Source organism: Staurois parvus, unplaced genomic scaffold, assembly GCF_062004578.1.
Source record: "Staurois parvus isolate SC_StPar_1 unplaced genomic scaffold, SC_StPar_1.0 ptg000382l, whole genome shotgun sequence".
In the NCBI taxonomy this organism is placed as follows: Eukaryota; Metazoa; Chordata; class Amphibia; order Anura; family Ranidae; genus Staurois; species Staurois parvus.
The window spans coordinates 1-72,089 of NW_028318178.1; the positions used below are offsets into that span (position 1 = coordinate 1).

The window sequence follows — 72,089 nt, forward strand, 5'->3', positions numbered from 1 at the left end:
TGGGCTAAAAGGAGTCAATTATATGTCCGACTTTAGAAAGGACCAACTGTACTTTGCAATATCATAGTTAATATACATTGCTTATTTTGAAAAGTAAGAACTATAAAAAAAATAAGAGCCAAGAGTTTTAATAATTTGGCTAATCTTGTGATATATTACATTACCTATCGTATATGTCAACAATCTGGCTTTCATTCTCTAAGGCTAGACAATTGTTTAAGGGCTTTCTTTTTTCTTTTTTTTTTTCCTAGTATTGCAGCCTGCTCCCCATCAGGTAATAACTTCCTTAGCGGAGGGAACACGACTCCCTGTGACGCGCCCAACCCGTCCACCTCCTCCTCTGATTCCATCATCCAAAACTACAGTGACCTCCTCTGACAAGCCTTCCTTTATTGTGGGGGGATCTATATCCCAGGTATGTCAGGCTTATTTATACCTTTAAGCAATTGTAGATATTATTGAAATGCTGCTGAAGAAATGGCCTGCTTAGTATCTTCACTGGGGGGGGGGGGGTTTATTAAAGCTGGCATGAGACAGAGCAGTGCTAAACTAGGTCATGGTGTTCTTGCAGTTTGTAACACAGATATATTTTTGTAGTCTCCTCTTTCAACAGTAGCAAGATGTAGACACGCAAAGCTGTGATTATGTGATCAATGGCTGTACTTTTTTTTTTTTCCACAAATAATTTTATGTAACTCCACCAGATAAAACGATGGGCTATAATTTATAGCAAGGGCCTTGCGCTAGCTATGCTGTTGATTTTTCCTCGTATTAAAAAAACAAAAGATCTTTTGCAGGACTTTCCCCCTTCATTATTCCGGTTTAGAAACTGCAGATGTCACCATAAATACACATTACCGGTTATGGCTGTAGCAGCCTTAAATTGGTCCTGTCAGCCATGGGCCCTAAGAATAGGAATCACAAGATATCCACTTTTGGTTTTGCTAACTTGAAAACCCTCTTCAGTGTCAGTGGACTTGTCTGGCTTCTGTAATTGTAGGTTACAAGCACGGAACAGGCAATGCAAGCACTACTGTTACCTTCTCTATGAGAGCCTAAATAAGTACCAATCAAGTTACCATGTGATGCACAAAACCACAATTCCTTCTTTACCCTACCCTCCCTGGCTGATCCAAATCCTTTATTTGTGTCTCACACTCTCCCCATCGCAGACATTGCTGATCAGATCACAGTCAGAGGGTATCCGCAACAGAAGCAATACTGTAATTTCTTAAGCAGTGAGCAGGACTAGGTGGATCCAGGTGCTAATTGACAAGCTGCATGCTTGTGAATCACCAATGACTATGCTGATATCCATCCCACCCCCCCGCCACAACATTTGTCATCCCACTGTAGTGCAATCCAGACACCACCTACATTAGAGTGGCAACTCCGCTCTGAAGGAGCAATACAAGAGCAGTGCAGCAGCATTGTCACAGGAAGCTGCATTGGTTGATTTCTGTGACAGGCTTAACAGGTATTTTTGGGACTTTGTAGGGGGACTAAGAGAAAACAGTGTGTGCAGATGGATATATAATTAAGCAAAGTGCATTTTTTTATGAAAAGCCGTAGTTTGAAAAAAAAAAAAAAGTCATAACTTCTTTCTCCTCTGTGGGTGGTAAAAACAGGCCCCCCTGGCCAAGCTGTTCTAACATGATAGTCAAACAGGGCTGTACAAATTCCATGATACGCAATGGTTTTTTGTTATTCTGGGGTTTTTTGTTTTACTTTGGATGCTGCAATGTTGCCTTTGTCTGCAGAGTTTGACTTGCGGCACCTCCTGTCAAGCCTAGGTCAATGGTAGTGCACCAGAAGTGCGTATCAGGCGTGCATGCAGTATTTTGATAAAAATTTCCCCTTGGGATTAAAAAAATGAGCAGACATTCAGGAGGTGGCAGCATTGTCTCCTGAACTCCTGGCAGCCACTGCTTTACCATCCCCTGAAAAGCAATTCACCACTGATAACTTTTCAGAATGCGGTAAACACTGCCGCACATGTGAAAGAGCCCCAATTCTGTCATGATGGGTATTCTTTTCACAAAGGTAAAAAGTTGAAGTAGCTTGTGCGCTTTGATGTGTAGTTACACTGTATGTAATTACTCTTGGACTGATGAAGGGACTGCTAAGAAAACAAAAGACACAGTACCACTGGCTCCTAGTACAGCTTGCAGTAGTAGTAATGGCTTTTACCAGACTGTTTTGATATTCATTGGTCATGGTGCTGTGCGCTATTCACAGAATCAAAAATGCTGAGTAGCATTGTTATAATTTATTCCACGTGAACTATGTGCTGAAAGTCTATCCGGTAGATAAGCAGCTCTGTTTTTATTATTAGTAGTTTTCATCATAGCTGACCTAGTTGAAGGATAAGTTGACCTTTGGGAATATGATACATGTTCTACCTGTTTTTAGGTTGGAACATGTTCTACCACCACTCCCCCACCTGCCGTAACACAATATGGGAGGACGTTTCCTGTACTAGCTGTCACTTTTTAAAGACAGCGGGTCTCCACCCACACAGCCATGTCATTAATTTACAGTGTTCTGTGAATGAATGAACTAGCGGCTGTCAGCTTGTAGTTCTAACTAGCACCGTGCTGTGAAGCTCCGTGGTAGTTCACTGAATCTTCCTGTAACTATATCTTCTTGTCAGTACATCCTGTATGATGTGTTGATGCTATATAAATAAAATACACACTGTTCTTAATTCACACTCCCCATAGTGGTTCAGACTAATAAATGACCGTGTTCACTATTTGTGTCCACAGTGCTTTCTTCCATAAAACTCAGTTCAGAATATGGGTGGTCATGCCCATGAGAAGCTGTATGCCTGTATATGTGGAATTGCCAATGTAATAAAATGTTTAATAATTTTTTTTTTTAATATTCCATTTTCCTTAGTAGTCTTGAGTACATTTTAAGAAATATCAGCCTCAAAATTGTGCAGTTTAATAAATGTACAGAACATATGTACTTCCAGCAGATGCAGGGGGATATAGGAAATAATGGTTTTGGGACCATATCACTGTCCTAATTGTAGATATACTCAGAAGGATGTATTTACGTTTTCATTTTTTTATGCGTACTGCACTAATTTTCTTGTTCATTCAGGGAACACCTGGCACATACTTAACATCGCTCAGTCAGCAGCCCTATAACCCAGAACCAGTTAAACCCTCTGTTGGCTCCATCTCTCTTGGCCTGCCAAGGCAACAGGAATCTGGTAAAGTTGGTAAGTCCATTACTTGACGTGTGATTTATACAGTTTCTACATTCATCATACTGTCATTGTTCAACATTAACAGTGTGACAATGCTCAGAGCATGATTGCTGGCATTGTCTATGGAAAATGTATGTCTGGAAACATTGTTCCATTTTCTAGACTAGAGAAATGAGAGCAAAAATTCCTTGTGTGTTTTGGACAACAGAACCCCTTTTTGCACAGCAGTCTAATTGTTACTTGCCCCTAAATAAAATGTCAGTATTTCAGTGTCTGCTCTTATGAAGTGAGCACTGGGTGCTTTACTGTGAGCCTAACCTGGCCCAAAACATTTGTAAATTAACAATGATGCTGGGAGTGTAAGCTTTTTGTGGTGATTGCAGGTAGTTTTGTTAGTTTGTAAATCCATCTTTGTCTTTGTGGATCTTTACCATCTTAGGCCACGCCCAGGGTGTATGTTAGGCCTTGACTTATGCCAAGCCAGAGTAACTCTGCTACCCTGACACTAAGCTCTGGCCCTGTCATTTAAAAGATAAGTTCACTTTTACAATGGAAAAAAAAGATAAATGCACTTTTTTTGCAGACCTGTAAAGCATTGCAGATCGTGGGTGTAATGCCACGGTCCTGCAGACTGTCTGTGTGTCTGCCTGTACCTCCAATATGGGCAGGCAGTTATACACTGATGGGAAGCTCAGTGAACTGCCTAGAGCGCTCAACAGTGCCCTGGTAGTTTCAGAGCTACCAGCCAACAGCTGCAAAGGGGTTTAGGGTGGCGGGCAGTGCATTTGTAACATGTTACAAAGGGGGAACTTATCCTTTAACTGTCAGATCAGTTGAAATACACAAGGAGGCCTGGGGCTAAAGTTGAAGATCCATGTACAGCTTGAGCCTAGATTCCATGAAGAAATGTAGAGATCGGTATAGGATTAAGACAAACCTATCAACATCCACGCTGTTTAAGAATATTTTAGCCCAGGTTAGGTTTTATCTGGGTCGTAACACCAGGAGGCGAGATGGACTGCTGGTCAAATGATCACTGTGAGCGGCTGTCACAGTGGTCATATGATTGGCAGTCTGCCCTGTCAACACGCATATCCCTCACTGTCGTCACACATATCCATTACTCGGTCAACAAGAGGTTAAAGCGGACTGGTTTAGTTCAAGTTTAAGGGCATACAAATAAGGAAACGTAAGCCTTGAATTCAGTCATGTTCTGGTACATCTGAGTACAGATGTGTAAGGACTTGCTCAGTGCACAGCTGTTACCTTCATGAGTAAAAACAGAATGGTGCTCTAAAATCACAGTTATCCTTTTTTTTTTGTTGAAAAAGAAAATCTGTTATTAATCAGAACACCGGTCTACTGGAAGCTGCCAGTATCTGTCTTAAAAGCTGATTAATAGCTCCTAGATGAAAAAAATCCTCACATGCTGTGATGCAGAAGACAAGCTTCACTGCCCTGGGATTAGGATGCAGATTGTGAGCCGCATAGACAGCTTCAACCAGAAATAGATTTAACTTCACTACAGATGCCATTAAAGCAGATGGCCCTATATGGTCTACAATAGCCAAACCAGTCATTTTAATGAAAATTAGAATCAACTGTCTGTGTTGTACAGTATAGTTTCAATTCATTTAAAAAAAAAAAAATCCGCTATGATTTATATCGGAGGTTTTGTCATTGGCTGTTGGATTTGTATGCATAGTATTTATGATATTTAAATCAGAAGTAAAATAAAAATAATTTAAATGCATTTATATTTATTCCTAGGTTCTGTGACATACATCAAACAAGAAGAGTTTTCACCGAGGCAGAGCTCCCAGCCAGAGGGGCTTCTGGTCAGAGCACAGCATGAAGGTGTTGTCCGAGGTTAGTTATTGGGGAGGGCTCAGGTGGCTGCTACATTACTAGATACGTCTGCTTTAGTGCTGACTCTGCCATGCTGATTACATATGATGAGCCCCATCATACTATATAGAAAGAATATTACATTGTTTGTTCTTCGTCTCAAGGATTCTTATTTCCTTTACCATAGGTTCACATCTAGACAGATTGCGGATTGTGCAATTTCACAGTGCATTTTGTGTTTTTGAACACGTGTTTTTGATGCTTTTTTGGGGGGTTTTGCCAATAAGAAAGTATTGACTGATGACACTTTGATGCAACTTTAGCTGGGTGCTACTTTGATGTTGGGTGCTAAAGAGTATAAAGTCACACTACATGAACAGAACTGTTATACTTTCCTATGAGCAAAAATAAAAAAAAAGTCGCATCAAAGTCAATACTGGAAAAAAAGCAAAACGCATGAAAAACGCAACACTTGTCCATTGAAGTCCTATTATATGCAAAACACAATCTGCTCAAAACGCACAGATGTGAGCTAGGTCCATAGGAAATAATGTTAAATGGACTGTAGTGCATGTTTGCAAACTGGAAAACACACTGAAATACGCAAGTGTGAACCTAGGGTTACTCCTAACAATAATTTATCAAGGACCCATCCTCGTGTAGGATAGCTTCAACTTAAAACTGATTTCTTCTGGGAGTTACTTTTGTGTTTCTAAAATCTGTTCAGAATTGAAAAATAGGTAAAAAATGTAAAAGAAAAAAAAATATTGAAGAATAGCTATAATAAAGAGACATTTTAATAGAAAAATATAAAATATTTCATATGACTTTCATATTTAGTATTACCAACAAGTGGAGTTTTAAAAGGCCTTGTTCATATGCAACTTGTGAAAGCCAAAGAGCCATGTGTAGAGCAAGCATTTTACAAAGCTTTCAACTAGTTTCAAGGAATTTTTTGAAGCCTTGAAAGCAGTATTTACCTTCAGCCTGACCGTTGTGAATTCTTGTCTAAATGAGAGTACTGAAGGTCATTTTAAGGAAGCGGTTATGCTTCTGCTAGCTCTAAGCTACTAACACACACATTGCTTTTGTTGCAGGTACTATGAGTGCATTGCAGGAGGGAAGCATCACTAGAGGCACCCCAGCCACCAAAGTTCCCATGGAAGCTATTTCCTCTCTTCGAGGGTCTATTACTCAGGTATATATCACACTGGGTCTGACGTTTATATATTGAAATAGAGCAAAAAAATTTTCTTTTCCTTAGTACTGCGAGTTAGCAGTCTAGCCCAGGGGTCTCCAAATCTTTTAAGCAAAGGGTCAGTTTACCGTCCTTCAAACTTTAGGGGGGCCGGACTTTGGTCAGTGGGAGAAGAAAATGTCCTGGCGTCAGTGGGAGTAAACAATACCCGATCTTTGGTAGGGGGCATAATAGTGCCCACTCCTTGGTATTAGTGGGAGGAATAGTGCCCCTTCATTCGTATCAATGGAAGAAATAGTGCCCCATCATTGGTATCAATGGGAGGAATAGTGCCTCATCATTGGTATCAATGGGAGAAATAGTGTCCCATTGTTAGTAACAATGGGAGAAATAGTGCCCCATCGTTGGTATCAATGGAAGAAATAGTGCCCCATCGTTAGTATCAGTGGGAGGAATAGTGCCCCATCATTGGTGTCAGTGGGAGGAATAGTGTTCCATCATTGGTGTCAGTGGGAGGAATAGTGCCCCATCATTGGTGTCAGTGGGAGGAATAGTGCCCCATCATTGGTGTCAGTGGGAGGAATAGTGCCCCATCATTGGTGTCAGTGGGAGGAATAGTGCCCCATCGTTAGTAGCAATGGGAGAAATAGTGCCCCATCATTAGTAGCAATGAGAGGAATAGTGCCCCATCGTTAGTAGCAATGAGAGGAATAGTGCCCCATCGTTAGTAGCAATGAGAGGAATAGTGCCCCATCGTTAGTAGCAATGGGAGGAATAGTGCCCCATCGTTAGTATCATTGGGAGGAATACTGCTCCATCATTAGTAGCAATGGGAGGAATCGTACCCCATCGTTAGTATCATTGGGAGAAATAGTGCCCCATCGTTAGTAGCAATGGGAGGAATAGTGCCACATCTTTAGTAGCAATGGGAGGAATAGTGCCCCATTGTTGATTTCAATAGGAGGAATAGTGCTCAATCATTGGTGTCAATAGGAAGAATAGTGCCCTATTTTCGATGTCAGTGGGAGAAACTATGCCACGCTGATGCTTGCAATGTGACGAATAATGGCTTGAGGGCAGTATAAAAGCAAGCAAAGGGCCACACCTGGCGCGCAGTTCAGAGACGAGTGGTCTAACCAATGGTTTTGCTTTGTGTCATATTTTCATTGCTGTTGCCTTGTCCAGGGTACTCCAGCACTGTCACAGTCTGGTATTGCTGCCGATGTCTTGTTGAAGACGACCATCACCAGACTGGCTACAGAGGACATCAGTAGTCCGGAAAAGTGTAGAGAAGAGTCCTCTGCCAAAGGCCATGTCATTTATGAGGGGAAGAGTGGACATATTGTATCTTATGATTGTGAGTATGAAGATGGATTGTTTCCATTTTTCCATATAATAGAACATTGTATTCTGTATTTCAGATGACAAACATCATGCTGCCATTGACTTAGATATAGGCAGTACTGTCAGCTTAAGAAGTCTGCTAGACTTGTTGTTTTACTGGGAAAAGGTGATTGTAACTTTTTAAATCTGTGTTAATATATCTAGGTTTTTTTTCAAACTGCAGTTATGTTTTTCTGAGTATTACTAATTATGTTATACTGAGTTTGGTTTGTTTTTATATTACTTATTTGTATTGTGTGTAATTCTCATGACCTGGCCCGTGCCTATACCAAGACAGAGTTGTTTGTTTTGTGAAGTTCTCCCTCAAACAGAGTCTTCATACTTGGTGATCCTGCCAGCAGAACCCTTGATTTCCAACTTCAATAGGCTGATCTGTTACCATGGGCTTTAGTGCTTTATAGCATAGAGCTCCATTCTGGGCCAAGATTAGATGCCCACATACAAGCCACCTTGAAGCTCATCCATCCATATTCCCTGGGATATGTAGTCTCAGCAGCACCTTGCATGTCAGAGAAACAACATGCAAGTGCTTTTGAATTTCTTACTTTGTCTCTTTCACTTTGCATTTGTTTCTGGCTTGGAAAGAAGTGTTCCTAGTGATATTTTAGGTAAACAACAAAAGCATTCACAAAATGAACAGTGTGGTTTACCTTGGCCGTGGTTAGCAATTATTATGGAAGAGGAAAAGCAGCATAGTTTAGATGAACTTTAATATCTTTTTCTGTAGAAGTTAGTGGTTTTCCAGGACTGAACTTTAATAGACTCATTCTTTCAATTCCTGATTTTAAAAGAGAATTTCGACATGTTGAATGTCAGTTTCTTATGTATCTTTTTGGATCGGTGAACCTCAACTGGCGGCCCTTCTGGGGGAGGCTCTTTACCTTCCCTTGCTGGTTAGAGCACAAGTTTTGACTAAAATATATACATTTTTTTCTGAATTCATTACAGTTGCCATTGTTTCATCGCTAGGCAATTCTGCTACTTTTCTCTGCTCATTGGAGGGAATGAAGACCACTGACGTTGTTATCAACAATCATTACTTTGTTGTGCTTGTTTTTAAATGGCAAAACCAACAGTGTGCCTGTTCATTGAGCATGCTGAAGACCTAAGGGTAGCAAGCCATTTGTCAGTGAAGTGGCGAGTGAAGTTGGTGCATGTAGGACAGATGGTACGATTATGTTGTGGAGAGTGGAGACAGATGTGATGATGAGTGTATGTTTATTCATTGGCAGCAAGTGCAGAAGTGCATATATTGGCGCAGTGTCAGCGAGTGCAGAAGTACGCAGTGATGTTTTGTTGGCGAGTGCAAAAGGCTGTCTAACATGTTAACTTTTGGTGGTGTTGAATGTAGATTGTGAGGGCCTTAACATTTCTCTAGTTGCTTGCTGTTCCTATATTCTGTTCTACTAAATCTGAAATGTAATTGATTTGAGACAAGTTTTTAGTTGAGAATTTATAGAATTTTCCATTTAAATAAAGTGGGTGTGGCTGACTGGAGCAATGTTTTGGTCAAGTGTTTCTTGGGTAATCTTTAGAGAAGTGCTATTGGATGATTTTAATCAGAATTACCCACGTGGTCATAATTTCCATTTTTAACACAGCCACCATTAAGAATCTACGTGATGGTACCAGGAGTCCCCGGAGTGTTCCGGAGATGACACTGAAGAGAACCTATGAAGCCATGGAAGGAAATATAAAGCAGAACCTGTCTGTCAGAGAGTCTGCTGTGTCAGCACCAATGGAAGGTAACAGCTGCCTTGTACACCACACTCTTTACATTTATATAATCTGCAAGAACAAAAATCGCCACTGTTCATAGATGGTACCATCTTGCCATATTAGGGGTGTGTGTGTATGTATTCTGTGAAAGACTAACAAGTACATGGCCAGCTTCTGCTTTTAGGTAGAACAATTTACAGTCTATTGATTGTGAACCAATTATTTATTTTATTTATTACAGGTACTTATATAGTGCTGTCAATTTACACAGCACTTTATATATTTATCACACATTCACATCAGTCCCTGCCCTCAAGGAGTGTACAATCTAAGGTCCCTAACTCAAATTTTTACATGCACATACTAGGACCAATTTAGACAGGACAAATTAACCTACCAGCATGTCTTTGGAGTGTGGGAGGAAACCCATGCAGGCACAGGGAGAACATGCACACTCCAGGCAGGTAGTGCCATGGTTGGATGCGAACTGTTAACCCTAGTGTTGCTAGGTGAAAGAGCTAACCACTTAACCACTGTGCTGCCCATACCAATTACAGTGTTTCCCTTACCAGATGGCCACCATGACAGCTAATCATGGTGATGCATGCAGGCTGGAGGGTCAGGCACAAAATAAGCCTTGAGTTAAAAAAAAATAAAAATAATAATCTTTATTGTACACGGCAGAGGAATTGATTCATAGGCCGTTTTTTTCAGGTGATTGAACACTGGCAAAAGCTTCAATGCAGCCCTTGGGTGATGAGTGCTTCTCCACTTGGAGAAGAATTTCCTACAATATTTTTTTCCACAAGATTTCAAATGAGACCTCTGCTAAAATCTGGACTGCTTACTGACTTCATGGGTCACAGTTTCCCGATCGGTGACCTGTGAGTACACCTTGGGAACTGTACCTTGACCCTGTGGCAAAATCGAGGACGGCCTGTAATGTTTTCTTTGGGCACTGGATTCTGCTTAGTAGCTGCAGGTATTATACAGCTCCACGGCTGTAGTCCATTGGCACTGAGACCCTGAAAATACCTTTTGGTGGGTAATGCCCTTTGTGACCAACAAGGTTTGGACAGGACCATGATATAGACAAAGTATGACAGGCTTTCTTTGTACCCTTTCACATACCAGTTTCTGGCTTACATGTCTTGATGGCTCTGTTAATATACACTACATGCTTATTCCACCAGACCTACCGCAGTGCTGTGCACAGTTCATAGGGCACTTGTATTGGTGGATTTTGCTCTCTCCCTGTAAAGTGATGTCTGTGATCTCTTTATTGCTTGCTAACAAAACTGGATCCTCACCGAGTGGATGGGGTTATATGGAAACACTAGGAGGTGCTAATGAAGCTTTTGCCAGTGTTTTAACCACTTACCTATCGGGCACTTTTACCCCCTTCCTGCTCAGGCCAATTTGCAGCTTTCTGTGCTGTTGCACTTTGAATGACAATTGCTCGGTCATGCAACACTGTACCCATATGAAATTCTTATAATTTTTTCCACACAAATATTTTCTTTTGGTGGTATTTAATCACCACTGGGTTTTGTTATTTTTTGCACTATAAACGAAAAAAGACCGACAATTTTGGAAAATCTTTTTTTTTTTTTTAATTATAAAATTTTGCAAACAGGTAATTTTTCTCCTTCACTGACGTGCGCTGATGAGGCTGCACTGATTGGGCACAGCTGATCACATCATAAAAGGCCGCTGTGATTGGCCTTTACCGTGTCATGTGATCAGCTGTCTCCAAAGGACATAGCGATCACAGACAGCGCCGGGTGCTTTCTGGGAAGACGTCATATTACGCCCTCCCAGAACTGGACAACCATGCTGTAGCCGTCATTCGGCTATAGCCCAGTCAAGAAGCGGTTAATCACCTGTAGGTATCTCATATAACACATGGTCTATGAATCAATTCCTGTGTCCTCTACTGTTTTCTTAGATATGGAATTTACAGATGTGTCCATTTCTCTTTTTTCATAAAATTTTGTTTTTATCTTCCTATAACAAACAAAGAAAAAAACCAAGGTTATAGGTAAACTGTGTCCTAGTTAAAAAAAAAAAATAATAATAATTTAATAATAATTTAGATTGGCAAATTGGTTATTGTCAATAGTGGTGCAACAAAATGAAAATTCTGGTGTCAAAACCGATAACAAAAATTCAGAATGCATGTGGCTGAAAATTGAACCGAATCCGAAATCTCTGCATATGTGAGTGTGGGGAGGCTCCATTGTTTTTTCTTTTACTTTCATGTATATTTTTTTTTTTTTTTTTATGATTTTATTGCTTTCACATCGGGGACCAATAGTCCCCTATGTGATAGCATATGAGTGACAGGCCATCTTTGGAGGGGGCAGGAGAGGAGCAGTGTATACAGTGAGGTAGCAGTGTATACAGAGAGGCTCCCTCACTGGCACTATATGTCAGTGCTGGTTTTTAAATGCAATTGCTGGCTTTTTTTTTTTCTTCACCATAGCTCAGAGTATGATTGAAACTTTGTTTCTTTTAGCTTGGGAAAGAAGCTAAAAATAAACTTTGTTTCTTTTAGCTCAAAGTGACAGCTGATTCTCTGATCTATAGTGAAGAAAAAAAAAAAATCAGGCAATTGCATTTAATAACCGGCACTGACATATAGTGACAGCCAGTCACTGTATACACTGCTCCCCTCCTGCCTTTCTCTGCCTTCCCCCTCACATCTGCAGTACACACAGTCCCCTGTATCGGCTTTATTTTTCTTATCTGCAAAGAATCTTCTTATCGGCCCAAATGTTTCAGTGGCCGAACTTTTGGTGCATCCCTAATTGTCAAGCTTACACTGCTAAGTTTGGTTTGTACCTCTAGGCTTCATTGACTTATAAAATGTGTAAACTAAACTAACACATGCTTGTCATAGGTGGAACCGGGATGCTGCCTATTCTTTATATTGTCCTGAAAACTTTAACTGTTCAGATCATTTCCACTTCATCAATGATGCAAATATCTCATATGAGGCAGGAAGTGGCTGATTTCATTAGAACATAATTACATAGACCTACCTGACATAGACTTTGAAAGTATTTAAATATTTATTGCTTTAAAGATTAAAATTCACAGATGAGGCCCAGCTGCTACTTTAAGAGCTATTGTACTAGTTAGGTGCAGAAATTAGTGGACAGAAAGTAAACTTATTACATATTGATTGTGTTTCCAGGGCTTATCTGTCGTACACTACCTAAAGGAACAGAACTGAAGGAAAGACAGGTTCTTACTGGCTCAATAATGCAAGGTGAGAATTGCAGATCTTCACGGTCATCTGTTTATATGGAATTTAATTTTGATAATTTTTGAGCTGATATTTGAGCCCTTTTTCTTTATTATATGTGAAATAGCATTTTTGTTTTGTTTTATTTTTGTCTTTTTTGTTTTGTTTTTGCTATCCTAAAAAAAAAAAAAGGTCTTCTTGCTTTGCATCCAGGCACCCCAAGAGCAACGCCTGAGAACTTTGATGATGGACTCAAATATGCCAAGCAAATCAAACGTGAAAGTCCACCTATTCGGTCTTTCGATGGTGCCATCTCAAAAGGCAAGCCTTATGATGGTGTTACCACAATTAAAGAAATGGGTCGTTCTATCCATGAAATCCCTAGGCAGGATCTTATTAGTCAAGAAAGTCGGAAAACTCCAGAGAGTTCAAGGACACTATTAGAAGGGTCTATTTCCCAGGTAACCTCATTACTGTTTGTGTGTTATCTGAGTGTATTAGTCAAGCTGATATTTAATCCTAATCTCATGTTCTTCATGCAGGGAACACCTATAAAACATGAAGGCACATCTGGTCAGTCTGCTATCAAGCACAATGTAAAGTCCTTAATCATGGGGCCAAGTAGGCTGCAACGTGGGGTGCCACAGATGGACATGATGCCAGAGAATTTGAAGGTAGTGGATAGATCAAAATGTGAAGACTCCAAGTCATCTGATGCCATGCGATCACGTCATACATCTGTTGTGAGTTCTGGTACATCGGTGCTCAGGTCAACTCTACACGAAGCCTCCAAGTCCCAGTTGAGCCCTGGGATTTATGAGGATTCTAGTGCTAGGAGAACACCAGTAAACTACCCCAGCCCAATGTCAAGAAGTTCACCTATGGCACGGTCTGAAGGTAGGTCTGTTTTTTAAATCTAATAAGTTTAAAATTAAACTTGGCCATATAGATTTTGTTTCTTGCAACCTGAATGGAAAACAGATTTCTTCCATCCACACTACATAGCATAGACATTTTTCCGTCCGTGTCCTTCGGTTATTCAATCAAGGGATCCAGGCAGGAGGCATCCTACAGTGCCACCAGCTAATCAAATTTCATCCAGTTCATCAGGAACTAGCTGAAATTTGAACAGTGTACGGTCAGCATTAGAGTAGTCATGTAATACAGCTGAACCAGGGTTTCTTGTTCAGCTATGAACCCTTTTTGATTAAAGTAGTAGTAGATGTTTTTTTTTTTTTTTTTTTTTTGTTCAGTATATAAATTCTTACTTTTTTAAGTCAAAAACAGCAACTAAACTGGTCGTTATGGGTTCAGATGCAGTTTTTAGCTATGGCTGCAGATGGGATGTCACTTGAGCTTTCTCATTCACATTAGTGTGTTAATGCAAAGACACTGGCTCTTCCTAATCAAACAATAACTATTCCTGAAGACACTTAAGCATGTTTAGAGCTCTCAAGTAACCTTCCAAAGAGCCATAATTAGAACCATAATCTGCATCTAGATAAACTGTCAGCAGGAGATCGGTGACTAAAGCAAATTTGTTTGCTGATACCTTGTATCTTCTCACCTACAAATATTTTACAGCTGTTATTTGTTCTTGTAGGTGGCCTCACACCAGGGAAGTCTTCCAGCCATGAAAGAAAAAGCACATTAACGCCAACGCAAAGGGAAAATATTGTTGTAAAGTCCCCAGTCCCTGGTGTAGACCCGGCTGCATCTCACAGTCCCTTTGATCCCCACATGCGTGGAGGTACACCTGGAGAGGTTTACAGAGGCCATCTACCACCTCACCTTGATCCTATCCAGTTCCACCGAGCTCTGGATCCTGGTATGTAATTTTAAGGGTATTTTCTCATGTACAGGATTTCATCTAGGAATACATTTTTAACAAATCAGGCAAACATTGTCCCTATGTATTCTTTGCTAGGTGTCCTTGCTTTGAGAGGATAACAGTTTAGAGGTTCAGTCTCTAAATTGCCCTTTTTCTTGTTTCTTGTTTAACCTCTTTGTAACCAAAGATCATTGATACATAGATAACCTGACCTCATTTTCAGTGTGTTGGAATGCATCAGGTAATTTGACGAAAAGCTCTAATATTCTAGGCTAACAGGTGAACAGAAATGTGTAAATTTCTTCTTAATACTATCATTGCAGTTGATAAATCCAGTACAGAGGTGCACTGTCATCTTCAGGCTGGAGTGACTTCTGCAAGCTGAGTGGTTTGTTTCCAAATAAACGACCAGCTTTGCATATGATCACATAGACTGATTCTTGATTGCTAGAGTAACAGCCAAAGCTGTCCCAAGAGGAGTTTGCATTCCCATAAAAGCTGCTTGAAGCAGGTAAAATGCTGGTCTGGAAGAGGGTCCCAGTCACCTACAGGTTAATTGCACAGTTCAATGTTGGTAATTCCCTCAGAAACATCTCAAACTGATGCCACTAACACAAGGCCTTATAGTCGGATTACAGATGTGAGACAAGAGTTTACAGTCATTTGGTGTTCTGAGGAAAATGGTAGTAAAACCAAAGTGGGTTTATTGAAATTTGCTCCCAAATTGGGTTTTTTTTTTTTTTTTTTTTTTTTTTTAAAGGGCTCATTCACACCATATGTGCATGGAAACTGATGCACAGATTTCACTTACAGAGACATCAGTTTAAATCAGTTTTCATGCACTCTTTAATGAGTTTTATACATATTGCCAATTCCTGTGCATAAAAAAAAATCTGCATGTGATACTAGAGTTGTGGTGTGAACAGGGCACATAGAGAACAATTGATTTTGTTGTGCCCTTGCAGAATGTATACAGAAAAACCGACAACTCTGCACCATGGTGTGAATGGTGTAATATTTAGACTTGTCACATGGCAGTGGAAGAGACCTGGTGTCACATATATGTTCTGCTCCTAGTTATGTGGGCTATTTTTATGTTGTACTGTGTCCTTGTAGATAGCATAATTTCAGTTACCCATAATCTCTTCAGTTCTTACCTGCTCAACTGTCACATATCTAAAGGGTTCTCTGTTCAGGGATTTGCTAGTGAAATGCAACTTTTTACTTCTATTTTTTGTGTATTGAAAGAAAGCTCTATCCCAACAAGATTTCAAGTGCCATGTGTTATAGGAAGCATCTTTGCTTTTCTCATGGCTGTTACAAGATGCCCACCCAGATATCGCAGATCTAAATGTGGCTTTGATTTAAATCATTGTGCATGTTTATTGCAATTTTCACAACAAAACAGATTTTGGGTGAAGTTATTCCTTATCTTGTAGTGACTCATAAACTTTTATTTCCAATTTACTTTTATCTGCAGCAGCCTACTTGTTTCAAAGGCAGCTTTCCCCAACACCAGGTTACCCAAGCCAGTACCAGCTCTATGCCATGGAGAACACACGACAGACAATCTTAAATGACTACATCACCTCCCAGCAGATGCAGGTTAATTTAAGGCCAGACGTTGGCAGAGGGCTTTCTCCTAGGGAACAAGGATTAGCAATACCCTATACTGGAGCACGAGGTTAGTTCATTATTTTCCTTAATTTTAACGGACTGTCGTGTACTGAGTGTTTTGATAGATGTGTGCTATGATGATTTTTTTTATACCCTTGACATCATATGAAAATATGTCTTTAAACAGGTATAATAGACTTAAATAACATGCCACCCACTATTCTCGTCCCTCATCCTGGCGGAACAAGTACTCCCCCGATGGACAGAATTACATATATGCCAGGGGCTCAGCTTGCTTTCCCTACTAGGCCATACAACCCTCCATCTTCTTTGTCTCCAGGTTTGTTACTTTTTGCTTTCCAAATTCTTAATGTATTCTTTGATTTTTTACTGCAGTCATTCACATTTATTGCCTACATATTGACATGAAATAAGTAATTTGAGTTTGCTTAACTTATGGCGGTTGTGTTGGGAATAATTTTGGTATTAGGATGTGTACTTTCCAGCCAACATTGCTTTTTCATATTATATAGCTGAAAACTGGTTACTTTAGGGATTTTTGAATCAGTGGTGCTGGCATCTAATATTAAAGTTAACCTGACCTAGCCTAAAGGTGCCTCTGGTAACAAAAGTTCTTGTGCTTTAAATTCAAGGTTTAGACCTACTCACTTCTACTTCCAATTTCTATCCCCTTTCATTCAGCGTCAAGTGGCAGAGGGTAGTAGAGAGATCTGGCAATTGGTAGTTGAAGGCTAGAGGGTGGATCTTAGGGCTGGGTTACATTGGACTTAATTTGGACTTTGAGAGATGTTAAAGCTATGGGTTTTTTTTTTCTTTTTTTTTGTGCTTTTTGAATTTGAGCTTAGATAAACAAGAATTCTTTCTCTTTTTATATATTTCCCTCTGTAGACTGTGGAGACCAAGCTGTCCCACGCTTCTGTATGACATTCATAACAACTGTCCTCTTTTATAGGTCACCCAGCACACTTAACTCCTGTATCATCTGCCAATGTTGAAAGGGAGAGAGAACGAGAAAGGGAACGTGAAAGAGAAAAAGAACAGCGTGACCGAGAGCGGGAAAGAGAGAGGGAGCGAGAGAGAATAGCCGCAGCCTCAGCACAGAGTGAACATTATCTGCGAGCAGGTGAGCAGCACTACTCTTACAGAACACTGGTCGTTATGGCTGTGTTTCATGGAAATGAATAAAAACCAGAAAACCTGAAGAAACAGTGTGAGCAGTTATTTTCTTATAATTTAATAATTTATGTGTACTTTATAATTGCTGACCCCAGTTCATTATTGGTAGCGAAAGGCATCTTTTTAGACTTTAAAAGGAGAAATACAGGCCAAAGCTCGTATGGCATAATGGCTGACATCACAGAGTTAGTCCAGGCTGGGGAAAGATTGTGACCATATGGTCGGAATCCAACCAGGAGCCTAGACCAGCACCTTGCTTAGCCTCTCAACAAGACCCGAAGGCCTGAGCCAGCCTCTCCTACCCCTGTGCTGCAGAGAGCCAGTGACTGACAGCCACTGCTCTCTGCTCAGCCTTTGAGCTAATGGGGTACAGATGCAGCATCAGATCGATGCTGCATCTATCTAGGTGCGCAATTAGCACAAGATAATCATGAGTGCTTTTGGGTTGCATGTTCTAAAGCTAAAATGTGCTTTACCGTAATGCATTCCCTGCATTAAAGTGATATTAAAGGCAGTATTTTTTTTTTTCTCACAAATAAACATGTTATACTTACCTGCTCTGTGCAGTGGTTTCCCCCCCCAAACACCTCCAGAGCGCTGTGTACCAACTATGTCAAAAGTATTCAAGTGGTTAAATAAGCTAAAATGTGCCTATAGAAAGGAATTTTGAAAGGACAATATTCAATCCTGCCTTTATAACTAGTTGCTGTAAAGAGGTTTACAAGAGTCTGGTATCAGAGTGATGCGCCAGAGTTTCTGATTGGCAGACAAGATCTCCAAAATGCTAAAATTGCCATAGTAAGATGAGCACATTGATACCCAGAAAAAGCTTAGGTAATACGCACAATCTTCTGTTCTATGAAGACCCAAATATATCCTCTACTGCCCCAATCTTTTTGGTAATGCATTACCTTGGTTTGCAGCACATTGATGTCTTTTGATGCACCTATTTTTTAATGTAGGTGCAGAGCCGCCTAGTAGACCAGGCAGTCACGGATATGTACGGTCACCGTCACCATCAGTCCGTTCCCAGGAGAACATGATGCCACAGCGGCCGAGTATATTACATGGAGCTAATGGAAAAAGTGTCATCACACCACTAGACCCTTCACAGCTGCGAATCATGTGTGTATAATTTTTCCTATATCCTATATTTTTTCTATATATAAATGTTTAATTTATCTCTATATTGTATACTGAAATATGTATTTATATTTCTTAAAATTTAATAGCTTCAGCATTTAACATTGTTGCCAATGTCATTTCTCTTCAGATCATGGAGGGACATAGCAAAGATTAGTAGATCTTAACGACTGGGTTATAGTGTCACCTGCAGGGGTAGAACTGTAGGTACAGCCTAGGGGTGGCCCCTGATGGTGGCCATGCTCCCCTACTTCTAGAGGCAGCTCAGTTTTTTGCCAGCATCGGGAATTAAGAACCTAAGCTTCCACACTGACAAATCTTAGTTTCTTTTTTTGTGGATTTTATTTCCTAAGATTTTCCTAACAAGTTGCTGGCTTTGTAACAAGCTGGACAATATAGATCCTTAGTCTCCCTAGTCCAGGCAACAAGTGCCTGCAGTTCCTGCCATATGCGGGTTTGGCTCTGACCACACTATCCTGGATTTGGGTGGTAAATTGCTACTCTAGAGGGGCACATATGACCAGTCATTTCTCTTATTGCTCAAAGGCATGTTCCACATTACCTCTGTACATATACACAGTCTGTAGCAGATCTGACACTAAGAAATAGTTCTCTTCTCCCCTAAGGGCAGTACTCTAAACCTGAGCTCTATCCCTGTTGGTGTGCAAGGACTTTCATAGTTATCACTTTGATATATGGGCTCATGAATGCTCATCGTGTCGTTACCTTTTGCTTGCCTTCTGAAATGGACATAAGAACACCTGAAATGAAATCAAAATTTTCATTTGACAAACCAGACATCACACTTTAACTTATACCATCACGAGTAGTTTACGAATTGTAAGGGATCAATAAGGTTGACTACAAGACTTCATCACATCATCACAGAAAATCTGTCATAATAAAATGGCATTGGATTTTTTTTTTTTTTATGGTGCTTGTGGACCAGCAAACACGTGCTTTTGCTTATGCAGAACAAAGCAATTGGGTCACTCTTAGTGGCTGCAACACCACCATACCTGCCTTGCCTTCTCCTCTCAACCACTCTAACTGCCAGGAGTGGAGAAACTCACTCAGTGATTCTGGTTATAGGGGACATGTGACTCTATCCTTCTTCCCATGTGCAGGCACTGGTGTTCGGCAATTAGCTGCACAAGCATCCAATGCTGACACATTGGGGGATTGGGGTCCCTTCCCTCTTTTCAAGATATGGAACAATATGCAAGGTAGCGTGTTGTAAGTATTGTACACCATAAAAGTGCAAGTCCGCTCCACGGGTGTAGCAATCCTTCTGGCAGTCCAATCGTCAAGGGGCCCAAAATGGACTATTCTTCCACCTTGAACACCCAAAATGGAACACTATGCATACGCCATCTTGAACCACCACTGTATGCACTGGAGCCTTGCTGCCCTCTTCAATTTGGGGAGAACCAAGACTATAAACAAAAATAAGTAGGCGCACCAGCCTAGTGCCTTATTGTAAAACTGTTAAATAAAAAAATGTATATCAGAATACACACATATGGCGAAAAAACATTAGCATATCCTAGATCAGTCTCCAGGTAAGGTGCAGCTGAAGCATTTCAAGGGACAAGCCCTCTTCCCTGATTTAGCACAATGTAATTGTAGTCTGTATGTATTATTGTTGAATACATTTTAAAATGAAGGATTTAGCCACCATTAAATTCTTGCAAAGGTACTTCAACGGAAAGTAATTTTAATATTTTGATAATATTGCTCAAGCTTGTAATCTCTTTTCTTCTTTGCTAGGCCTCTGAATCCTGGTGCTGCTTCCATCACTCATGGAACCCCAGCCTCCCGGTATAGCACCGCTGCTGATGCATTAGCTGCTTTAGTAGACGCTGCAGCTTCTGCTCCACAGATGGAAGTTTCCAAGCCAAAGGAAAGCAAACACGAGTCTGCAAGATCAGAAGAAAACATAGCAAGGCGTGCAGCACTGGAGCAGCAGCAGATGGAAACTGAGCGTAGACTGGTTCAAAGCCCATACACCTCCTCCAGTTTCTCTAGTAGCAAGTCGCAAAGCCAGCCATCTCCAGCTGTGTATTCTGAAGCGGGCAAAGATAAACCTGCACATACTAAATCACGCTATGTGGAAGAATTAAAAGCCCATGGAAAGACCACAATCACTGCAGCCAACTTTATAGATGTGATTATAACACAGCAGATCGCTTCTGACAAAGATGCACGAGAGCGCGGTTCAATAAGCTCCAATTCCTCCAGTAGCTGTAAGTATATAACTTTGTCTAATTTTAATTGTAGTGGAGTTCATTTTTACTGGGTCATTGGTTATTTCTGTTGTATTTTGATCAGTCTATCCTATGCATTGTTCAGTCAGATTGCTTTTGTTGTTAATTAAGCCTGCTCTCCCTCAATGCATTTCTTTAATACCTTTACATTTTTCCCATTTGCCCTATCTAAAATGACCCTTACCAAGTGCCATCTACAAGCAGTATAATAAATACCACCAGTGATGCTAGTCCTGCACTGTGGAAAGCACTGGGTTGAAAAACGTATCTGATTGCTATGAACAACTGCTTCCCTACAGTTTTTAACAATATAACACTTCAGGGTATTTTCAGTCAGTATTTAATGGCATTGTGCTTTTCATATGCAAGTCATTTTGATGTGCTGTATTTTGTACGTGTATTTGTATATTCACTTACTTGGGTATGTCTGCATTCCAAAATAAAATAAATTACAAGATAGCCTTCCTAGTGACCAGCTTATTCCCTGGCAGTTTTAGCAGACTGATCAACTTGAAATAAATAAGTGAAACAGTAAAAAGCAGTAACTGTGCAGCATTATGAAACCGGAAGTACGACATGTATACATAGTATGAGCTACCTTGTGTTTAAATGGGATACAAATGGTAACTAGAACAAAAATCATAAGCCTTGACAGATTTGTTTACCTCTTGAGCATTTTTTTGCTATTCAGCACTGCGCTACTTTAACTGGCAATTGCTCAGTCATGCAACACTATCCAAATGGGGTTTTTTTCCACACAAATAGAGCTTTTTTTTTTTGGTGGTATTTGATCATCACTGGGTTTTTTGATATATAAATGTAAAAAGACCATACATTAGTGGTGTCACAATTGGTGACCTTACTCTCGGCTCAGCTCTCTTTGTGGATGATATATTACTGTTCCACCCAAAGAATTGCTACTTCTTAAAGACCTGTTTGCGACCTTCCGGTAAATGCTCCGGCCTCAGAATCAATTTTGATAAGAGAGAAGTACTCCCTTTGAATGTTGCTACATCAAAGCGTTGGATTCCTTCCTCTCCCTTTGGTATAGCTACTCAATCCATTATGTATTTGGGCATCTGCATAGGCAGAGAACCATCGTCACTTTATTACCTAAATTACCCTCCTTTAATCAACAAGATTGTACAAGAACAAGTTTGGACGACTCTTCCCCTTTCACTCTTTGGGACATGTCATCTGTACAAAATGGTTTCTATTGCTCTATTCTCTGCAAACTCTCCCTCTTCTGTTAAAACATTTTGATGTTCAGAAGATTCATAGGGCTCTACAGACCTTTCTGTGGCAACGTAAAAAGACGCATATTGCATTTCAAAAGCTTAGTCTCCAAAAGAGTGAGGGGGGTGCAGGCCTGCCGAATATTAGATTTTACAACTTGTCCTGTCTTCTTCGTCAGAGTCTTGATTGGATTACTGGGAAATCACATTACTCGAACTACTCCTTAGAGGAGGCCCTGGTGTCTCTGCTACACCTTCCAGCCAATCTGCATTCTAACCTCAAGGTTTACCTCAATCTCTCTGATCGAATCTCCTGATTAGAGACACAGTATTGGCCTGGAGGGAAATGCGGAAACTACTTGGCCTATCGCTAAGGATATCCTCCCACCTGTTTTCTCTTGGAAACCCTATGTTCCCTCCAGCGAGTGAGCATGCATCATTTACCCACTGGTCTCATAGCAGGACTCACTAAAGTCATATCTATCTTTGATGATACCAAACGTACCTTCCAGCCCTTTTCAGTACTAGCGGCTAAATATTCCCTACCAGGATCTCATATCTTTATACCAGGCACAAAAACTGGGAAGCTCAAATAAAGACAAGAAAATAGTGAGGTCCTCTGCCTAGTCCTGCTGCAATATATTTGTATTAAAACAAGGGTTTTTTTTTTGTTTTGTTTTTTTAAATGTGTGGATAAGCTCACTTAAACACTTTTGGACCCGCCACAGTACATATACTGCAGCAGCTTCAGGCACCATGAAGTACTGGTACGTCGCAGCCCATTTCTGGGTTTCAGACGCATGAGCGTCCCCGCCCATCTGCTCCCCTGTGATTTGACACAGTGGGAGATCGTCAACAGATCCCGGTCAATGATTCTTGGCTGGAACCTGCTGACTGGCTGTGTCGAGTCACAGCCTACAGCCCTGTGTTGACAAACACCACAGGGCTGTATGCAGAGGGAACGATCACTTGGTTTCATTTCCCTGTTAGGCAGGGAAAAGAAACAAATCGATCTGTAGTAAAAAGCAGCACACAGTGCACACAATAACACTTGTTAGGCACACAAGTAACCCCTTGATTACCCCTAGATATTAACCCCTTCCCAGTCAGTGTCAGTACATTGGCAGTGTATATTATTATCAGTTAGTGCGGCGGGCAATCTGACACTATCACAGCCCCACTAGAAGTCACTGACCGCCACCATTACTAGTATAAAAAAAAGAAAGAAAGAATTCCAGTATATTTGCCATAGTTTGTAGATGTTATAACTTTTTCAAGCAGACCAATTAATATACACGTATTTTAATTTTAAACAATATTTATTGAATTTTATACACTTGGTACAAAAATATCTTGACATACAACTCTGTAAAGCATTTTTTCATGAGTGGTGAGTACAGCAGATTAATATCCTGTAACTTGTAACTGAACTGGACTATTTTTTGGTTTAGTAAAAGGCAGGGATATGCAGATGCGTACTTTGGATTGGTATGTTATTGTTTTCCTATATTGGCTTTATATATGGATGGGTTATTTAGTCTATGCTTGATATTTTCATTCCATAGTGTCTTCCCATCGCTATGAGCCACCCAGGGACACTATTGAAGTTATCAGCCCAGCGAGCTCCCCGGTGCAAGTCCAAGAGAAGGAAAGTTACCCACAGGAAATTCCTAAACCAAGCCAGCTTGAAAGTAAGTTCACTAAATATATTTTTCTTAATCGTATAGCACATGACACAGGGCACTTCATATTCATGACTACTTTGGGTATGCTGCCACCTTCAGGTAAATGTAAACTGGCAAAAATAGGCAGGAAATCCTCTTCTAGAACTTTGATACTTGGCAGACACTCCTCTAAGCTTGGTGGCTACTAGATTTTTGGGTTATAGGCCTACTGACATTCAATAAGCTTTGGCATTACACCTGCAGAGCAGTGGAGGGAAGGATTTTGCGGCACAGTTTGCCTTGTAATGATGCCTGTAAGGGTCAAATTAGCTCTGAACCTTAACCATTATGTGGTATTTCCACTGTTTCAAGAGGCACAATCCTCTGGTTCCTTTTAACAGAGGAATTTTGGTTGGGTGCTGAACACGCAAAATTTACCTCTGGTTGTGATTAAATGACTGAGAGTGTTTAGGCTGCATGAGGGTAGATGGTAGCTGTGTTTTGATTTGCTCCCATATGCCCAGTTTAATTCTAGATTATTTCAATTCGATATCCTATTGGTTTGGGACAGGCATCAGTAGTCGTTGGATATGCCAATGCATCTGTCTTCCAAGACCAGGTGAGCCCTGAATTGGCTGTATTCCACAGAGATGGTTGGATATTGAAAGATCCTTCAAATGAATTGGAAGGTCTTGACCGTGTATGGCGGCCTTTTGGGTTGGAGAGGTGCTCAGGAGATCTTCTCGGTTCAGAGAACATGATCGTCAAAGGAGCAAAAGTAGCTTGCTCATTTTTTGCAAGGCTGTCTTTTTGGTTAAAAACAAATAACTGTGCTGCACTCCTATATTGATGTAAATAAACTATAAAAACTGTGTAAGTCCTTACAATATATTATCCAAACCGTACACAAATTACTTGAATGATCCCTTTAGGATATAGAGAAATATTAGTGTAATAACATTATTATGTGTCCAATATCAATAATAAAGTGAAATCCTCCTTTTCTGAGAGATGGGTAAAAGTAGGTGATTTCACTCCAACATATAGATGATTGCGGTATATATGAAGCTCAGTTATGCGCTCACCTCCATTTTTAGCCCAAAAATACAGGCTAAACAAGCTGTTTGTCCTAAAAGGATAAAATGTGCACTGATGTTCACCACCTTCTTTGAATGTGTTCACAGCGTGATTTCCTGATTATCCACCTGTTGTCTCTCCTCTCATTACTATCCTATGCAGATCTGTGGATGGATGGATATTTCCTCCTTCTCACCTCCAAGGGGAATAATCCTCCTGGATCCACTCCAGAAGTCTCCACACATATAATGCCAAAAAAAGAACAAAAGATAGTGCTTTACCCTTATAAAACACTTTATTGCATAGCCATTGTATTGCACTCACATTTTAATAATTAAAACAAGCTTTAATGCATATCTCCTTGTGTGCACCGCACACTAGCTGTACTCGCCGTATAGAAGCCGACTGGGCGTGGTGACGTCAGAGCCCCTCCCCTACGCATTACTCCACCGGTCACGTGGCTTCATCAGGGGGAATTCTGACACTATTAATGAGTTGGTGTGATGTGTTTGCGAACCTATTTGTGCATTTATAATAAGGTGATTTAATTTTTATTATTTTTGATTCAAGACACATTTATTAATTTTTTTATTTATATATACTTTTTTGTATTTCACCTATTTATAGAAATTCACCATATTAGCTCACGAGTAATAATTAGCATTTGATTGTCTTTTTGGTTGCCATTACTTCTGCTCACAGGGTCTCGGAGTTGGCTTTGCTTACCTGCAAGGAACCATTCCTGGTTCTTCACCAGGATAATGTGATGTTGAGGCCCTTTTTTTTTTTTTCTAAGCTTAAAGTGTTTTCTCCTATTCCTTTCTCTTGAGAACTGAGGCTTGGCTGAATTGGCAGAGGTTATGCCTGGATTTGGGAATCTCTGCCTTTTTTTTGGCCAGTGTCCACCTGAAGGTGTCAGCATAACCCAAGTAGTCATGAATATGAAGTGTCCTGTGATGTACTCCAAGAAAAGGATTTTACTTGTAAACAATCTTAATTTTATATATAATCCTTCACATTCGAATTGGATTATATTCCACAATGCAGATTTATGTCTTGATGGATAATTTAATTCCTGTGTTTCAGATGAAAACAGTCGGCAATATGAAGCCCAAGCCAGTCGCTACAGGACACAACAAGAGTCTCCCTCCCCACAGCAGCCTAATCCCGCCCATGTGCCACAGACCCACAGGCTCATTACCCTAGCTGATCACATATGTGTAAGCATTGCACGCAGTTCTTACTGTATTTGATAGCTTTATGTTGAAAAGCATAGTATACGACAATCAGTATAATTCTGTAACTATAGGATAACTGCTCACAGTTTATTTGGGTTTTTTTAACCAGCACATCTTTCCATGGTACATAGGAGTTGTGTTTGTATTAGACAGGAAACAAAGTAACATTCCAGTCTAATTCTTGTAGCATTGCACATCGGCTTACTATTGAAATATAGTTGCTTGCCTGAGGCAGCCCCATGCTCACTGGTTTAAAACATGTGCCAAATACACATCATCAGCTTTCTTTTCTGAGCAGTCACAAAAACTGGGAAGCTCAAATAAAGGCAAGAAAAAAGTGAGGTCCTCTTCCTTGTCCTGCAGTATTGTAGAGGTCTAAGCGTTGCAAGACTAGCTAAACAAATTTACTCATTTTTTTGAATGTAAAACAGGTCACACATAATTATTTCCATAATGTATTGCACTTGAATTTCCAGTTTAGAAAGTAGTATTTTCACCTAAACCTAAAGTTACCAGAATGTTTTCAACTCTTACAGTTCGGCACAAAAAATGTTTTTCTCGGAGAATTCCAACAATTACGACTTGAAAAGCTATGTGTGTGTGTAACTAATGATTTTTACTTTTCTGCAGCATATTATCACACAAGACTTTGCCAGGAATCAATCAACTTCTCAAGCTTCTCAGCAGACACCTACATCAACATTCCAGAACACTGCCCCACCAGCAGCACCCGTCCGATCCAAGCCATCCAACAGGTTCAGCCCAGACTCTCAGGCTCAGCCTGTACACCACCAGCGGCCAGCCTCTAGGGTGTCTCCAGAAAACATGCCTGACAAACCTAGAGGAAGGTAATGGGATCATTTTCAAAAGTCTCTGTCTTTGAAGCTAGTAATCCATGAGTTTTCTTTTAGGCTGCTCATTGAGGTTCCTCTAAGCCAATATTATAATTGTACATTATTGAAAGTAATTGTGTTTTCTGTGTTATATCCAGGCCTGGAAAGTCGCCAGAAAGAGGACACATGAGTGAGCCATATGAGCCTATATCACCCCCACAGGCTCCCATTTTACACTCAAAACAAGACAATATCATGTTACTGTCCCAAAGGTCAGAGCCTGCTGAACAAAGGTATGCATAATGTCAGACTGTGTGACTAGTGCACCTTTATATTTTTTGTTTCGATTTCTCACAGATGGTATCATTATTCTGCATTGCTAATTTATGCAGCCTTACTTACGAGAAATAATGCTCCTAAGTGAGGAAGCTAGGATCTTCTGAGTGTCAGGTAGAGAACTCTAAACAAAGGGCTATAAATGCATAGCAAGTCAATAGGTCAAGTAATACTTTAACTGTAGCTGCTGACTTTTAAAAAATGGACACTTACCTATCCCTTGATCCCACGGGTTCCCCCCTGCAGCCCGTTTCACCTGCTGCCCTGTGTTTCCGACGCCTTCAGTGTAGGCACCAAGCTGTGACCGCTTGCAGCTTCACAGCCTGGTCCTCACTGTGCAAGCGTGAGTAGCGCTGCACTTTGTGAATGGACTTGTAGTTTTCTGGTACCTGTCACGTGTCCCAGCAGACTACGGGGGGGGGACACAACTTCCGCCTCCAATCGCCTAGGTCAGGGGTCTCCAAACTGCGGCCCTTTGCTACCCTTTATCCGGCCCTTGGGGTACTATTTCTCCCACTGAGATCAACAATGGGACAGTAGTTCTTCCATTGAACCCAATGATGGGGCACTATTCTTCCCACTAATACCAATGATGGGGCACTACTCCTCCTACTGACCATCAATCCTGCGGCCATGTTTATTCTCACTGATGCTGGGGCCAGGACATTTTCTATCCTCACTGGCCCTAATCCGGACCTACTAAAGTCTGAAGGACAGTATACTGGCCCTTTGTTTGAAAAGTTTGGAGACCTGTGACCTAGGCATTCACAGCGGAAGTGGGAGCCGGTACCTGTCGATTTTTGGGTTCCCGCTCCCCAAAGGTGCCAATCCTTAACAGGGACCAGTCCTTAAAGCGGAGCTTCCCCTTTTAGGTGGAGCTCCACATTAAATAATATTCCTACTTATCCTGTCACTGGTAACACTTATGTTTAAATATACCCATTTAACCCAGTTATGTATGTATTTAAAAAATCCTTAAATGCTTTATCTTAGTTGTGCAGTACATGATACAGGAATTGATTCTTGGATCATGCTATATGCCACTACTTCAAGGTGATTGGATACTGGCACAAAGTGTTGCTGGGACTGCCCCCAGTGTATCTATATAGCCCAACCCCCTCTGTTATGCTCTGTTTTTTGTTAGTGCCCTTAGGTGATGGACTTTTACTCCCGTTACAGAAAATGTTTTCTATTGTTTTACCAGTTTCCAGATTACCCTCAGTGTATACTTTGGGAACTGTACCCAGGCACACAGCAGCAGGGCCAGCCTGTAACATTGCATCGGGCACTGGATCCTGTGTTCAGCGCTTACCTTGGCACTTATGTGAGTGTAGTTAGCCGCAGGATGCTATATAGGTCCAATGCCATGGTCCATTCCCATGGCACACAGACCCTTAAGACCCCCTTTGTGGGTGTGACCACTATAGCAGGTGAAGCCAGGAACCTGAATGGGACTGGCAACGTAAACAAGGTTTTCCTGTACCTTTACATACTGGCTCATAGCTAGACATTTTTTTTTTTTTTTTGGATCATTATGTGGATCTGTAGTACACACTACAATATATCCTTTTATCCTACAAGACACCCTGCAGTGCTAATTGCCACAAGTGGCTCTGAAGGCATGGGTTATGGAGTAATCCACACTTTAAGTGTTTTTTCCCAAGCTTTTATTGTTTCACTTTATTCTGCCTTATAGGTAACATTGATATAGCGTTTAAAGGAGTACAGCCAAAGCTCTTTTGGCTGTACTTCTGCTGTGGATCACAGGAGTGCAGTTCATTCTGCACTCCTGTGACCCGGTTTCAGCTGACTGGGCAGAAGTCACTCAGCTGGGGAAAGATCCTGACTTTAAAAGTCGGGATCCATCCCAGAGTATGCAATGGCACCTGGCTCAGCCTCTCAGTGAGCCACTAGGAGCCTGAGCCAGTCATTCCCTCCTCTTCACAGTCCAGCACTCCAGTGAGGGCAGAGCAAACCACTCTCTGCTCAGAATGGCTGTGAGAACTCAGTGATTGTGTGATCACTGAATTCTCATACTTAGAGCCAACGGGAGACAGATGCAGCATCGGAACGATGCTTTATCCACCTAGATATGTATAATTGCGGGGGGGGAGGAATCCCACACTTCTTTTACATATTTAAATGTTGTCTTTTTTTTCCTCCCACTACCAGAAGTTCATCTCTGGCTAGTGATGTAATGCTTATAAGAGTCCTAACTGCACTTTCATCTATCTTCTGCCGATGACACAATTGATCTGTCTCACCCTGTTGCTTGATACCTCAGAGACAGAGCCACAGGAACTCAGCATCTGGGTTATTGCAGTTCCTTCATACTAGACATGCTGAACCCCCTCAGTCTGTATGCAGTCTGTGAGAACACCAAGAAGATACTCCCTTAGCAATGGTGGATTACAGATAGTTGGGAGGAAGAGCACATGGGACAAATAGCAGTCATTCCACTGTAGGAACTGGGGAAACTCCAAAGTTCATCTCAGGCTGATAGTTGTTCCCTTGTTCCGGAACATGGTCTTATACTGACACCAATTCAGCAACAGGCGACTTAGCGTCTTACTAAAGCAGAATTCTCTGCCACTGTGTCGAACCTATTCAAAGGCTTATCGCCGCTACTGGAAGTGCAGTGTGCTAACCGTTGTAAATGCTCTTCTGTCTCTCCTTCCTAACATATTCATAAGTTACTACCTCAAATATGTAAAAAAGACAAAACCTCAGCGCCCAGGACTCTCCTATTAAACACACAATTCCCCGTGAGATGCTGCTGTACACAGGTGCAAAAACCAAAAAAACTTATATCAATAAAAACCAGCGCAAACCCACATAATCAATTGCATTACTCAACTTAAACAAACTTAAAGACTGTGACAAAAAAAAAAACACTTTTGTGTTAGTAAAAATTAAATTATAAAATATATAAAAATAAATATATAAATATAAAAGATTAAAATTCATAAGTCCAGTGACAAAAAAATCCCAAAAACTTAAGTAGACAGTCCCGTGACAAAATAAATCAAATAATAATTAAATTATAATTTTCATTAGATTCTTCCGTGCCTTTGATCCCTTCACCATCCACCAGTGCAAAAACCAACATTAACCGCACTCACCAGATATTAGTGAGTCCACACGCCTTTCAGGAATATTAAGGGCTCCTGGACCCCCTTTACTTTTTATGAGACCTCCAAATGCTGCTTCCTCTTATGTCTGGGTGCCTCTTCTGCTTACTCCTCTCACCAAATCCCCCAAGGAAAATCAGGAAGAAGAAAAGACCATAGCGTGATACCGTAGTGGTTTCTCCTCAAAATAATCTCTCCAGACCACTCACATTTTAGCGGGATATAACCCGCATTTTATTAGAAACAACAATGATTTTCTTTCAAAATGATCCACTTTCCAAGTACAGCGACTTTGCATAAAGACCCCACAGCCTGGTATACAGCAGGATGGCAGACCTCAGATGCAGACTCATCCACTATGCTAAGATGGCCCCTTGGAACGCACCGCTCGGCGTGCGTTCCACTCACCGGAAATGACGTCAGACGCCGGAACAGGCAACCGGAAGTGCGTCAACGCGTTTCGCCCCACCCACAGGGCGTTATCAAGACCTTGTCTTACTGGGCGCCTCTAGCATGCTTAAAGTCTGGAACTGGTTAAAAAGAAATAACTATCCTTGCTGTGAATCTGGCCATTCTTGCCTTAAAAATAAATCCATTGTTTCTATTGAGGGAATTCCCTGCTTTAAGAACTCAGTTTATAGGTGCCTGGAGATTTTTTTTTTTTTTTTTTTAAGTCCTTCTTTGCTTTGGGAGGTCCATCCCTGAAGCTGGCTATGCAACTTTGTTAGTTGCCCAGAATATGCAAACCTGCTTGGAACATTTCCTCCTGATATAGAAATTTCCTACAGAGCAAAATTCAGGAAAGTCAGAAATGCAAGCCAGTCGGACTCTATTACATTGTGCTATACAAAAGGCCAATTGTAGGGGAGAGCTGAATGTTGGCCACATGAATATGTAGCTGTTCTTTTACTATCTTATCTCAGGCTGGGGTGGTCCTTGTTGACATGTTCATCCATGAGTAATCTTGATGTCTTATAGATGAAGTCTTTCTAACATTGGTTGTTTTTTAAAATTATGTAGGTTTACAAATTTCACTTTTTTTTTGTCCTTTTCTGCAGGAATGATTCCCGATCACCTGGAAATATGAATTATCTCCCCTCCTTCTTCACTAAGTTGGAGAATACCTCCCCTATGGTGATGTTCAAGAAACAAGAGATATTTCGTAAGTTAAACTCCTCTGGTGGCGGTGACTCTGATATGGGTAAGTGGGACTTGACTGACATTTTCTCCTTTCTGATCTAACCTTAATTGTGGTGGCAGTAATTGGACATACAGAAATGACTGGTTTAATGTCAATGTTGGCAAATACTTTAAACAAAGTAATACCTTTCTTGCTCAGAATCTGCCAGTAAATGCCATCTCTGTTATTATTCATGAAGGGGGGGGGGGGGCATATCAGAATCTGGAATGTATGCCCATCCTATAGGGGGCTGAATACTAAGAACAGTTACACCTCTCCTTTAGTCCTGCCTATTGTCCGGTAGGTGATATGATATGAGCCTAGGTATTGGATTTCCTTTTACGTGTATCCAACACTTACTACAGGTAGAGATATGGCAGGAGACTTGAATTGCAAGACTTTTAAGGAAACGTACATGACTCTGCAGCCAATTCCATCCTCCAGATAAGAATAAGTCTCTTAATGTTACACTACATGTTAGTTTTTGGCAGTGAAGCCAAGCAATTTCATCTTCCCTAACAGTAATTACTGTTGGGTATTTGTGTGCAACCCAGCAGTCTGAGTGGCTGCTAACCCTGGTGAATGGAAGCAGTTTCTCTCCCAAGGTATTGGATACTAGATTCTTAGGGCTCATGTACACTGCAGCTGCTAAACTGACGTTCAGGAGCTGTTCAGCGATTTTTTTCAGCAGCCCTCGAACTCTCCCTAATGTTTTCCTATGTGTCCATGTTCATCAATTTTATTTGGTGCTATTTTTAAATGAATTAAGGTGAAATGGTTTTCACTGGCAGATGTAAATATGGATGTAGATGCAGATAACCATTGTACTCCTGGTTTTATACTGTTTCCATTTGGTTTTATCGTAGTTTTATTATAATGCTTCTTTCCAAAGCTTGGCCTGCTTTAATGATAAAAACTGTCCTTTCCCTTTACTGAAACCCATTTTATTCTGCATACATTTTACAACATATTCCTGTCTGAGCAGAAGGAAACTTCAGTGTTATTAATGAAATCTGAATTTTTATATTACAGCAGCTGCTCAGCCAGGGACAGAGATATTTAACTTGCCAGCTGTCACTACCTCGGGTAAGACCAGTTAAGTGTCATTCTGTGTTTCAACTTTTTGAGCAAATATTTTCTGCTTTAAGTAGGTGCACTTATATTTTTCTGCTCCCCTCCCCAGCACTTCAGTATAGATTATACTTATAGAAAACATCTGTTCTGAGATCTCCACTATATAATGTGTCTGCCCCCTGTCTAATATCTTCAGGGCTGTACCACAAATACCATTCCCTTTGGTGGAAGGTTCACCTATGGGTACAGCTTTGATGATTTCCACCAGAAGCTGTGCTGTGCATAGAATTTTGCACACAGGGTTGTAGGTAAGTAACCTGTACTAAACCGTCTGGATGGTGGAGTGTAGAAGGGGATACATAAATACAACCTTCTTTTTAAAGTTTATAACCAGATGTTTAGCCGCATACTGCTTTATCCACTTTATGTTTAGTTTTAGTTTATTCCTATTTTAAACTATATACAGTGGGGGGTTTTTGGGATGTTGTAAGAATAAATACATATCTTGAGATCTTACTGACTTTTATTTATGGAAGTTCATAGACTTTGTAGCAATAGTACTTTCTGTCCTGTATAAATTGATTAGATAAGCAGAAAGCATGCATTTTTGTATAGATGTTTTTTTTATTTTTTAACACAATTTTCTAAATTACATTTCTATGACAGTGGGGTGATGGGATATTTTTCAATATATAATTAGGTCCATATATATTTGGACACAGGCACAATTTCATACTTTTGTGGCTCTGTATGTCACCAGAATAAATTAAAAGGAAACAATCCAAATGAATTTGAAGTGCAGTCTTTCAACTTTAATACATGGGTTGAACATAAATATCAAGTACAGATTTTAGGAACTGCAACTATTTTTATACACAGTCCCTCCATTTTCAGGGGCTCAAATGTAATTGGATGAATGAATATAATCATAAATAAAATGTTCATTTGTAATATTTTGTTCAGTTATCCTTTACTGGCAATGACTGCCTGAAGTCTGGAACCCATGGACATTACCAAAGAGTGGGTTTCCTTCTTTCTGGTGCTTTGCCAGGCTCTAACTGCAGCTGTCTTCAGTTCTTTGTGGGCCTTTCTGCATTTAGTTTTGCCTTCAGCAAGTGAAATGCATGCTCAATTGGGTTGAGATCAGGTGATTGAGTCGGCCATTGCAGAATATTCCACTTCTTTTCCTTCAAAAGCTCCTGGGTTGTTTTTCAGTGTGTTTTGGATCATTGTCCATCTGTAATGTGAAGTGCCGTCCAATCAACTTTTCTGTATCTGGGCTGACAGTACATCTGTAAACACTGCAGAATTCAATAAACACCAATGACCCAGTGTCACTGGAAGCCATGCATGCCCATGCCATCACACTGCCTCCACCATGTTTTACAGATGACGTTGTGTGCTTTGGATCATGAGGTGTTCCAAGACTTCTCCACACTTTTTTCTTCCCATCATTCTGGTACAGATTAATCTTAGTTTCATCCATCCAAAGAATGCTTTTCCAGAACTGGTCTGGCTTTTTTAGATATTTTTTTTTGGAAAAGTCTAATCTGGCTTTTCTATTCTTCAGGCTTATGAATGGTTTGCACCTTGTGGTGAACCCTCTGTATTTGCTCTCATGAAGTCTTCTCTTGATTGTAGACTTTGACAATGATATGCCCACCTTCTGGAGAGTGTCCGTCAATTGTTTGTTGTGAATGGGTTTTTCATTACCATAGAAAAGATCCTGCGATCATCCACTGCTGTTGTCTTCCGTGGACGTCTATGCTTTTTATGTTGCTGAGCTCACCAGTACGTTCTTTCCTCAAAATGCAGCAAACTTGATTTGGCCACTCCTAATGTTTCTGCTATCTCTCAGATTTATTTGTTTTGTTTTTGAAGCCTTACAATGGCCTGTTTCACTTGCATGGACAGCTCCTTTGAACGCATGACGTAAGTTCACAGCAATAGATTCCAGATGCAAATACCACACTTAGAATCAACTCCAGACCTTTTACCTGCTTAATTGATGAAGAAATAACGAAGGAGTAGCCCACACCTGGCCATTAAACAGCTTTTGATTCAATTGTCCAATTACTTTTGGTCCATTGAAAAAGGGGGATGGCTACTCTTAAGAGCTGTAATTCCTAGACCCTTCCTGCAATTTGGATGTACATACCCTCAAATTAAACCTGAGAGTGTGCACTTTGTCCATATCCATTATATAACTATAGCTTGAATATGTTTTGGTAAGTACCTGAAGGAAACTAAAATTGTGCCTGTGTCCAAATATATATGGACCTAACTGTAAGTCATCCAGTATCTGGAGAGTAAGATGATGAAATTGGGCAGCTAAGTGGTTAGCAGTCTGCTTGGCAGCACTAGGGTCATTGGTTTGAATACCAACCAGGGCATAACCTGCCTGGAGCCAGCATGTTCTCCCTGTGCCTTTGTTGTTTTCCTCTGGGTACTTTAGTTTCCTCCCACACTCCAAAGACATGCTGGTAGGTTAATTGGCTCCTGTCTAAATTGGCCCTAATATCTGTATTTATGATTATGAGTTCGGGACCTTAGATTGTGTGCCCCTTGAGGGCAGGGTCTGATGTGAAAATATTGGGGGGAATATATATATATATATATATATATATATATATATATATATATATATATATATATATACACACACACACATACATACACACACGTGTACAGTGCCTTGAAAAAGTATTCATACCCCACATTTTGCCATGTTACAACCAAAAACGTAAATGTATCTTATTAGGATTTTAAGTGATAGACCAACACAAAGTGGCACATAATTGTGAAGTGGAAGGAAAATGATAAATGGTTTTCAACATTGTTTTACAAATAAATATCTGAAAAGTATGGCGTGCATTTGTATTCAGCCCCCTTTACTCTAATACCCCTAACTAAAATCTAGTGGAACCAGTTGCCTTCAGAAGTCACCTAATTAGTAAATAGACTCCACCTGTGTGTGATTTAATCTCAGCATAAATACAGCTGTTGTGCAAAGCCCTCAGAGGTTTGTTAGAGAACTTTAGTGAACAAATAGCATGAAGGCTAAGGAACACACCAGACAGGTCAGGGATAAAATTGTGGAGAAGTTTAAAGCAGGGTTAGGTTATTAAAAAAAATCCCAAGCTTCGAACATCTCACGGAGCACTGTTTAATTCATCATCCAAAAATGGAAAGAGTATGGACCAACTGCAAGTCCACCAAGACATGGCCATCCACCTAAACTGACAGGCCAGGCAAGGAGAGCATTAATCAGAGAAGCAGCCAAGAGGCCCATGGTAACTCCTGGAGGAGCTGCAGAGATCCACAGCTCAGGTGGGAGAATCTGTCCACAGGACAACTATTAGTCCTACACTCCACAAATCTAGCCTTTATGGAAGTGTGGCAAGAAGAAAGACACTGTTGAAAGAAAGCTGTAAGAAGTCCCTTTTGCAGTTTGCAAGAAGCTTTGTGGGGAACACAGCAAACACGTGGAAGAAGATTCTCTGGTCAGATGAGACCAAAATTGAACTTTTTGGACTAAAAGCAAAACGCTGTGTGGCAGAAAACTAACACTGCATGTCACCCTGAACACACCATCCCCACCGTGAAACGTGGTGGCAGCATCATGTTGTGGAGATGCTTTTCTTCAACAGGGACAGGGAAACTGGTCAAAGTTGATGGGAAGATGGATGGAGCCAAATTCAGGGCAAGCTTAGAAGAAAACCGGTTAGAGTCTGCAAAAGACTTGAGACTGGGGCAGAGATTCACCTTCCAGCAGGACGACGACCCTAAACATACAGCCAGAACTACAATGGAATGGTGTAGATCAAAGCATATTCATGGGTTAGAATGGCCCAGTCAAAGTCAAGACCTAAATCCAATTGAGAATCTGTGGCAAGACTTGAAAATTGCTCTCCATTCAATCTGACAGAGCTTGAGCTATTTTACAAATTAGAATGGGCAGAAATGTCCCTCTCTAGATGTGCAAAGCTGGTAGAGACATCCCCAAAAAGACTTGCAGCTGTAATTGCAGCAAAAGGGGGTTCTACAAAGTATTGACTCGGGGGTTGAATACTAATACATGCCACACTTTTCAGATATTTATTTGTAAAAAATTATTATTTTTCTTCCACTTCACAATTATGGGCCACTTTGTGTTGGTCTATCACATAAAATCCCAATAAAATACATGTGTTTTTGGTCGTAACATGACAAAATGTGGAAAATGTTGTGTGTGTAATAAATATCTGTGGCGCTGCCTAAATTGTTGACACTACACAAGTACCTGTAATAATAAAACTTACTTATGTGCAAGCCCCTTATACTGTGTGTGCTATATGCCGAAGCCTCCATGACCTGTCAGATTTTCCTTCACCAAAGGGACCAGTCAAAATAAACAGGACTGCAACTCCAAATGGACTCTGTTGCTGCAAGTCACGTTCATGTTGGATTTGCCACATCAAATCCCACCCAGCATGTATAATTTAAATGTTGAAAATGCATACATATCTAAGAATTGTTAATGCTTTAGGTCATTATTTTATTTACCTGGAAATTAATATTTCATGCCTCTCTTACATATCTCACCTATTTTTCTTTCCCTGAATTTACCTTTTAACATTTCTCTCGTATGTACAGGTACCATCAGCTCCCGAGGTCATTCCTTTGCTGATCCTGCCAGTAATCTTGGTCTAGAGGATATTATCCGCAAAGCTTTAATGGGCAATTTTGATGACAAGTCAGATGATCATGGTGTCCTAATGGGGGTATCACAAGGCAGTGCTTCAGGGTCTTCAAGTAATGATCCTCGTAGAGAGGAAGCAAATCCCTCGCCCAATTCAGGTTAGTACTTAAAACGCAAAAGAAGACCGGATGTCCCTTATTTTATCTGGCATTTTCTATTACCCAACTGCTGGACAATGAGCCAAAATCTGCAAAGAAGGCTTGTTTCAGACATGTGAACATTTTATAAAGTTTATATTTTATGATCTACAAATCTTGGTAAAGAAAAATCACTTGGTGAGAATAATTATAAACATCAAACCTGGGTGCTTCCCGCATATTCAGCTGTTCTCTGTCTTGATGCTTGACATGCCTTGTGGTTCTGTTGAATGTGTGCTCTACCTAGAGTTACTTGCTTCCAGTACATTTTAACTAAACCAACGCATGTTTCTGTTGACAGGCATCTATTATGTCAAACAAAAGCTTTTGTAAGATGCATTTGCATGTTAAAAAAAAAAAAAAAAAATAGTGCTGATCTTTTTATGCCCAGGGCTAATTGAATGCCTGGTTGCACAGGCCAAATTTAGCAGCGTCAGAATGTGTTGGTGAACATGATAATATTTCTAATATGCATACCTAAAAATGTTTCAAATCTTTTGAACATACACCGATCAGCCTTAACATTATGATCATCTAACTAACATTGACTAGGTCCCCTTTTGCTGCCAAAACAGCCCTGACCCACTGAGGCATTAACACCACTAGACCTCAGCAGATATGCTTTGTGTATCTGGCCCCAAGCAGTCAGTACTGTCAGTAGCAGATCCTTTTATGTCGAGGTGGGGCCTCAATGGATCGGACTCGTTTTTCCCGACACATCCCACAGATGCAGTGGTGTATTTAGGTTTTGTGCTGCCCTAGGCAACACAAAAATCGTCTGCCCCCACGGACACTGACCAACACAACCCCCCTTCCCCTCCTGTGGAGAGAGCCTGACATTGACCAACAGCACCCCTGCCCCCCTCCTGGGAGAGCCTTCCACTATACCACCCCACCCACCCGGCAATAGAGAGACCCTCATCTTTACAGCTCCGGACATCAGGCTCTATATACACCATCAAGCAGCCTCTCTTGCATCCGACCAGGTTCCCATGGTGTGCGTGTCCCTTCTTCTGGAGGGAGGTACTGCCCCCTTGAAAAATGCCGCCCTAGGCAAGTGCCTTATTTGCCTTGTGGTAAATACACCTCTGCACAGATACTCAATTTCAGCTACAGGAACAACATGTTCATTTGCTGCCTAATATATCCCACCCATTTTCAGATTCCATTTTAACAAGATAATCACTATTATTCAATTTAACTGTCTGTGGTCATAATGTTATGGCTTATCGGTGTATATACATATGGTGGTCAGGAAGAGGTTAAGTGATAGTCATTGTCCCTTATCAGCCCTATTTCAAAGGTTTAGTGTCAGGATAGTCTTGAATCTTGGAAAAAAAAAAAAAGTGCTGACTCTCCAGGTTTACATTACAGTTTCTGCATTACAGTGCCAGCAGTGCTTGGTTCCTGCCCCTGAACTTAGTAAAGGGCAGAAGGCTGAAAACCCCCTCTAATATATACATAATTTGTGCAGTAGTTGGCATACTGTCTTCTAGTAGTTCGCTAATGGATTTTTGTTAGTTGTTCATAAAAATGTCTTATTGTTGAAGTACAGCTAAATGATTGTATCTGTTTTTTTCAGGGTCCACTCAATTCCCATTCAACCCATTGACTATGGGGATGCTGAATAGCACTCCTCCATCTTCTATGGCCTCCACCATAACACAGAGTTCTGCCCACCAACAAAGCAGGATATGGGAGCGAGAGCCGGCGCCGCTCCTCTCATCACAGTATGAAACCCTATCGGACAGCGATGACTGAAACCCTTTGAACTAAAAATGTGTACGACTAAGGGTTCCAATGGCGATGTTTATATATTCATAGCCTGAAAGACTTTCTCTAATGAGAGCCACAGGCTGAAGAGCACGGGGCCACCTTCCTACACAGGGAATCATACAGCTGTGTAAAATATTTTAAATGGATATCAGCCTGTCATTCCCAGGCCAACTACTAGCAGAATGTAATTAGTAAAGATTTAAAGGTCCACGTTAATATGTAAAGAAGTTTCAAAGGAACAGTGGATAATTTGATGCCTACCAATTCACAGCTATTTGTAAAGAAAAACAAAATGTCTTTAATTCTCTTCTGTAAATATTTGCAGTGGTTTATTATTTTTTCTTTGCTCTAGTATGGTGTATGTATGTTTAAATCAATACCACCCCCTAAGAGGAACTTTTTGTTTTGTAATTTTTTTTTATTTTTTTTTTTTCTCTGGACTTGCTTCCTAGATGGCAGACAGCCAATTCTAATTACATTATTTGTCCTGCACCTTATAACTGCCCACTTAAGATTTGATGTCCATCTAGCAGGTCATGCCTAGAGAGCAGAAGAGACACTTCTTAGTCATTTGAGGTGAGATGATGGCACCACTTTTAAAACCATTGGAAAGTTTCCAGCTTTTCATTTTTAACTCGTGTCAAAACACATCTGATAAGTCTAGCACTCACACTGCTGATGTTATCTCCTCATGGTCTTAAAAAAAAAAAAAAAAACCACATGAAAAAAAAAAGATTTTAATATTTCTTTTATCAGACCTACCACATGGAAGAAGCTTTTCTGCACTAGCAATGACAATTGCAAAATCGTGTCTGTGAATTTTAGGTTCCAATTGTTTTTATCCTTTGTAGGAATATATTCTCCAGGGAAAACAATAGGTGTATGTGTATAGGCAGGATTGTCGCCAATCTCAAGACTGACTGATTGGTACATTAGATGCTTTTTTTTTTTTTTTCCCCTCACGGCATTCATTTAATTCTATACATGGATTGTAATAAAATGTTTTCGCGCAAAACAAGATGTCTGTTTATTATTTTACATGTGTTTTGAGCACTACAAACTGAGTAGCAATGTTAGGTTTGTAAGAAGCTCTCGTGATTGTTATCTTAGAGCTCTTACAGCAATGGTCTTCAAACTGTGGCCCTAGAGCCTGATGTGGCCCTTTGCTAGCCTTTATCTGACCCTTGGGGCACAATTCCTCCTACTGATACCAACAGTGGGGCATAATTCCTGTCACTGATAGCAATAGTGGGGCACTATTCATCCCACCAATACCAATGGTAGGGCACTCTTCCTGCAATTACAGCTGCAGATCTTTTTGGATATGTCTGTTCCAGCTTTGCACATCTAGAGAGGGACATTTTTGCCCCCTTCTACTTTGCAAGTAGCTCAAGCTCTGACAGATTGGATGGAAAGCGTCTGTAAACAGCGATTTTCAAGTCTTGCCACAGATTCTTAGTTAGAAGTCAAAGTTCAGACCTAAATCCAACACATGAATATACTTTGATCTAAACCATTCCATTGTAGCTCTGGCTGTCTGTTTAGGGTCGTTGTCCTGCTAGGTCAACCTCTGCCCAAGTCTTTTGTAGACTCTAACAGGTTTTCTTCTAAGATTGCCCTGTATTTGGCTCCATCCATCTTCCCATCAACTCTCGCCCTGCTGAAGAAATGCATCCCCACAACATGATAATGCCACCACCATGTTTCACAGTGGGGATGGTATGTTTGGGGTGATGTGCAGAGTTAGTTTTCTGGCAAACATAGCATTTTCCTTTTTAAACAAAAAGTTACATTTTGTTCTCATCTAACCAGAGCACCTTCTTCCACATGGCTTCTCGCAAACGAGCCTTCTTATGACTTTCTTTCAACAATGACTTTTTTTTCTTGCCACTCTTCCATAAAGGCTAGATTTGTGGAGTGCACAACTAATATTTGTCTTGTGGACAGATTCTCCCACCTGAGCTGTGGATCTCTGCATTTCCTTCAGAGTTACCATGGGACTCTTGGCTGCTTCTCTGATTAATGCTCTCCTTGCCCGGCCTGTCAGTTTAGGTGGACAGCCTTGTCTTATTAGGTTTGCAGTTGTGCCATACTCTTTTCATTTTAAGATGATGGAGTGAAATGTCCAAAGCTTGGGATATTTTTTTTTTTTATAACCTAACCCTGCATTAAACTTCTCCACAACTTTATCCTTGACCTGTCTGGTGTGTTCCTATGCCTTCATGATGCTGTTTGTTCACTAATGTTCTCTAACAAACCTCTGAGGGCTTCACAGAAAAGCTGTGTTTATACTGAGATTAAATTACACACAGTTGGACTCTATGTTCTAATTAGGTGACTTCTGAAGGCAATTGGTTCCACTAGATTTTAGTTAGGAGTATTACTTATATATTAAAAATTTTGAAAACCCTTTATCATTTTCTTTCCACTTCACAATTATGTGCCACTTTGTGTTGGTATATCACATGACATCCCAATAAAATACATTTACGTTTTTGGTTGTAACATGACAAAATGTGGAAAATTTCAAGGGGTATGTATACTTTTTCAAGGCCCTGTATGTTACAATACTTCAATGAAGTCCTTTCAGCCTTCTGACAGCATAAAAGTAGTGTGTCCAGATTGGTAAAATTGTGGAAGCTGTACCCAGACTCATGGGTATGGTATTATAATGTTGCTTTTGGCACTGGATCCTGCATGGGTGCTCACCATGGCTCTTCGTACATGTTGAGATAGCCTGTGACTTGTATAGCATCCTATAGCTATCTAGAAAACCTTCTGAAGGACTCCTCTCCCTTGCAGTGATCAAGAAATATCTGCAAGACTATTCAGCTGCTCTAGGCCTTTGGCTGGGTGATCAATTTCAAGAAATCTGTTTTCCAGGCTTCCCTTTGCCTGGATTTAATTGGGTCTGGCCCTAGACACATCCCAAGGAAAAGTCTTTTTCTACCAGTAAGGTCTTTCTCTAAGCACCTGCTCAAATCTTGGGCTCCAAGAGACATCCCATATTGAGATTCTCCATCAGAGTTCTAGGCCTAATTGTAGCCTCCTTCAAAGCAGTACCTTTGTCCAAATCCATTCAGAAAATCTTCAACAATTATCTTGTCAGCCTGAAAGAAGCAGGCTCCTTCTTGATTTGCCTATGCACTTGTCCAGCCAAGCAAGGAACTCTCTATCTTGGTGAATCACCTCTCCAGCCCTAACAGTAGGAAGTCATTCCTTTTAATCCCTAAGATACATGGTCATTGAGAAAAGCCAATCTTCCCGTCAACATCTTGGAGCTCAGAGTAGGTTGGCCCTGCAACACTGGACCCCCCCCCCCCTTCTGAAATGGTACCAATCACAGTGCAGTCAGACAGTGCCATGGCAGTTGCCTACATCAGCCATCAAAGGGGCACCAGGAGTCTGGCTGCCTTGAAGGACACCATCCAGATCATCTCTTGCAGAGAAACTCAATGTCTATCAATCTATGCAGTTCGCATCCCAGGAGTGGATAACTGCAAAGTGGATTATCTCAGCTTCCATTACCTGGATCAAAGGGAATGGGTTCGTCATCCAGACATCTTCAATCTGATTTGCCAAAAATGGGGGATTCTGAATGTAAATATACTAGCCTGTAGATTCAAAAACAAAAACTGCCTCTGTTTTTTTTTGTCAGAACCAGGGATCCTCTAGCTCTAAACAATAACTAAAAGTGTCAATCTGCGTCATACAAAAACTGAACACCTATAGGTTTTTCACATAACCCAATACATAAACAAAAATAAATAATATAGTGCAGTGCAACCCAATGTGAAAATTTATACATATAACATTAATGTGAACATATGTGCAATGTTCATAAAGTGAATGTCCATCAAATCCATGTAATAGAAACTTCCCATACACCACTCCATGATTCTGTCTAATCCTGGTATTCGTCAATGTATGACAAGCCACTTGCACCAGAAGAATTGGCCACTCACCATTAATAATTGACCCATGAGCCATCAGGTAGCCACATGCGCTTTCCCTTTAAGGGCATATGGAAGCTCCAGGTTTAATTCTTTAACGTCCCAGTATTATCCATCCTTCATACAATTGTGTTCTCCATATAGCACATTTAATGAAGAAATCGGAATACACTTGCAATAAAAAGCACCCCAAGGGTTTACAAGCCCAATAATCCGCATTACCACAGTAAGGTAAGATGGCCACGGAATGATGTCATATGTGGCTCTGCCCTCCATGCGTATCATCCAAAGGTGGGGCGTCCTCAGTAGGTGTGGAGCCAACGCTAAATACCCTCTCCACCAGTCACATGACCGTTAATACTGCTCCACATTGACCTGAACTATCAGAACAGAAGTAAGCTAAATCGGCAACTGAAAAAAAACTACTTCTGCATATGGGGACACTATCAAAGACCACCCAAATGTAAATAAATCATGGAATCATATGGCCATCTTCAAATAGTAACAAACCCATAAATAATTTTACAAATTATATTTTAAAAAATTAAGAATAAAATAAATAAGGCACCTAATGAGTTATCACTAACAAAACAATTCAGGTCAAAATCCACATTATGACTAGTAGGGACTAAATCTTTAGTCTCAAAAATCCAAAAGGATGCTCTGTGGCTGATGCTTCTAATATAATTACCTTCCCATTAACTCCTAACAACTTTCTCTATGCCCCAAAATTTTAGAACACTGGGATCCTGTTATGAATATCTCTGAAATGTTTAGACACTGATTTCCCCCCCCCCCCCCTTCTTTTTATTATTAATGTGTTCTCTCAACCTCACAGATAGCTGCCTAGTTTTCCTCCCCACATACTGAATCTTACAGGGGCACGCTAACATATAGACTACCCCTTTAGACATACATGTAATAAGATCTGTAATCCTTTACTTTCCTGTGGCTGTAGGAGCTGGCTTGGCGTCGGCTCCACACCTACTGAGGAAGTCCCACCTTTGGATGATCCGCGTGCAGGAAGGCGGAGCCACACGTCATCACGCGGCCATCTTACCTTACTGTGGTATTGCTGATTATTGGGCTTACAAACCCTCACGGTGGAGTGCTTTTTATTGTAAGTGTATTCCCATTTCTTTTATTAAATGTGCTATATGGAGAACACTGGGCTCTCTTTTTTTTCTATTGTATGATCGGATGGATAATACTGGGAGTGTACTGGGACATTGAAGAACTAAACCTCGAGCTTCCATATGCCCTTAAAGGGAAAGCGCATGTGACTACATGTTGGCTCGGGTCAATTTTTAAAGGTGAGCGGCCAATTCTTCTGGTGAAGGTGGTTTGTCACACAGGAAGAAATACCAGGATTATACAGAATCACGTGGCGTATGGGAACAGTTTCTATCACGTGGATTTGATAGACATTCACTTTACGAACATTGCACATATGTTCAAATTTATACATTTAATAATAATAATAATAATAATAATAATGTGAACATTGGGTTGCGCTGCACTTAATTATCCTCTAGCTCTAGCCTCAGATGCCTTGATAATCCACTGGTCGCAGTTCAGACAGCTTACCTCCAATGCAAGTCCTACCTCATCTGCTCAGGAAAATACAGCAAGAGAGGAAAACTAATATTCTAATTGCACTATATTGGCTCAGAAGAAGCTAATACGGACATACCTGGATTCCTAGCTGACAACCCCTGGGCTCTTCCCAACAGACCAGATCTGCCATCTCAAAACCCTCTCTTCAATTCTGCTTCTCAGTCTCTGGCTTTAAAGACATGGCTGTTGAAACCCAGGTGTTAATGGATAAAAGGGGTTTCTAAATCTGTGATTGCCTACCTTGCGTAAAAACAAGAAAAGCCTCCTCAGGCATAGTATATTATTGCAGCTAGAAATCTTTTTTTTTGTTTTTTTTTTTACCTGGCATAAACCCAGGCACTTGGCTTTAAGTACTCTTTAAAGATGGTTTTCTTCGTAAAAAAAGGCTTCCGTCTTGCCACTCTACCCCATAGCCCAGACATATGAAGAATACAGAAGATTGTTGTCACATGTACCACACAGCCAGTACTTGCCCGATATTCCTGCAGCTCCTTTAATGTTGCTGTAGGCCTCTTGGCAGCCTCCCTGACCAGTTTTCTTCTCGGCTTTCCATCAATTTTGGAGGAACATCCAGTTCTTGATAATGTCACTGTTGTGCCATATTTTCTCCACATGCCTTGAAATTTCTTTTGTACCCTTCTTCTGACGGATACCTTTTAACAATGAGATCCCTCTGATGCTTTGGAAGTTCTCTGTGGACCATGGCTTTTACTGTAGGATGCGACTAAGAAAATGTCAGGAAAGACCTACGGTACCAGAACAGCTGAATTTTATTTGGGGTTAATCAGAGGCACTTTAAATGATGGCAAGTGTGTACTGACTCCTATTTTACATAAATTTTGAACACAGCTACATTCCCAGTTATAAGAGGGTGTGCACACTTACGCAACCACATTATTATACTCCCCCCCCCCCCCCCCCCCCAAGATTTCAGTATGTTTTTCAATTGAGCTGTACAGTGTATAGGTCACATTAAAGGTGGAAAAAGTTCTGAAATAATTTATCTTTGTCTCATTTTTTTTACATCACAGGTGTGCAGACTTTTTATATCTACTGTATGTGTCAAGGGTGCTGCTCACATCAAATGAATTCCCACACTGCTATCACAAACCAATTATCCATAAAACATGTATGCATGTGACTACCCGTGTGACTCATACCTAATCAATTATTAACATGACTTGTTAAAAATAGAATACGTGAAAACCAATATGTCCAAAGAAATCAATAGATAAAATTCCTTAGTGATGATATTCAATAAAATCTCAATCCAAAAGCTGTGTTTACTATCTCCAACATTCCAGTCTTCCTCCACTCCCTGCGCAATAAACAAAGATTCACACCAACATGCAAAGTGGGTCCCACCACCTTTCCTCTTATGCGCTCACCTCTAGTTTTGGACCTATGAACATTTGTTGTTGGGTCTAGATGGGCATTTTACCCTCCAAGGGGTATAGATGTATTCACCTCTATCTTCTTGGTTAACCTTATGGTTGATCTCCTTCAATTAATCCTGGTGGATGTCCCTTTAAGAGACTGTTGGTCTCTGCTTTCTCTGCTTCCAGAAAATTTTAGAAAACATAAAATGGCTTCTGATAGTGTAGTAAACCTCATATCAAGTATTTAACAGTAACGCACTTACAATAACCAAATGGTAAAATATGCCTTTAAAATCTCACTGTACAGCCGCAAATCAACTCTCCTCGCATTAGCATCACTTGGCTTCTCCCACGCGTTACGTCACGCCCATGTAACTTCATCAGCTGCTTAAAAGGAAAATGTCATCCATAAGGTTAAATAAGAAGATAGAGGCTAATATATCTATACCCCTTGGAAGATAAAATGCCCATCCAGACCTAATAACGTACACTATATTGCCAAAAGTATTGGGACGCCTATCTTTACACGCACATGAACATTAATGGCATCGAAGTCTTAGTCCGTAGAGTTCAATATTGAGTTGGCCCACCCTTTGCAGCTATAAAAGTTTCAACTCTTCTGGGAAGGCTGCCCACATGAATGTTTGACCATTCTTCCAGATGCGCATTTGTGAGGTTAGACACTGATGTCGGACGAGAAGGCCTAGCTCACAGTCTCCGTACTAATTCATCCCAAAGATGTTCTATTGGGTTGATGTCAGGACTTTGTGAAGGTTAGTCAAGTTCCCCCACCCCAAACTCGCTCATCCATGACCTTGCTTTGTGTACTGGTGCGCAGTCATGTTGGAACAGGAAGGGGCCATCCCCAAACTGTTCCCACAAATTTGGGAGCATGAAATTGTCCAACATGTGTTGGTATGCTAACGCCTAAAGAGTTCCCTTCACTGTAACTAAGGGGCCAAGCCCAACCCCTGAAAAACAACCCCACACCATAATCCCCCTCCACCAAGCTGCACATTGTAAACAGGGCAAGGGGTTTGGGTCCGGGGAAAATGGACATTCCTTGGGCATCTAACCTTAAGATGCCCAGTTTGTCCACATTCATAGCATCAGTGTTCCACAGTAGCCCTGGAGGGCTGGGTAATAGATATGGGGGTGGTAGCCACAGGGGTGGTAGGACTTTGATAAGGTTAGGGGGTGACATGGCCCTTCAAGGGACAGGCAACACTCAGGTTCCTGACTGGTTCAGTCACCAGTTTTTTCCATTGTGGTTTATTTGTGACTACTTCATCAGCTAATGTGGCAGCTTTCTCAAGGGTGGCTAGGTTTCTCTCCTTCACCCACTCTCTGACCTCAGCAGGACACCTGGCATAAAATTGCTCCTTCAAGAAAGTGTATAATGCACTCAACACAGACCTGTTCGCCCTCCAGTCAGAGTCAGCAGGCCTGTGACATTTTGTGAGAATACATCTCGAAAGAGTGCTCTGAGTAGCAGGACAAGTCTTGAAACTGAACTCTGTAGGATTTGCAGGTTCACAGCATAATATTGCAGCACAGTCTGACCATTTCATAGTCTTGATTCCATTGGGAGTCCTTTGTCCAGTATTGTCCTTTGTTATATGGTACTTTTATTTCAGCCAAAGACTTCTCTCAGTGCCGAGGTGTCTGGCTCTGTCCTGATCCAGGATACAATAATTTATGTGCTTCCTACTGATTGCAGACTCATCTCAACCCTCTGTGGGGAGAAAGGAACTCGCAAACCAAATTATGCAGATAAATTGACTTTGTTACACAATGCATGCTGTCACGGCCCGCGGTCGCCACCACCAACAGGGCGACAATCACACGACCGCGACTAACAGTAATACGTCACGCCCACGGCGTCAGACCCCAGACCTCAGACCTTCTCACCAAACTCGTGACCGAAGGACTGGCCGATCTAAAACAGCGGTGTGACGCGCGTAACAAGGCCACACTCAGCTGCACCCAGCACAGCGATTGCCCAGCTAATGGTTTACAATCTGTGCCTGCAGCCTGAATGCGCTTGTTACTGGGTCGGGTTAATTACGCAACTAACCCTCTACTGCCACCACCACTTTTGTCGGAGACTGGGAATCTCCCGTTATCAAATATATACTATAATGATTGAAAAATTGATCTCTATAGCACGGCCCGCGGACCTACTATACAGAGATATAACAAACAGTAGCGTCTCTTCAAAAGGCAGGAATTTGTGAATTGCAAATAAGCGCCTAGAAACAGTTTAACACTTTCAGAAAGAAAGATTTATTACTAAAAGTGTCAGACAGATGCAATAAAATATTTACAAAGAGATGTCACAAAAATATATATATATGTATATAAAGACACAGCAAAGAGATAATTAGGAAGAAGATTACAGGGTTAAGTTACTTGCCCATATGCCTGGGTTTGCAAATCCAAGATGCAGAGCAGAAAGGTTCTTTAGTCTCCTTTTGTTACGATGTTCAGCTAAGGAGATCTGTTACAACTCTGCTCACAGGCTTGTCTCTTCTTTAAAAGTCCCTCTCAAAGGGGAGGGGGGGCTCTGACTACACGTTTTGGGAGTGGTCATTCGGAAACTCTAAACTAACTACAACTCATACCCCATGATATGAAACATACAGTTCACCTGAGGAATGTGCAATTATCTTATCTTGAGTAAGATGGGGATGGAAGTACACTTTACAGCCTTTACCGACTGCTGGCCTCTGGACGCAGGATGTCTTAACCTGGTTGACCCCACACCATCTGCCAGAAGATACTTTGCCTCTCAGGAAGGGAGGAAGGTAGGAATGAGGCTGAGGAATGCCTCAAATAAACAGACAGAACATGAAAAAGAGGGTTGAAGGGGAACTCCGCTCCAATTCTGATGAGCAAGTTTGCCACACATGCGGATTAGAGCTTGTCCGTTTCATAAAAAAAAGACAAAGAAAATTTTTTTAATATTTCTGACATCCGTTACATAAATATTTCTGGATGTCGGCCATGGCCAGATCTAGGGGGGTACTAGGGTGGGCTGTGCCCCCCCAGATTTCAGTTGTGCCTCCCCCCCCAGGCCAAGTGCCTCCCTCCTGCCATGTACATTGCCATGCCTGCTAAGCTTTCTCCCCCCTCTCTGCAATCGCGGCTGGCCACAGTTTTGTAAAGTAATCAGTCCAGACAGGAGCAGCAGAGAGGAGAGAGCGGGGAGGAGATGCGGGGTCTCTGTGATCTCCACCTCCTGTCATAACAGCGATCCTCCATACAGCAGGTTACATAGGATCGCTATTACATCCGATGGTACATGGCTTTATTACCCGCCCCCATCTCCTCCAAAGACTGCTCAACTCTTGGAAATGTGGATGGAGAGGGTAATAAAGCTGTGTACTGTCGGATGTAATAGCGATCCTATGTAACCTGCTGTATGGAGGATCGCTGTTATGGAGGGGGAGATCACAGAGAGCCCCCATCTCCTCATTAGGCCACTGCTGCTGTTGTTCTCTCATGTGAGGGGGAGCTTGTGGAGGAGGGGTGGGGGGCTATTTGTGCTGGGAAAGGTAATTGGAGGGGGGATGTGTTAGGAGGCAGGTTTGGGGAAGATTTGTGCTAGGGGGGTATTGGGGGAGGGGAATTGTGCTAGAAGGGGGGATTTGGGAGGAGGGGGTAGATGTGTGCTAGGAGAGGGAAATTGGTGATATGTGCAACTAGGGTGATTTGTATATGCAGGGATTTGTACTGGGAAGGGTAATTTGTAGGGGGAGAAACTTTGGGGGGAGGGAGATTTGTACTAGGAGGGGGGATTGGGGGGGAGGATTTGTATACTTGGGGAAATATTTGTGCTAGGAGGGGAGGTTTTAGGGGGGAGTATTTGTACTAGGAGGGGAGATTTGAGGAAAGAATTTACGCTGGGAGAGGGTTTGTGCTAGAAATGGGGGGGGGGGGGGATTTGTACTACAAGGGGTGATTTTAGGAGATAATTTGTACTAGCAGGGGGGATTTGGGGAGAGGATTTACACTAGGAGGGGGGATGGGGGATTTGTACTAGAAGGGGGTATTTGGTAAAGGATTTATGCTAGGAGTGGGGATTTGTACTGGGTAGGGGATTGGGGAGAGAATTAGTAGTAAGAATGGGGATTTGGGGTAGAGGGTTTGTACTGGGAGGGGGATTTTGGAAAGAAAGAAGATATGTGCTAGGAGGGGTGATTGGAGGGACATGGAGGATTTGTTAGGGATTGAGGAGATTTGAGCTGGAAGGTGGGATTGGAGGACAAAGATTTGGCTGGAAGGGGGGGTTGGACTGTGAGGATGGGGAATTTTTGTTTGGGTAGAATCTGGGCTTGCAGAATGGATTTATGCTTAGGGGGCGAGTGTGTTGACTAGTGCTTTTTTTTTTTTTGGGGGGGGGGGGGAGGGGGGAGGGGCGCGGCGCAGTTTCTCACCTTCACCTTGAGTGCCAGATGACCTTTTCCCAGCACTGCACACAAGGCACTCAACAGATCTCCTCTCCACATAACACATAGCTGAGATCAGATACCTCACAGCATCGCTCTGCACAATGTGTAGCTGGCTGCAGTTGCAATTCTAACCTGTGAAATTCCCTGATTGGCTTGGCAGATGCAGTAACCAGCTACACGCTGTGTGGAGGGATACTGATCTCAGCTATGTGCTGTGTGGGGAGGGAGATCTTTTAAGTGCCCTGCCAACAGTGACCCTGTCCTCAGCGCTGCTCACCACTGTCTTCTACAATGCTGACTCCTGTACCCTGCCCTGCTGACCCCTATGTTTTTTCCTGTTGACCCCTGTCCTCTGCCATGCTAACCCCATACACTGCCTTACAAACTGCCGACCCCCTGTACACTGCTCCACGGACTCTTATACACTGCCCTGCTGACCTCGCTGCCCCCCAACATTTTTACTGCACCCCCAAATCAGACTGGCTAGATCTGGATCTGAAGTCTGTACTGTCTTTTCCTATGATTAAGTCACTGATCATGTGATGAAATACATCAGGGGCGGGGCCACATGAGGTCATCGTGCCCAGAAGTGTGCGTTTGGCCATCTTAGACATCTATCCAGGGATATGCATCCTTAAAGTGGTAGTAAGGTTTTCTCCTGCAAGGTAATACCATAATGTACTAGTAGGCATCGTATACCAGCACATTATGAAATACCTTAAAACGAAGCCCTGCAGCAGCACGCTGTCACCTCTGACCGGGCTTTCATCTTCACCCGGTCTTCCTTCCTGGTTTGTGGGCTCCGGCTGACTGGCCGAGCCCCGATGACGTCACTCCCGTGCATTGCACACATGAGCCAGTGATGTCTCCAGCTGCTGCTCCATAGAATATCTCTTAAACAGTACACGTTTAGGAGATATTCATTTTGCCAACAGGTAAGATTTATTATATTTACTACCACTTTAAGGGGGCAATATGATTGTATGAAGAGTGTTGTTAAAAAAGCGATCTATCTGGTGCGCTGGATATTACAAGTTCACTGTTCTTCTGTTTTAAATCTTTTTTAATAAATTGAAACCAGTTACTCTGATACTGCACCATGAGATCTTCTTTGGCTGTAATCACAGTGCGCAGCGCGGCTCGGGCAAGTGTAGTGGGCACCCAGCTATGAAGCCGCAAGCTGCCACAGCTGGGTGCCCACAGCTATGATGCCGGTGCCGGGGACTGAAGATGGTATCTGGCGCCCCCTTGGGTGTGATCTGGGGACAGGTAAGTGTCTATTTAATAAAAGTCAGCAGCAAAAGTTTGCATAACTTGGTTCTCTGTGCCCTGCAGAAACCAGGCATGTTTCTGCTTCAAAGTCAACCATTGCACAATTAATATGAAATCTGATTGCATGAATTTACATGCTTAAAGTGTTTGTAAAGGCAGAAGGGGTTTTTTTTATGCTTTTATGCATTCTATGCTTGAAGTTGAAAATTCTGAGCGCAGCTCCCCCTCCCCAGCCCCCCCTATACTTACCTGAGTCCGATCTCAATCCAGTAATGTGCACCAGAGCATAGCCTCTCTTGGCTCACTCACTCCTCATTGACCATTGGCTCCTGCTGCTTTCAATCACAGCCAGTGAGGAGGGAGCAGGGGGGTGGGGCCAAGCCACACTCGGTGTCTGTGTGTGTGTGTGTCACACAGAGCCGGCTCAGGAGCAAGCACGCATGAGTGCCCCCAGATAAAGCAGCTTGCTGTGGGGGCAAGACCCAGGAGCGGCAGTGGGGGACCCTAGAAGAGGAGGATCAGGGCTGCTCTGTGCATTGCACAGAACAATTAAGTATGATGTTTGTTATTTAAAAAAATAAAGAACGTTTAGAATCACTTTAAAGAGAAACTTCCCTCTGCACCTCTACGTGCCCATTCAACAAGATTGGTGGGTGTTTCATGGGTAATTTGGCACCAAGCCTTGGTAGCCCACTTGTGTAAGGCTGCTGTCTGGTCTTCTGTTCATTCTTTTTCAAAGTTTTACCAGGTGGATGTCCAATCTTCTGCTGATGCAGCTTTTGACTGCAACGTTCTTGCAGCAGTTCTCTGAGGTTTGATTTTTTTTGCTCTTTTTGATGCTGGGTCTGTTGGCACAGTTCTGTTTGCCTCATTGTTGCCCACCCATCCTACTCTTTCCTTGGGAATGCCCCATGGTATATGAACATACTGCCTGTGTGCAGTACTGTATGATAAGGAAAAAAGGAATTTCCAAATTCCATATCTTGGAGTACAGTACAGGACACCCTCCCTTGCTTTCCTTGACTTATTCACCATTGCTTTCTACAAAACTGAGGATTCACAGACTGGGGTAGGGTTCTAAGGGAGGTGCTTAGGGGACATGTCTTCTAAAAGCTTTGCCAGTGTCTAATCACCTGAAGATACACACTTATAACCATGGTATGTGGATATTTTGCCTGTGTCCTGTACTCCAAGATCTAGAATTTACAGGTAAGTCACAATCCCTCTTTCTGCTGTGCAAAGCTCTTCCTTGTCCACCTAACTTTATAAGCTAGTTATAAATTGAGGTGGTTGCCATATTTTTAGCAGTCAATCTCTGCCAGAGCTCAGTTCCTCTTTAAGTATGTGTTCTTTAGAGATGACCAACTTGGTTCTAGCTACAGATTCTGCAGACGGAGCCTCACCAACCCTACTGCAAGTTTCCCCCTCCTTGCAGATTGTGGTACCTGTTTCCGAGTGGAACAGCAAAGAGGTTTACGAGCCTGAAGATTATGCTACTTTTTAGAAGTGAATTGCAGGCTCTGCTGAAAAAAAGTTAACGATCTTAATCTTACAGGTATGTATAAATGAGGAGTATGTGATATCTGCAAGTATGTAGAGCAAGAAAATAGATAGCAATCCTCCGATGGAATAAGCACTTATTACAGGCGTACCTCGGTTTACGAATTTAATTCGTTCTGTGGGACTTTCGTATTGCGAAAAATTCGTAAACCGAAACGCAGTTTCCCATAGGATGCATTGAAAACCAATTAATCCGTTTTGGAGGTCAGAAAAAAGTAAAAAAAAAGTCTTTTATCTGTTCAAAACTCTTTATAAAGTGCACTGTAAAGGCATAGTACTGTACAGGGACATGATTTAACCACTTGCCGACCCGCCGCATTGTTTTTACTGCGGCAGGGTGGCACCTGTACGCTCAGCGCCGTCTTTTAAACACTTGCCGTCCGCCTGCTGTTTATAAATGGCAGGACGGTGGCACTCCAGGGGCGGGTTGCTGTTCATAAACGGCACCCGCCATTTCTAGCTGTGCACGCTCCCTTGGAGCGCGCAGCACCGCGATCCGGTGCCCGCTGTGTCCTCTGGACGAGGTCCCGCTCATGTGATCACTGATAGGCCAATCAGTGATCACATGCAAAGTAGTAAGCAAGATGTTAACTACATTAACTGAGGCGTTTGTAAACTGAGGTACGCCTGTACATTAATTATCAACTGTTCCTTGAGTAGAGTGATATTTCAGATTTGGTGACTGGTGGCTGTGGGTGTCTATTTCATGGAAAATAATGGGAGGAGTTTCAAGAAAGGGCATAAAGGTGAGAGGGATTTATGCGTTCCAAATTAACACCTGAAGGTGGAATTCTGATACCATTTTATTACAGGAGTGTTTTTGGATCTAGACCTATAACAATTTAACTCCTAAAGACAGTGCCTTGAAAAAGTATTCATACCCCTTGAAATTTTCCACATTTTGTCATGTAACAACCAGAAATGTAAATGGATTTTTATGTGATACACCAACAGAAAGTGGCACATAATTGTGAAGTGGAAGGAAAATGATTTTCAACATTTTTAACAAATAAATATGTGAAAAGTGTGGCGTGTATTTGTATTCAGCCCCCCTGAATCAATACTTTGTAGAACCGCTTTTCACTGCAATTACAGCTGCAAGTCTTTTTGGGTATGTCTCTACCAGCTTTGCACTTATAGAGAGTGGAATTTTTGCCCAATCTTCTTTGTCAGATTGGATGGAGAGCATCTGTGAGCAACAAGCCTTGCCACAGATTCTCAATTGGATTTAGGTCTGGAATTTGACGGGGCCATTCTAACACATGAATATGCTTTGATCTAAACCTTTCTATTGTAGCTCTGGCTGTATGTTTAGGGTCGTCGTCCTGCTGGAAATTGAGCCTCCGCCCCAGGCTCAAGTCTTTTGCAGACTCTAACAGGTTTTCTTCTAAGATTGCCTTGTATTTGGCTCCATCCATCTTCCCATCAACTCTGACCAGCTTCTCTGTCCCTGCTGAAGAAAAGCATCCCCACAACATGATGCTGCCACCATGTTTCATGGCGTGTTCAGGGTGATGTTAGTTTTCCTCCACACACAGCGTTTTGCTTTTAGGCCAAAAAGTTAAATTTTGGTCTCATCTGACCAGAACACTTTCTTCCACGTTTGCTGTGTCCCCCACATGGCTTCTCGCAAACTGCAAATGGGACTTCTCATGGCTTTCTCTCAACAATGGGTTTCTTCTTGCCACTCTTCCATAAAGGCCAGATTTGTGGAGTGCTCGACTAATATTTGTCCTGTAGACAGATTCTCCCATCTGAGCTGTGGATCTCTGCAGCTCCTCCAGAGTTACCATGGGCCTCTTGGATGCTTCTCTGATTAATGCTCTGCTTGCCTGGCCTGTCAGTTTAGGTGGATGGCCATGTCTCGGTAGGTTTGCAGTTGTGCCATACTCTTTCCATTTTTGGATGATGGATTGAACAGAGCTCCGTGAGATGTTCAAAGCGTGGGATTTTTTTTATAACCTAACCCTGCTTTAAACTTCACAACTTTATCCCTGACCTGTCTGGTGTGTTCCTTGGCCTTCATGATGCTGTTTGTTCACTAATGTTCTCTAACAAACTTCTGAGGGCTTCACAGAACAGCTGTATTCATACTTCATACTGAGATTAAATTACACACAGGTGGACTATTTACTAATTAGGTGACTTCTGAAGGCAATTGGTTCCACTAGATTTTAGTTAGGGGTATCAGAGCAAAGGGGGCTGAATAAAAATGCACGCCACACTTTTTAGATACTTATTTGTAAAAAAATGTTGAAAACCATTTATCATTTTCCTTCCGCTTCACAATTATGTGCCACTTTGTGTTGGTCTATCTCCTAAAATCCTAATAAAATACATTTACATTTTTGGTTGTAACATAAAAAATGTGGAAAAATGTGGAAGTCCAGAGAATATAGTTGTAAAATCAAAATATTAGGCATTAGATGGACCTAATGGGAGTGATTGTTTTTATGGGATAAATGAAGCTTGATCTCATACATGCAATGAGGCTTTTTTTTCTCTCTTCTGTGCATTGAAGGACACAGCAATTCTTCTGGAGAGCTGAGTTTATGTTGCCAACAGCAGGAGTGGGACCAAACCCTCTATCTGAAGCCCTTTGCTTAGCTTCTCAGGAGTTAGAACCTAATATTTTTTTTCCTCTTTTTCTCTTTTTTTTTCTCCTTGATGGATTTTGTTCCAGTCAAATAAATTTTTGTCTTCTATCAGCTGGTTGACAGTCTGGATATTATAGGTTTGGGTATTCCCCCGAGCACTGCCATTGACTATGCAGATCCCTGCTACTGGGGGGGGGGGGGGGGGGGATCAGCTGCACAACCTGGTCCTTCTATCTTGGTCTACATCATCTGGATATCTTATCAGAAGTGTTCTCTCCCCACCCCTCACCTGGAGGTACTCAGTTGGAAAACTGTTGGACCTGGTCTGGTAGAGACTTCCCACACCACTCTGTGAGCCTGTGATGACTTTCCTTGAGAGGGAGCATACACAGTGGCGGGGGGGGGGGGGGGCATAGTTTGTGCCATGAGTCTTCACTGAGATAGCTAGCTCTGATCTTGGCTCTCTGCTCAATATCGATTGTGGAAGACCTGCTCCTGTGAACACAGTCTGTATCAGCTATATGCAATGCAATCTCTCCGTCATGATCAAGTCACTGGAGCATTTCAGATGGACATTGAACCTCCTCAAGTCCATCCTCCTCACTAGAAGTACCTGGCACTCATTGTAGACACCAGTTTCATCATGTCAGTCATCCAATAGCTGTGCGGACTTCTACGCTGTCGCCTACGCACAACACCACATGGGCAGATCATCATCTCTTTGGGGAAGGGGAGAGGGGAATGATGGATCACTTGTCAGTTCAGGGTTGGTGGTCCCCAGAGGAGATCAGTCTCCCCATCAACATCCTGGAACTCCATGTAGTCAGTCTTGCAGTTTTCAATTGGATGGCTCTACTCAAAGGTTGCACAATCGGAAAATGCCACAGCTGTAGCCTTCATCATTCATAAGGGATGCACCAAGAGATCTACTGCAGCCCTGGAGGCATTTCAGATCCTCAGTTATATAGATATTCATGTCCCAGCCTTGCTTGCAGTTCACATTCCAGGAGTGAACAACTGGCAAGCGAACTCTCAACCACCATAGTCTGGATGAAGGGGAATGGGCTCTTTTTATTCCAATCTCTTTGCATTCAGACTCCATTGCAAGGTTTCCAGGTTTGTAACCAGGTCAAGGGATCCCTGGGCAGATGCGGTGGATGCTCCACCCATTCCAAGCTCCTTCCCCAATTGTTTGGTTTGTCCACTGTGGTGCCCGACACACCGTCTGTTTTTAAAACCAAGTACTGAAGCATATGAATCCTCATTTGGCTGCAAGTACTGTGAAAGCCCAGGTTTCTGCCTTGGCTTCTTTTTCCCCAGATTTGTATCTTCATTCCGGGGGTCACTTGGGTATTCCCCCCTTCGTCCCCATTGGACCTGTATTTTCTTTGTGCATTCAAGCAATACTGGGTTCATTCATATGTTACTTATTGTGTGGACTGCAAGTTTACTGAACAGTGTCTCCCAGGCAATTCGTGACAATTGATAGTTTTATTTGTATGCCGCTTGGAGGGAAGAGGCATATACTATATATAATTAATCTTAAAACATTATATACACAAACACACTAGTAAAGTTTTCAAGAAGATTTGAGAGCAATTTAGGCCCCATGTATTCTTTGTTTCTTGTGTAATGTATTGAAATTGGGGAAATATGCCCCACCATTAATGGTGGGAGTTTTTTGACAGGGGGGATGAGATAAATGCATTTTTACTTTTATAGGTAGGGGATTAGGTATCAAATAGAATAAATTTAACACTACTTTCCCTTGGAAACAACATTCAACAAAGATTAGTGGAAAGTGCACTATGCAAAAAAGGGAGGTGCAGGAGACGGCCAGACACAGCCATACAAGTTATGGTTAAAATTTGATAAACAAGAACTCCTCAGGGTTGAGGGCTTCCACTGCACCCCACTAATCAACTGAAAATATATTCAGGCACATGTGCCTCACATAAACAGCAGGGGTCAGCTTATATGAAAGATGTCACAGGTTTATGTCAAAGATGCAGAAAATTTACTTTTATAAGAAACAGTTGAAGGTAGAGTTTGAAATAATTTAAAATATTTTATTTACAGTTTCACATTAAAAGTGTCATCTACAATTTAGCAAAGAAGAAAGCCCATGTACATCCAACCTGCATTCTTTATTTTATTTAACAAAAACATCCAGCATACTGGCAGAAGGTAGTATAGACGTCTGTATCGTTAATAAGATAGACACTCAGATATTTTGGCTTTTATCCTCCTTCCACGTAATAAGTTTAGAAAGTCCTTCTTGGATATACTGAACAGCTATGGCATCCTTCTTCTCCTCTGCCTTTATCAGCGCCTCCCTGAAGATCCGCTCAGCATCCGCCACATGTTCCATCCCTCCTTTATAGAGGCCACAAAGCATAAAAAGATCACACAGAGGAAAGTCTATTTCTACTTCCATTTACCTTAATAAGTGCTCTTTCACTTTCTAAATTCATTTTACAGGAATTTTATCTCCAAAGTTTGTATTACAGTTTTTCTGGGTCCCATGCCATGCTGTCAATGATTTTAAAATAATGATCACATCTCACATGAACTCCTACAATGCACCACTTCAAAAACTGTCAATTTCTTACTGACAAAAATTAGAAGTTCTGGGGCAGTCATCCTGACCCTGACTCTTCACTGTAGTTGATGCAGAACAAGCATTCAGAACAAGGGATTCAGGCTTTACTGGCAGCATGCTGATTCTAGGTCAGCAACTCAAAATAGTGAAACCGTACTAAGGATAACTGCATTAAAGCTGCACCTTTTAAACATAAAAATAGTTTTATCCCCAAAGGTTAGCTCAAAGGCAACTATTATTACAATGCATTCCCTGAAAAAATACATGAATATGTGTATAGTACCATCACATAATAGATAATACAGATAAATATATATATAAAAATATGTTCACAGCATAATATAATCATAGGATTCTCCTGCAGACTACATAAATGATTATGTAGGCTAATAAAAGAAGGGACAGAGGAGTAAAATAAAGGACAAACGAGTGAGGGAGCTGTGCTAGGGAATGGACATTTCCTAGTGCAGTCAAACATACCAACAAGTTCAAATTGCAAGTGAATAAAAGATCATTAAAAGTGGTTGTAAAGGCTCAATGTTTTTTACCTTCATGCAATCTATGCATGAAAGTAAAAAACCTTCTGTGTGCAGTAACTCCCCTTATACTTACCTGAGCCCCATCGAGATCCAGTGATGTGTATGAGAGCCTATATTCTCCAAGGACTCTCCCTCCTCATTGGCTGAGACAGCAGCTAGAGCCATTTGGCTCCCGCTGCTGTCAATCACAGCCAGTGAGCCAATGAGGAGGGGGGGCAAGCCTCAGCTCTGTGTGTGAATGGATACGCAGATCAACAGTTCAGGAGCAAGCCTGCATGAGTGCCCCCATAGCAAGCTGCATGCGCTGCGGGTAGGAGGACGGGGCCAGGAGCAACGGCGGGGGCCCTGAGAAGAGGAGGATCAGGGCTGCTCTGTGAAAAACCACTACACAGAGCAGGCAAGTATACCATGTTTGTTTGTTTTATTTATTTTGTATTGCCTTTTATATCACTTTAATGGAAAGGGAGAATATTGCAAGCAAGCATAAAAAAATACTTGATTTTCCTGTGCTTTAACCTGCACTTTTTTCAGTTCATAACAGGGTCGCTTTCATATGCAACAAACCAATTGCCTGATACTGGAGCATATTAAAGGACCACACAAAATATGCTTTCTGCTCCTATATAGCACACTAACTATTGTTTACCTTGATGCAGGAGAATCGTTGCCATGTTGCTGAGCATGATATGGTGATCTGGATGGTCTGCCTTTTCAGCTAGATCAAGTGCTTGGCTAACAAAGGCGTAAGCTTCATCATAGCGGCCCTGTGCTTCCATCACTGTGGCCAGGTCACTGAGCAGTGTGATGGTCTGCATGACATAAAACATGACTGAGATAGAAAAAAACCTTACTACACAGTTATAATCTTATTCAACAAATACTAACCAAGCTGGGAATCCTAACTAAGAAAGCCAAGTTATGTCTTCTCAATGTAATATAGTTTAGGATATAGGATCCAGATCTGCCTTTTAAGCCTTTATATGCATTTTGCAAGCTTCAGTTGTTAAAGGAACCCTTTCCTGAGAAAGACATAGAGGCTGTCATTTCTGTCTTTGCATTACTAACCCAGAACAAGCATGCGGATAAGTCTTGCATACTTGTTCCAAGCTTTACAAATATTTTCAAGGGGAAGTCATCAAGAGTCATTTCAGTTTCTTTTTCTCCCTCATAAAGCATTATTCAGGTGATAGGACTAAAAAAAAAATATATATTTTCATGCTGTGCCCACAAAGTATGAGTTAACTGCACGTTTTTGTCTAGAGGATTGCTGAGCCAAGATACAGTTAGGTCCATATATATTTGGACACAGGCACAATTTTCATACTTCTGGTTCTGTATGTCACCAGAGTTCATTAAACAAAACAATCTAACATGAATTTGAAGTGCAGACTTTCAGCTTTAATTCAAGGGGTTGAACATAAATATCAAGTACAAATGTTAGGAACTGCAACCATTTTTATACACAGTCCCTCCTTTTTCAGGGGCTCAAATGTAATTGGAAAAATGAATATAATCATAAATAAAATGTTCATTTGTAATATTTTGTTGAGAATCATTTACTGGCAATGACTGCCTGAAGTCTGGAACCCATAGACATTACCAAAGACTGGGATTCCTCCTTTCTGATGCTTTGCAAGGCTCTAACTGCAGCTGTCTTCAGTTGTTCTTTGTTTGTGGGTATATCTGCCTTTAGTTTTGCCTTCAGCAAGTGAAATGCATGCTCAATTGGGTTGAGATCAGGTGATTGACTTGGCCATTGCAGAATATTCCACTTATTTTCCTTCAAAAACTCTTGGGTTTCTTTTGCAGTGTGTTTTGGATCATTGTCCATCTGTACTGTGAAGCACCGTCCAATCAACATTGCTGCATTTGGCTGAATCTGGGCTGACAGTATATCTCTAAACACTGCAGAATTCATCCGGCTGCTTCTGTCACATCATCAATAAACACCAATGAACCAGTGCCACTGGAAGCCATGCATGCCCATGCCATCCCACTGCCTCCACCATGTTTTACAGATGATGTGTGCTTTGGATCATGAGCTGTTCCAAGCCTTCTCCACCCTTTTTTCTTCCCGTTATTCTGGTACAGACTAATCTTAGTTTCATCTGTCTAAAGAATGCTTTTCCAGAACTGGTCTGGCTTTTTTATATGTTTCTTGGCAAAGTCTAATCTGGCTTTTCTATTCTTCAGGCTTATGGATGGTTGGCACCTTGTGGTGAACCCTCTGTATTTGCTCTCGTGAAGTCTTCTCTTGATTGTAGACTTTGACAATGATACGCCCACCTCCTGGAGAGTGTCCTTCACTTGTCTGGATGTTCTGAATGGGGATTCTGTGATCATCCACCACTGCTGTCTTCCATGGACATACATGCTTTTTTATGTTGCTGAGCTCACCAGTGCGTTCTTCTTTCCTCAGAATGTACCAAACTGTTGATTGGCCACTCCTAATGTTGCTGCTATGTCTCTGATGGATTTGTTTAGTTTTTGAAGCCTTAAAATGGCCTGTTTCACTTGCATGGACAGCTCCTTTGAACGCATGAGATAGGTTCACAGCAATAGATTCCAAATGAAAATACCACACTTAGAATAAACTCCAGACCTTTTACCTCCTTAATTGATGAAGAAATAACAAAGGAGTAGCCCACACCTGGTCATGAAACGGCTTTTGATTCAATTGTCCAATTACTTTTGGTCCCTTGAAAAAGGGGGATGGCTACTCTTAAGAGCTGTAATTCCTAAACCCTTCCTCCAATCTGGATATACATACCCTCAAATTAAACCTAAGAGAGTGTGCACTTTCAGCCCATATCCATTATATAACAATAGCCTGTATATGTTTTGGTAAATACCTGAAAAAAACTAAAATTGTGCCTGTGTCCAAATATATATATGGACCTAACTGTATACTCACCTAATCCGCCAATCCTCCCAGTGCAAGACCGGTCCCTGCTGCTCCTGACGCCCCACGCTGGACTGTTCCTGACTTCATCACGCCCATAGACCGGCTGTGGACATAAGGATGGCAGGAACAGTCCACCATGGACTTGGGGGAGTGCCGTTTTCCGCAACAGATTGGGTGAGTACAGGCTCTGTGTTCACCCCTAGACAAAACAAGCAGTTGACCCATGCAGTGTGGAGACAGCCCCACTCCATGGGAAAACAAAATTTTGTCCGAAGTTCTGCTTTAAGGTCACATAAAGGATGATTAGTATTAGAGTTACAGGCAAGGTTATTAAGAGGAATACCTAAGTGCTTCACTTGGACAACTACCAGTGCCAATCTACCAACACTGAAAGTGTCATCACGGAGCCATTTGCACACACAAGTCTCTCTACATAAAGAGTTACATGAAGCATAAAATCTCTGACAGAAGACTAGGTCACCAATATTCTGAAGAGAAAAGAAAGGAACACCTGAAAACATCTGGTCTAAAAGTTTTATTAAGAACTTGCCTAAGGCAGTGACTTACAGAGGTGTTAAACCCAAAAACAAAAATGTATATATTGCAGCTTAGCTATCCTCAGGGCTACGTTCACACTTTAATGGACAGCTGCTGGAGCGATTTACAGCTGTGACAGCTGTCCATTGCAGTAGGGTGCAGTGCATTACACGGCTCCCTTTTTTTTTGTACAAACTTTATTTGAAATGTAGAAAAAAACTACACTTCATTCATGGTGCTGTACAATTGTGTGATTTGTGCTGGGCTGCCATACAGTGCGCTGCGATAAAATGTAAACTGTCTGAATTTTAGCACCGCCCTAGGTCATGTTGCAGTGTGAATGGGACAGATAGGAAACAATTGTTTCCTATGTTCACTTGTGGTAACGGAAGTTTTACAATGCAGTAAAACATTTGTCATCGCACACTGTGTGAATTAGACCTTAATATGGTGGCTGCATTAGTTTGTTCGACTTTGTTTTTTCTAGACTCTCTTTTTTTTTTTGTTTACATGGTGATCCAGCCAGTCACACTCTTCCTGTCATATGGGGGTTCATTTACTGAAACTGGAGAGTGCAAAATCAGACTCTCTCCTGCATAGAAACCAATCAGCTTCTAACCTCAGCTTGTTCAATTAAGCTTTGGCAATACAACCTGGAAGATGATTGGTTTCTGGGCAGAAGTGAGTCTGATTTTGCACTCTCCAGCTTTAGTAAATAAACCCCTTGGTGTCTGCATTCTGGATGGAGGAGCAATGTAGACATCTTTGGACAGCAGCATTGTTAGGGGAGAGGGTAGTGTTAGATGCACAAGCAGATTTTGAACTTAAGCTAACATTTTCAAGCAGCTATAGCAACAGTTTTTTCTTATACTCACCCAACACCTTTCCAGGCTCAGTTTAGCTAAGCTCTGCCTAACCAGTCAATCAATGACCCCTCCTGAAAAAATGTTTTGGATGGTTAAATATTTTATATTTTAATAGCGAATACTGACACCTGTACCAGAATGAGTAGGTGTTAGGTCGGCACACATACTTTTGTTTTTACATTTTTGGTAGATGAGATGTCAGGATAGAGGGTGGGTGGTAGACTGAAAAAAGCTGACATTTTTACTTTACATCTGGTTTAAGTGGCAACAACGAAGAGAAAAACAAAACAAACCAAACCAAAACACAAAACACAATCGATAGGAAAGTCACTATTCTTATGTTATCAGGATAATTCAATCAATCATACTGTATGTGGAAAACTAACATATTCTGAAAACACAACTTTCTAAGGTTTTTAAATGCAAGTTGTATTTTTTAAAAGTTCAAGAAAACCAAAGTCTCACCAAATAGAAAGTAGTATTCTACAGTCAATTTTGTCAAGGTAATCGTACAACATGTGACCCAAGAAAGTCTGGTTTTCTACTGACCTGTGGATGAAGGTCTCCTTGCTCCTCCTTACAGATCTGTAGTGCTTTCTCATACATGACCTGTGCATGTAAAAGCTGTGATTGGCTCACTAGGTAGCGTGCGTATGAATCTAGACACAGACCTAAGAGAAGCCGCGTATTTGTCTTTTCCTCTGCTGCAAGCACAAAAGAAGTTTAAAAAAATTAGTGTACAAAGGCAGAGATATTTATTAAAAAATTACGTGAAAGAAAACACTACCAAGACTGACCAATCAGGAAATTTGTTTAATTTTTTTCAGAGAAAAAAAAAAGAAAAAAAGAAGGAAACCTGAGAACAGAAATTCCTTTGTCCTCGTTTTCCTATATTGTCTAGCAAGCCTTACAATTTTTAAATAAAACACTTAGGCCAGACACAACTGGCATCCATTTTGTAGAATGCCTCCATTTTAGACGTATGAACAGTTAGTTTCAGTGTTGAGTTTCGTTTAACTTCTCGCTCGTTTTCTAAGATTAGTTTCATTTCATTGTAAACGGAACCACCTTATATGGTATCTCTCAGCTATTTGCAGTTTCTGTTCTTCATGTAACTATATTGATAAGAGTGGAATGTTTCATCCTAAGATTAAGCAACACCCACTGAGTTCTGTATAATAGTTCTTGTCATGCATTAAACTTTCAGAGATTTAGCTTGCACACTTTGGTGTCTGGAGCTTTATTTTTCCCGGGCCCGGTGGGGAAAATATGCAAGGGCTACTGACAGAAGTTGATCCTTTTACACAAACTTTTTTTTTTTTAACGCAAAAGAAATGTATAAAAATGCACGTCAAAACACATACTGTAAGATGTATTCAAACAAATGTCATGTCGTGTTTTGATGCAGTTTTCTTTTAAAACATTGGAAAACGCACCCCCAATGTAGAGAGTCATTGTCTCCAAAAACTATATAAGGTTGTATACAGAACCTAATAGGCAAGAAGAAAAAGAAAGGAAAGGAAGAGGAAGGGTAGGTAAAAACATCGGAGAGGGCAGTTGAGAGGCAACTCCCCATGAATGAATTGAATGTACCCTCAATAATGCACATGGGATGTTTCAACTGTATAGTTCAAGGGCCAGTAAGAATCACAGTATATTTATCAGAGTAGAGAAATGTATTCCAGTAAAACCAATTGGGGCAGAATGCTCCTCCTTGCCTTCAACCATTGCAGTAAAGTCTTCCATCCATGTAACCTCATTAATCCTGGCAAGTAGCCCACTGCTTTTACTTGATACCAACTAGAGCTAGGACATACAAGCACCTCTTTTCTCCTACTAATTTTGGAGCGAGGGAGGGGTCTAGTGGCTAGGTTTGATTTCCTCAATTGGAAACAAAAGCAGCACTGAGTGACTGCAGAGTACAGGTACATATGATACAAACACATGCACGTCTATGTACATTTCTGTTAATAAGCTTGTACAGTGGTTGGATAATATAAGGCTGCCATCCATGAACAAGTCAGTGTTCTCTGTGAAATAAAAAAAAAAAAAAAAAAAAATTATGATCGGGCAAGATTTTTAAACCTTTCTCTGCAATAATATATACCAACAACCACCATAACAAGGTGTTCATTATCAACCCCTAGAAGGTCAGAAATGGCAGCCGACAAATGCTGCTCAAAATGGAGAGCACTGCTTATTACTGAACTTACTATATTGCTGTCTTCTTAGATTTGTAAGCAAGTGCCTCTTGACCCCCATACACTGATGTAGGAACTAGTACTGGTAGGAAACCGAAACGCAATACAGAGGTGCATATGGTAAATTATGCAATGCAGTCTTCTATTTTGTTTGCTCTTGTATAACAAAGTCACTTCACCTGTCAATATTTCCTGTGGCAAATCTCTTTCCTTCTTAGTCCTTTCCTCCAAACTCATAATACAGAACTGGTATCCTGCCACTGCCAAGTCCTTCCTGTAGTGGATGAAACACGAACAGTCAGAAAAATTTGCAAGATAATACAGAAAATATTTTTAAGTTGACTTTTCACTTGCTTAAGCGAATGACACAGAAGGAAAGCCAGGCAGGGAAGAGTTCCAGGATCAGGATTTACCCCTCTGTTTCCTCTTGTACCAAATTGTATTGTAACTGTAATGTCTGCCTTCACTTGTAAAGCACTGAGCAAACTGTTGGCGCTATATAAGTCCTGCATTATAATAATAATCTATTAGGTATTTCTGCGTCTTCTCCAGTGGGGAAGAGATTCAAATGTGATTTTTTTTTCAGCCAATAAGGAGGGAGAGTCCCTGGAGAGCTGAGGCTCTCGTGCACATTGCTGGAAGATGATGAGCCTCGGGAAGTATAAGGGGAGGGGGGCTGGGAATGCATGAAGGTAAAAAAAAAAAAAAAAGAAAAAACTTGAGCCTTTACAACCACTTTAAATGTTTCTAGAATAGGGAAGGGGGAGGGGGAAGTCCTCTCTAACAAAAATACTGTTAGTGCTTTCAGATTCTGTCCAACATATATGTTTGGTATCTAAAAATATTTATGACAACTTATCAAAGCAGTAGAAAAGAAAGGTCTTTCTCCTAGTGGGCAGTCTGATTTTCCAAGATAATTAAAAGATAAAACTATTTGAATTTTTAGTAAAAGGCCCCAAGTTATTGTACAGCATGTGACACTGGTATACGTGCAAAAATTTAACCCCTTGCTGCCCATATATGTTTGGTGGCAAAGAGGGTGGACTTTATCACCCACACACTGCACATATTTGTCTATGGGTGGCAGAGGTTTCTGTACAGGGTGCACTCACTGAGCGCTCCCAGCACGGAGACCCGAGAAGTCAAAGACAGCTTTCAATCAATACTAATGATCGGGAACTGGTGGGACTGGTTCCCAATCATATGACCACTGAAAGCAAATCTCAGTGGTCACACAGTTAGGCAGACCTTCTTGCCCCTGGGCAAATAAGCCCAGTTAAAGGGACGCCAGGACAGGTGGAAAACTAATTTTACATAATTTGACTTCTTTTTATTTAGCCAATTAACATATATGTTGTAAACCTGCCTAAATACATTATCACTTCCTCGCAAAAAAATCAGAATTAAGTTAGACCACCCTTTTTCAACCATGGTGCCTTGAGTTTTATTCAGGGGTGCTTTGACAAAATGCCTAAAAATTGTAAACGCCAGCAGGTGGATCAAGCCTGCCTCTTAGTTACACAAAACAATGGGTTTTCATTGTGCACCATCACAACTTTCTAGGCGCATCAGGTGATAAAAAAAAAAAAAAAAACACACCACACACAACATTGGGCACCTGCACAGCATCCCTGCTTTCCCCTTCCCTGCCCCTCTCCATCAGCACTGGAGTAACACTAGCTGAGTGAGAGAGAAAGAGAGAAACTGAGGGAGAAGAAAAACAATGGAATACTAGTCAGTACCAGTTGCGCAAAAGTATATTTTCTTTGGAAGAATAAATCACCTCTAGTTTTGGGGGTCCTACATGTGCAGATGTTGCTGTGTTCTGTAAAACTATTTGTTTAGTGTTTTACATTTTGTATTCTGTGCCTCAAGATTGTGCAGAATTTTAAACGGTGCCTTAAATGAAAAAAGGTTGATAAACACGGAGCTATACACTAATGAATAGACACTGCCCCTTGTAGTGAAAAGTGGCTTTGCACATTGCGAGTTACCTACTGATTTTGAGCAGCGTAGATACTGGCGAGCTTCAGTGAGATCTCAAGAAATGAATTTTCATCCTGGCAAACATAAAAAAAAATTATACTAGTGATAAAACCAAGCATGAGAAACAAGAAGAAAAATAAAAAGTTTACCTGTTTGATTCCACTTTCAAGCATGCCCACCATGGTGCTCTTAAACAACTTTTCAGCCTTAAAAAAAGAACAAAAGGAAAAAAGGAAAAAAAAAAAAGAAAAATCTAACAATTCATTCAGTGAACCACCAGATAAGGGTGTTTATGTTTATGATAGTTGTGATGGTAAGTAAAGTGCACTAAAAACATAAAATGTTTGAACTGTAACATAATACACTGTATGACATCACAGAGGCCCTGTACTCAACACATAAAATGGTCAAAAATGGCAGAATGTGAGATTATTTCTTTTTTTTACATTTTGATGTCCAATCGTTTCTTATTTATAAAGGCAAGTACCTATGTGCTAACTGACATTTTTAAATGCTGCAGCTCAAACATTTGGCAAGCAAGAATCACTAAGGATCCATTTAAACTAGAGCAGTGACTAGCGTTTTTTCGCACAGGAAGAAATCCAGTCACCACTGGGCACACAGAAGACAACTTGTTTTCTAGGTGATCTGTTTGCATTGCAACACATCCCGTAGGTGCGGTGCAGTGCAGTGAGGTGTAATAAAATGCAGACATATTGCACTTTACCGCACCTCACTGGATGACACTGCATGTCACCACACAGCAGTGCAATGCACCCAACTGCTATGCAGTGCCATGAAATGAAGTGTCACTTTGTGCACTATAACATTGACAAAAAAACAAAATGCGCCATTGAGCAACAGGTCCACTCACAATTTTTGTAGCAAAAGAAAAAAAAAATTATACCACAATGTACATGAATGGGTGTTTTTAAAAAAAATAAAAAACAAGCTGTCTGTCTACTTACATTGTCATACTGGCCCCTCAGTAATGCCACATTTGCCATCTAAAGAAGAGAAGATAGAATTATATCCCATAACATAATTTCAGATTAAAGCTAAACTCTGGGCTAAAAGCTAAATAGACATAGGGGAGCGGTTTTACCTACCAAATAATTTGTATTCCTGCCCATCCAGTTCTGAGATTTAAACAACTGTGCCACACTGAATTGAACTGTCTAGAAGGGCAGAAGACCTGATTTTTTTCCTGCTCTAGTTAACGAACATGCAATAAGCAGGTCTTACCCTCCCTGAACTTGTAACTGGACAAGGCAGGGATATGTGGCAGACGAATTAGCTGTCACTCTGCTCTCTCTTCCAGTCAGCATGCCCCTAGTTAGTAAATGAGTACTGCAACACATTGTGTTTATAAATACTGCAAATACTGAATAACTGCATTAATTTTTCTCTATTACATCTGATTGGAGTTTCAAACAAATTCAACCTCACAGAAAGCACTGCGTTCTAATTACAGCAGACTAAGGCAGGTCAAAACTAAAATTAAAGTATAAGTTCACCTTTAAAGTGGTTGCTAAGGCTGAAGGTTTTTTTATCTACATGCATTCTATGCACAAAGGTAAAAAACCTTCAGTATGCAGCTCCCCCCTTATACTTACCCGAACCCAATCTCGATCTAGTGATGTGCACGAGAGCAGCAGCTCTCCTGGGTCTCTCCCTCCTCATTGGCACAGACACAGTAATGGGCACCATTGGCTCCTGCTGAGGTCAATCACAGCTAGAGAGGAGGGAGCAGGGTGTGGGGCTGAGCTGTGCTCTGCGTGTGCAACGTCAGGTTCCGCAAACTCTCCCTCCAACTTTCTGCCCATACCTCCGTGCAGGGCTTTCAGTTTGAAAGCTGGAAGGGGTGTGACTGATCTGCACACTTGCATTTCATTGAAACTACCAGTCCATCTGCCTTGGTGGCAGATGGGACTTGTAGTTTATCCATTCACCGATCCCTATGAATGACTGATGTGGCTGTGTAGGCAGAGTCCCACACAGCTATTTTAAAATGTGACAGCAGCTGCAGGGGAGAAGAACCCTCCCCACTTTCACAGGGAAGAGGCGGATGGGGTGCTGAACAAGTGACATGTTACACCATAAATATGGGTGTAACATGTTCAAAAAGTAAGCTTACAGTATCTTTTAGGCTAGGTTCACTTTGCTGCACCCCGATTTTCAGTGCCATTATGTAGTACAACTTGGAAATAGTTTGCATATTCTTTGCGGCCAAAATCGCATTGGAATAATACCAAAGTAGCACAGGAACCATTTCCAAAACCACACTGTGCAGAGTTACATTGATGTGAACAGGCACTATTGAAAACAACATGATTTCCTTTCTCATGCAATTCTGTGCAACTCAAGTTGCATCTGAAATCACACTAGTGTGAAGAGAGCTTGAGCTAAATCAATTGTGGTGTTTATAGCTTTCCTAGAGGAAATTCCTTTTTTTTTTTCTCAAAGTGCTAGAGGTCTTCTGGAATCTGATCTAAACACACAGGCGACACTACATAGAAGTGAGCATGATGATCTGCACCAGCCTGTGTTCACAGTAAAACGTTCTAGTACTTGGGATATATAACATTTTATTTTTTCTCAAAGAAAACAGAGATGTACCAGATCATAAGTGTAAATAATGGCACGCTTGCTTTTGCTTTCCTGAGCCAGATGAAGAATCTTATGCAAAATCTCTTCTGCTTCATCCATCTCACCTTTCACAATGCTGAGCTAGATCAAAACACAGGAAAAGTAAAATAATAATTTTTGGTTATGTTGCAGCAAGGCAAAGCAACAGGCTCACATTGTAGCGGAACTCTTTTGCAGACCACTTTTTTGCAATTCAAACTCAGGAGGCTGCCATAATTAAAAAAAACCCCAAAAAAAACCCCATAAATAAAAGCAGAATTTGCTGCCATATTCCCCTTCAGTGTGGAGCTGACCCCAGCAGTATTAATATTCTACCACTTGCCTTCCAGGCTGTATGACAGTCAGCTTTTTTCAACCTACTTCTCTGAGCCCAGGCTGTCATGGACCCGCCCCTAGGGAGACATCATCTCACTGGCCTGTGCTCAGAATACTACTGCACTGAATGGGACTCACACATCAATTCTTGAGCACCATTAAGTGCAGGATTATGGAACAATCACCCCCCTCCCCCTTCCCCTACGGCAGCCACTGAAACAGGAGAAACCCATGTCATCAGAGCAGCTTACAGAACCTGGGAAATGCCCCACTCTCCAGCAAAATACGTTGACTATTCTTTAATTTCCCAACTGCTTTCCCTCATTTAGATGTCACTAGTGAGAAATAAGCTGAGCTAACACAGGGCAGAGCCCTCACATGTGACAGAGCTTGGCGACAAACCAAGAACCAGTGTGATCATGAAAGATAAAGTGACTATGTGCTGCCGTGGAGAACCTACTGCTTTACTCAACATGGGCAAAGTCCCAGTGATCTGCTTTTGGTTTCGTTAAAAGAAAAAAAATTCCATAATGCTTTACTCACATCACTTGCCTGTAATGAAGGATGTCTCATGCTGTGCTTGCAGTTGGATGCTGGTGAAATTGTTGGTGCAGGGATGCCTGTTCTCTTCCTGTCTCTAAACTTCCAGAGCTGTGATGGGTAACAGCTTTGGGTCTTCAGGCAGAACCGCAGTGCAGATAGTCCAACAGGACACACCCCCTCCTTCCTTCTCCTTTGAGAAATGATCCTTCATTAGGGAGAGCCTGATTAGTCACAGAATTCACTGTCGCAGCAATACAGATGGTCCCTATCTGACCACTGAAGCTGGTAACCATTGCAGCCCTACAAGTTCAGAGACAGGAAGAGGACAGAAGAATAAACCTCCTTTGCTTAGGAGTGGTGTACAGGCAAGTGGAAAGTCCAGATTCTTGGCTGTTCAGTGGCTAGCCCAGGCCTTGCTGTCCTCTAAGGGTTGGGGATACCCACGAAGAAGACTGGAAAACAAGGAACAGAGGGAACACCAGCCTTGCGCATTAGCTTTGACAGCTTTATTAAATAGAATAAAATGTATATCCTCACAAACACTTCATGTATACGGGCATATCAGACTCCACGATGCAAATGCACTTAAAGCATCTCGGTCATACTGGCAAGTCCCAACTACAGTTGGGACATCCAAAAGGTTGACGTATTTTGAGGGGGGAATCCCCTCTTCCTCAGAACTAAGGAAGAGGGGATCTCCCCTCGAAACGCGTCAGCCTTTTGGATGGTCCAACTGTAGTTGGGACTTGCCTGTATGACCAAGATGCCTTAAGTGCATCGTGGACTCCGATATGCCCGTATACAGGAAGAGGACAGACATCCCTGCACAAATAGATTTCTCTAGGATCCAGCTGCCCGCACAGCATGGGATATACTTCATTACCTGTAAGTATTGTTAATAAAGCTATAGGGCTTTTGTTTTAGCTAAACTTGAATCTTTTTCCTGAAAAACCCCCCCCCAAAAAACAGTAAAATCATTAAACTAATTTCAGGATTAA

General features: G+C 41.4%; 2 protein-coding genes across 2 annotated transcripts in view; one reads left to right on the top strand and one right to left on the bottom strand.

The window, feature by feature from the left end:
- Positions 1-251: 251 nt before the first annotated feature.
- On the top strand, positions 252-40,134 carry LOC149455908 (nuclear receptor corepressor 1-like; the record flags this gene model as incomplete). Its single annotated transcript, XM_089685724.1, has 23 exons — positions 252-415; positions 3,112-3,232; positions 4,991-5,089; positions 6,166-6,266; positions 7,452-7,623; positions 9,272-9,415; positions 12,589-12,663; positions 12,853-13,100; positions 13,182-13,536; positions 14,243-14,467; positions 15,951-16,154; positions 16,275-16,427; positions 17,061-17,231; positions 18,247-18,409; positions 20,198-20,673; positions 23,495-23,620; positions 25,757-25,890; positions 26,539-26,756; positions 26,900-27,034; positions 31,267-31,409; positions 32,421-32,474; positions 37,098-37,301; positions 38,923-40,134. Coding segments are annotated over 23 exons (4,064 nt in total), but the record flags the coding sequence as incomplete, so codon positions are not given.
- A 17,869-nt stretch (positions 40,135-58,003) lies between these two features.
- The window catches only part of TTC19 (tetratricopeptide repeat domain 19), a 21,080-nt gene continuing 6,994 nt past the window's right edge, over positions 58,004-72,089 (bottom strand). Inside the window, exons 3-10 of the mRNA XM_089685727.1 lie at positions 70,204-70,314; positions 68,553-68,591; positions 67,734-67,790; positions 67,597-67,658; positions 65,778-65,872; positions 63,947-64,101; positions 59,736-59,898; positions 58,004-58,324 (exon numbers count right to left, since the gene is read on the bottom strand). Coding sequence (XP_089541853.1) covers positions 58,173-58,324; positions 59,736-59,898; positions 63,947-64,101; positions 65,778-65,872; positions 67,597-67,658; positions 67,734-67,790; positions 68,553-68,591; positions 70,204-70,314 — 834 coding nt within the window. The 3' untranslated portion in view covers positions 58,004-58,172. The remainder of the gene's footprint in view (positions 58,325-59,735; positions 59,899-63,946; positions 64,102-65,777; positions 65,873-67,596; positions 67,659-67,733; positions 67,791-68,552; positions 68,592-70,203; positions 70,315-72,089) is intronic.